General features: G+C 37.4%; 1 protein-coding gene and 1 non-coding gene across 4 annotated transcripts; both read right to left on the minus strand.

Annotated features, from left to right (window-relative positions):
• Positions 1-2388: 2388 nt before the first annotated feature.
• Positions 2389-49794, minus strand: IL6ST (interleukin 6 cytokine family signal transducer). Of its 3 annotated transcripts, none has more exons than XM_069492790.1 (17): positions 49600-49794; positions 39611-39698; positions 34566-34644; positions 29073-29168; positions 27709-27829; positions 24078-24244; positions 23368-23522; positions 21426-21585; positions 19105-19187; positions 18238-18448; positions 17304-17486; positions 15530-15631; positions 15217-15363; positions 14756-14896; positions 11348-11444; positions 7229-7310; positions 2389-5385 (listed from the first exon to the last, which is right to left on the minus strand). In XM_069492790.1, exons 3-17 carry the CDS (start codon positions 34627-34629, stop codon positions 4648-4650), a joined length of 2547 nt encoding a protein of 848 aa, XP_069348891.1. In that variant the 5' UTR covers positions 34630-34644; positions 39611-39698; positions 49600-49794; the 3' UTR covers positions 2389-4647. The 3 variants fall into 3 exon arrangements, with proteins under 3 accessions (XP_069348891.1, XP_069348890.1, XP_069348892.1); XM_069492789.1 differs by having other exon boundaries at positions 28863-29168; XM_069492791.1 differs by lacking the exons at positions 19105-19187; positions 23368-23522; positions 24078-24244; ... (3 more) ...; positions 39611-39698; positions 49600-49794 and having other exon boundaries at positions 21426-21560.
• On the minus strand, positions 28416-28524 carry LOC138398479 (U6 spliceosomal RNA). Its single transcript, XR_011235970.1, has one exon. It is a non-coding gene; the product is annotated as a U6 spliceosomal RNA (small nuclear RNA).
• Positions 49795-72089: the final 22295 nt, after the last annotated feature.

The following is a 72089-nucleotide window of genomic DNA, read 5'->3' on the forward strand; positions in this document are numbered from 1 at the left end:
AAACAAAAGTCCACTGGGAGGTAGGTAGGATGCTGGGATTCTAGAACTCATCTAATAAATATGGAAAACTGGTACACGAATCCGCCATCTCCAGTCTAGGTTATTAAGGCCATGATAGTGTATAGATTTTCCTCTAAATCCTATTCCATTATGCCAAATGAATGTTTAAAAGCCACAAAACCCACATAAAGCACCTGTGTTACACTAAGGTGCTTATCTGCCCAACATCAGTAGGGATAAATACTGTCACCCCAAACATGCGTAGATTAGTCAGATGGTAGTGACCACACACAGAAAAAATTTGAATAAGAATTTATTTCTTAAAATTTACTTAAAGGATTAGGGCTAATATATAATAGAACACTTACCATAACATTTAGAGTTATGTCAACAAAAATGAAAGCTGTGGTTATAATTAGCACATGCAATTCACTGCAAAGGTAAAAATACATATAATAGACAAGCTTTCCATGAAGTTACATTAGGTGGGGTAAAACAGCAAGTGGATGTGAAAGGATTGCACTTAGAAGGAATTGGGACATAGCTAGGATACAAAAAGGAGATACACCTAATGCTAATCACTGTATTGTCCTACTAGCAGATTGCACATTTATTTTTAGAGTATATTATTCAATATACATATATTATACATTAAGACTAAAGAATTTTCAAATACCTACCTTTAAAATATCCCTTTGTTTCTGACACATCACATTTTGGTATTCATCTGACAGCATTTGAAACCTGTAGTTATTCAGACAAGGCTTGAGTTCAAGGGAATAAAGGATTTGGAACATGTGTTGCCATCAGCCTTAAATGCATTTTATCATGATCCATCAACTTTAGTGAACAACTGGGTAATGAAGTTAAACCTAACGCATTTGCAGGAACTATGGACTGCAAAGAGCCCTTAAAAATTTAGGAACAGAATGAGTAACAGAAGAGCTCACCCTGAGCTCCACCTTTTTATTGCAACGTATACAAAAAGATCATGCTAATGCGCATACTAGTAACCTATATGATGGAAAAAAAATTAATCCAAAAGATGTTACATTTGGCTTTAGAAAGTTTTGACTTACATCAGAATTGTTTATAAACTATCTGAAAAGGAACTGCTGCCAAAGAACAGTCCAAAGAAGAAATAGGCTATAAATTTGCTAGTTCATACCTTCTTTGAAATGGATGACAATGACCAATTTTAGGCTAACCCTAAATACCTTGCCATTTTATGGCTCCATATTCTTTTAACTTATAGAAAAGTACAAAACATTTTTAAAGTAATCTGAGCAATAAAATCTAATATGTACAATAGAAAGCTATCCCAATCAATTCTTTTGAATAATTAAACTTTAAATTTTATGTAGATCACTTTGATATTTTACTTATCTCTCAACAAAATAAAACCTTACTGATACAGAAAGGTATGCTTTAGAAATTTGCTCTTAATACCAACTGAGCAAAATCAAACAGAAGAGAATGATGTGGCATATGACAGGAGGAAGATCTCTTCTGCTCGATTTACTTGGTGGTCAATATATGCCAGTAAACAAATAGTTTTGGGAATTGTATGTGATTATTCTACTTCTACATTTATAGGTCATGGTGTTAACTAGTTAACTGTGTGCGTAAAAAAGACATCTTTATGTTTGGTATCTATTTCTAAAACTACTTTAGATTCTCTAAAGATGGGCTTTAATGTTTTGAAAGTATACTTCATTAACCTTTAACTTCACAATAAGAGTTATGGTCATTGGATGACTACATGTGGTAAAATCCTTTACCCAGGGATAAGGGTGAAATTAAATGAACTAGGTAGAAGAGAACATATTAATGATTTTGCTTTTTTCTCCAAGCTTCTACTCAAATATTGAGTACGTTCCTGAGTGCTGATTGATCCACCCTAAAAAAGGATTAACTTTTTAGGTTTTAATGGGTAGAAAGTCTGAAGTTTTATAGTTTTCTAATAATTATTCAGCACTATCCTTTCATGAGATATGAGGGTAGGATACCATAGACACCAGTAACTGACAGTCAAATTACAAGAGCAACACACGTAACATGTTAGATCTTTTTTTTTTAAATCCTAAAGTGGGCAACTGCAGTTGTCGAAGCAGTGAATTAGTTTTGTCCACAAAGGCTGTTTTCTTATGTGCTGGCATTACTTTAAATGGCATTTTTAGACACTAAAGATTTAAAGAGTAATAAATCCACTGACTTTATTAGACTAGTTTGTACGTAAACCTAAAATATTCTGTTTATCTAAAATACAATATACGTGCATAAAAACATAGATTATTCTAAGACATGCTCTAGGAAAGTAATTTTGTATTTAAAACAAGTTTTATGATTGCTTTTTAGGGCAAAGATGTACATTACATATTAGTGCTCAAATAGATATTCATTTCCTGAATGACTTTTTGCACAGTAACCATATATCCACTTAATGTCTAAAGTGCTCTTGTGGCCGTGGGCATTCACTTACTGTACCATGCTCTATACAGATTTTAACATGCAAATCTGCTTACATGAAGTCCTGTCTTCAACGACCCTTCATTCTCATCCCCTTAGATCACGAGTTCACATTTTAAAACTGCCCCCAAACTGTATAAACTTCACACTACAACATGGCTACTGTTATGAGGAAGATTACAGCTAAGCACGATTACAATAACATGACTACTTATTTTTGAGGAAATGGAAAATGTAACAGGTATAAACTTCCTAACAGACATACATAGCAAGACGAATCCAGTCCTGATCTGGCCCAGCTTTTGATGACCAAGATAATGGTGGTGTTGCCACTATCTTGTGTGAATTTGCATCTCTATGTCCCTATCTTCCTCATTCTACCAATCTACTTTTGCCTAAAGTAGGAAATTGAATATATCAGAATAAAGCATCTACTCACAGACCATATATGTGAATGAACTGAAAAGTATTAGGCATTTATATAAATGCAAGAATACAAAGAATAAAGTAAACAGGAAGTCTAACATGAACAATATTCTGACTAAAAACTAGAATTACGTTTCAATTGTAAATGTATACCAAGTTTTCGTAGTTTTTTATTCAATAATCTCCACAAACTATTTTAAGTCTGCCTGGCTTCCATAACTTAATTATGACAAAAAAAAAACCTATTTCCTCTGAACCCACTTGAAGTAGTAGTCAACCACTAATGATGCATGACAGTTTCCTCTTACTTCCTCAGCCTCTATCTTTAGCCCTTGCCTCCATGTCACATGTGGTGGTTAGGGGACAGCATAAATGCATTAGTGGCTTTAGCACTAAACTCTGGAGGTCTGGCTCACTTCTTAAGAAGAGGTTTAAAATATTTCTAAACAAGCTGGGTGCAGTGGCTCATGCCTATAGTCCCAGAGAGGCTGAGGCAGGAGGATTGCCTGAGCCCAGGAATTCACAACCAGCCTGGACAACATGGCAAGACCCCATCTCAAAAAAAAGAAAAAGAAAAGGAAAAAAATCCTAAATCACAATGTGGAACTAAGTTCCACTAGAACTCACAGATATCAAAATACTCTCTCTTTATTAAGTGTCCCTACAATGAGGATATTTGCTAAGAATGATACGTACATTTTTGGGGTTCTGTTTTGTTTTGGTAAATGCTGCTTGAGTCCTCTAACTTAGTTTGTTTCATGCCCTACTTAAAAATAAAAACAAAGTATACTCAAAACACACTTTTGCTTTCTGATCAGTGGTGAAAAACAAACCAAAAACCCCCCAAACACACTTTAAACTGAAAACATACTGTATAAAGTGCTTCATCACCAAATTCTTTGAAGTCTTAATGATGCTTATATATTTTATATATATGCACAGAAAATGTCAACAGTTTAAGCCTTTAAAAATGGCAAACAATTTTTAAATGTGACATTCCTAGTTCTTGAGTTTGTGAGATGGATCTTTAAAGAGGCTGTCAATAATAGAAAGCAAATTTTTGAAAATTAATGAAATTGATTATATATTTTAAAAAAACATTTTTAACATGTCAAGTTAAAGCTCCAGAATTCCTCCAGCAACAACTGGCAGCATCGTTCCCCAAAGGAAGGGAACTAAGGAATATTTTATATGTTGATATGAACATGAGGCCCTCCCTCCCTTTTTTGTCAAACTACAAAAAAGCTGGGCTCATATAGTTATGTCCTGTGGACCTCTTTTTTTAATTATGTTGTCAGGTAAAGTAGACAATCTAGACCTTGTTCCTCTAAATTTTTATATTAATTGTTTCTAAGCCACTTTATTTGATGACTACTCACATCAAAATTAGTATAGCTGTGCTAAGTTTATCACTGCTTATTATTTAAATACCTTCTGTTTTCTCTGTAGCAAAACAAGAAGTTTTACTTTATAAATTTCAGACAAGCTTTCTGTTTTTCTTCAGTGCAAACATCCTGAAACAGCACAAAGTCATTCAGCTTTTCAAAGGATAAAGTCAGTTTATGTAGTGCTTAAAGAAGAATCCCAGATAGTCTGGGATGGAAACAGCCCATGGAGAGTTCAGTACATTTTTGTCCTTAAGGGCAAATGATCACCTTCAGAGAGTGAAGATTACTTTTTATCTGAATTCACAGATAATATTTTTAGCTTTACTTTATAGGTACTTCTGAAGTTGTAACAGAAACTAGTCTTTCACTGAGGCATGTAGCCACCTTGTCTTACAGTCTGTGGTAAGTAACTTTTAGGCATTCCTTCATCAAGCACAGCCTCCATCCCAGCTGTTTTGAATCTCTCTCCTTGTCCCTCAGTACCTGGACCAAAAGCATCTGCTGCAGAAACTTCCTGAAACATTTTCATTTGCCCAGATCCACAGGACTGTGAAACACCTGAAATCTGCTGCTGTTTAAGTCTAACGAAATCTTCCTCATTGACTGATGAGACTTGATTTGACCTTTCAAAATGTGAAATATCCGGACTGGTTTCATGTTGACTGCAGTTTTGTTTGAAATACTGTTGCCTGGGCAAAATGCCATCACCGCCATCTACATTATCTACTAACTGTAGATCTTCTGGCCGCTCCTCTGAATCTAACAAGGGCTGGGTGGACTCGGATCTTGAGAAGACTTGGACTGATGGAACCTGGTGTCTGTAGCCACTGTGTACTACAGTGGAGTACTGGACAGTGCTTAAAGTATTTTGTGCAGACTCATTTTCATCACTGCTAGAAATGCTTGGCCTTGAAGAAGACATGCATGAAGACCCCCCAATACCACTGCTATGTCCTTCAGTACTAACTTTTTCCTTTTTGAATAGTTCCAGTGATTTCAGATCTTCTGGAAAAGGCTTTTTATCATTTGCTTCTATTTCCACAACGCTTACGTCAGTGAAATTGCCATCAGAATACATTTGATCTTTTGAATTAAAATTGTGCTAAGAAAGAGAAAAAATGGATAATTACTTATAAGTTCATTTAGAAATTCGGATATATATGGCAAATATTAATTAAAGCCATAGAGATAATACATCTCTGAAACTTCCCAGTAACTTTCAGTGGTGAAGAAATAACTCATATTACATCACTAAATCACTGTCAATTACTCAAATTTTGGATATTATAAAATAAGTCTGGCCAGCTGTGGTGGCTCACGCCTGTAATCCTAGCACTCTGGGAGGCCAAGGCAGGAAGATCACTTGAGGTCAGGAGATCAAGACCAGCCTGAGCGAGACCCTGTCTCTACTAAAAATAGAAAGAAATTAGCTGGACAACTAAAAAAAAAAAAAGAAGAAGAAGAAAAAATGAGTTGGGTGTGGTGGTACCTGCCTGTAGTCCCAGCTACCTGGGAGGCTGAGGCAGGAGGATCGCTTGAGCCCAGGAGTTTGAGGTTGCTGTGAGCTAGGCAGACACCATGGCATGGCACTCTAGCCCAGACAACAGAGTGAGACTGTTTTTTAGACAGAGTCTAAGAAATCTGAATCAGGCTGTATTTCCTCAGAAGTTCCAAATTAGTATTGTTGGTGTTACTATTTGTAGACCATTAGCTTATCAAAATGTATTTAATTATTTCATGCCTAGACTATGCAGCCTAGGAGTAACTAGATAGCAAACTAGAGAACATTAAGAAAAATGGAACCTGAACTGTTATCCTCCAATAACCCTTGAATTTTATATGATAAATACAAATGATTTCCCCTTTGGGGTATATTTAAAGAGTTTAGTGTAGATTCCCAGAAGTCATTTCATCAGTGCTAAATGGTAGACTATTAAACTTGGTTGTGTTTTTTTTTTTTTTTTTTTTCCTCAGACAGTCTTGCTCTGTTGCCCGGGCTAGAGTGAGTGCCGTGGCATCAGCCTAGCTCACAGCAACCTCAAACTCCTGGGCTTAAGCCATCCTTCTGCCTCAGCCTCCTGAGTAGCTGGGACTACAGGCATGTGCCACCATGCCTGGCTAATTTTTTTCTATATATTTTTAGTTGTCCAGCTAATTTCTTTCTATTTTTAGTAGAGACAGGGTCTCGCTCTTGCTCAGGCTGGTCTCGAACTCCTGATCTTGAGTGATCCTCCCGCTTCAGCCTCCCAGAATGCTAGCATTACAGGCGTGAGCCACCGCGCCTGGCCAAAACTTGGTTCTTTTATTCAATCCAAAATACTTGCCTTATAACAGAGTTATCATCATAGGAGTTTTAGCACTTTAAGTTTTCAGTTTGCTAGTTCAACCAAATATTTGTTATGTTTACTAAATAGAGAATTAGGAATATCAGAACAAATGCTAAGATGATGTACTGTATTTTAAAATTTGATTAAAATTTTCAGCCGGGCATGGTGGCTCACACCTGTAATCCTAGCACTCTGGGAGGCCGAGGTGGGTGGATCCCTCAAGGTCCGGAGTTTGAGACCAACTTGAGCAAGAGCGAGACCCCGTCTCTACTAAAAAAAATAGAAAGAAATTATCTGGCCAACTAAAATACATACAGAAAAAATTAGCCGGGCATGGTGGCGCATGCCTGTAGTCCCAGCTACTCGGGAGGCTGAGGTGGTAGGATCGCTTAAGCCCAGGAGTTTGAGGTTGCTGTGAGCTAGGCTGACGCCACGGCACTCACTCTAGCCCGGGCAACAAAGCGAGACTCTGTCTCAAAAAAAAAAAAAAAAAGAAGAAAAGAAAAATTTTCATTATGTAACTTTTATTTTCATGTACTCTTTGATTCAGCCTGAATATCTCTTGGTTGAACTCTACAAATGTACCCTAATAAACTACTCAAAAGCATTTTATCTTACCCTTGGAGGTGTGTGAGGTGACCACTGGGCAATATGACTCTTTGACGGGTCTGGAACATTAGGCCAGATGTGTTTTTTAATTCTGAAAAGAACCACATGTAATAAACAATGAATAGTCCCTATTTCTAAACATGTTGATGTAAGAATTTTAAGAACCAAACCAATGAGCTAAATCTAAAAAAAAAAAAAAACAAACCTACTTTACCCCAAAGCCAAACAAAAATACTATTTTTCTTATAACCAATAGAAAAATATTGTTAAAAATGCATAAGGATCTTAATGTATTCATAATAAAGACCTGTTAACAAGGCTAAAGCTAATAATAAGTATTCAATATTTTAAAAGAAAATCTCTTAAAATTCTGCAGTAAAAACTACTTAAAAACTTTATCCAGGCCACAACATGTGGTACACCCCCTCCCAACAAAAGCAAAAATGAACGTTCAATTTCCACTTAACCCAGATAACAAATTAGATTAAAAAAATGTTCAAATTGATACCAAATAAAATATGATAAATTATCTTTTTTTACAGGGAAGAAAGGTTAACATTTAAGATACCCAATTCAATCGGGATAGTCATATTATCAAAAACCTACTTAAGTAACTTGTTTACCTTAATATAGTTCCTAGCTCAAAGTTAGAGGTCCATTAAGTATATAGGAAGTGAACCATCTTGAAAATAAGTTCACATATAAAAATTAAAATGACTAATAAAAATGGTGCTTCTGGTAAGGCAGAGTGAGATCCTATCAGACTGACTCTCCTGCAAGAAACACCTATACAATCTGGATGTAGTATGAAAAAGCAGTAAAGCTGACAACGTAGACGAATACACCAACCAACCAATGGATGCATTCCTTGAAAGACAGAAATTACCAAAACAGATTCAAGAAAAAGAAAGCTTTGCTATAAAGAAATTGGATTTTTAACGGAAAATCTTCCCACAAAGAAAACTCTAGGTCCAAATGGCTTCACTTGTGAATTCTAATTTAAAAAGGCAACAGTACCAATATTACACGAACTGTTCCAGAAAATAAAGGAGGTAACATGTTCCCATTAATTTTATGAGCTATTACCCCGATTCCAAAACTAAAGACATCACACACAAAAAAGGACACACTAACATCACACATGAATACAGATGTAAAAATTAACAAATTGAATGTAGCAAAACCCAAGGAATGCAAGGATGGTATATGAAAATCAATAAAATTTACCATATTCATGGAAGGAAGGAGAAAAAACCATATGATCTCAACAGATTCAGAAAAAGCACTTGACAAAATTCACCCATTCATGATAAAAACTGCCAGCAAAACAGAAATATAAGAACTTCCTCCTGGAGGAAGTAGTAAGGCGAAAAAAAAAAAAACAAAAAAAACCCACTTAATCTAGTAAGCTAAGATCACATGTAATGATGAAAGACTAAATGCTTTCTCCTCTAAAGTCAGGAATGTGAAGATGTTAGCTCTTATCACTTGTAGTCAACATTGTACTGGTGGTTCTAGCCAGTGCATTAAGACAAGAAAAAGAACTAAAAGCGTAACAACAACTATAATTACTTCCAAGCAGCATGACTGTTTATGCAGAAAATCCTAAGGAATCCAAAAGGCTACTAATAAATGAATTTATCAAGGTTTCAGTATACAAAATCAATACATTTTTAAAAAATTGTATTTCTATATACTAACAATTAGAAAATTTTAAAATTCTATTTACAGTAAGAAAAAAAACATACTTAGGAATAAATTTATCAAAAGATGTGCAAGGCCTGTCCACTTCAAACTACAAAACACACTGCAAAAGGAAATTAAACAAAACCCAGGTAAGTAAAGAGACAATCCAGGAATCCAGGTTGATGGACTGAAAGACTAATAGTGCTAAGACTTCAGTTCTCCCCAAATTGATCTATAGAGTCAATAAAATCCCAATCAAAATTATAGCAGTGTTTGTTTTGAAGGAAATTGATAAGCTGCTATTAAAATTTATATGAAAGGCAAAGGACCTAGCCAAAATTCTGAAAAAAAAAAAAAAAAGAAATACTGGAGGAATTCTACCTATTTTCAAAACTTACTATAGAGCTATACTAATCAAGACAGCACTGTATTGGCATATGAACAGGCATATAGATTAACAGAATTAAGAGTCAAGAAATAAATATGGACTTATATGGATAATTGCTTTTGGCGAAGGTACCAAAGCAATTGAATGGGAAAAAGATAGTTCTAATGTCATATATTTTGAAAAGACTATGTATCTGTGGGAACAAAATGAACCTTGACCCTGACCTGATACCATGCACAAAAATAACTCAAAATGGGCCATGCGTGGTGGCTCACATCTGTGATCCTGGCACTTTGGGAGGACAAAGTGGGAGGATTGCTTGAGGCCAGGAGTTTAAGACCAGTCTGGGCAAAAATAAAAAAAAAAAAAAAATTAGCTGGGCATGGTGGCACATGCCTACAGTCCCTGCTACCTGGGAGGCTGAGGCAGGCAGATGATTTGAACCTAGGAGTCTGAAGCTACAGTGAGCTGTGATCACACCACTGCACTTCAGCTTTGGCGACAGTGAGACCCCATCTCAAAAAAACCAAAAAAATACCCCCAAACTCAAAATGGATCACAGACATAAGAGCTAAAACTATTGAACTTCTAGAAGAAAACATCAGAAAATATTTGTGACACTTGGTTAAGCAGAGATTTCTTAAACAGGACACAAAATGTAGGCACCAGAGGAATAAAAAACTGATAAAATGAACTTCAAAATTAAAAACTTTTGCTTTTCTAAAGTTATAGTTAAGGCCGGGCACGGTGGCTCACGCCTGTAATCCTAGCATTCTGGGAGACCGAGGCGGGAGGATTGCTTGAGTTCGAGACCAGCCTGAGCAAGAGCAAGACCCCGTCTCTACTAAAAATAGAAATGATCTGGACAGCTAACAATATATATAGAAAAAAATGAGCCGGGCATGGTGGCACATGCCTGTAGTGCCAGCTACTCGGGAGGCTGAGGCAGAAGGATTGCTTGAGCCCAGGAGTTTGAGGTTGCTGTGAGCTAGGCTGACACCATGGCACTCTAGCCTGGGCAACAGAGTGAGACTCTGTCTCAAAAAAAATAAATAAATAAAGTTATAGTTAAGAAAACAAAAAGGCAAAGCACAGAAGGAACAAAAATTTGCAAAACAAATTTTGATAAAAATTTTGTAACCAGAACATACAAAGAACTTTTATAGCTTAATATAAACAAAATAAACAACCCGATTTGAAAATGGGCAAAAGATTTCAACAGACACGTAACAAAAGAAGATATGTAAATGACACATGAAAGAATCCATTTCTAGTCATCAGAGAAATGGAAATTAAACCACAATGAGACAGTATTCCACACCCTAGGAAGAATCACTAAAATTAAAAAACTGATAGTATTAGTACCAAATATTGGTGATGATATGGAACACTGCTAGTGGGAATGCAAGATGGCATAGCCAACTTTGAAAAAGTTTGGCAGTTTTTTATAAAGTTAAAACATACACTTACCACAGGACCTTGCATTCCTACTCCTAGTTATTTATTCAAGATAAATGAAACCATATGCCCACACAAAGCATTGTATGTGAATGTTCATAGCAACATTATTCATAATAGCCAAAAATTGGAAACAAGTTAAACATCCCTCATGGATGAATATTTTGATATATCCATTCTATAGAATAACTACTCAGCAATAAAAAACAGAAAAATAACAGTATATGGAACACCATGGATGAATCTCAAAAATATCATACTAAGTGAAAGATGTCATACACAAAACATTATATGCTATTTGATTCCATCTGTATAACAGAATTCTAGAAAAGGCAAAACTACAGTTATGGAGAACAGATCAATGACTGCCAGGAGTCAGGGACTGAGGTAGAGAATAGACTATAAAACAGAATTAGAAAACTTTTTACGGTGATGGAAATGTTCTACATCTTGATTATAGTGCTTAGTTATATATTAGTATGTAATTAGAAAAATCCATCAAACTGCACCCTTAAAATGGATGAATTTTATTACACATAAATTATGCCTCAATAAAGCTATAAGGAAAATGCAAATATATGAATAAGGGTACTTACAGGTCTCGCTTATTAAAACAGAACAACACTCCCAGAAGAGTTGTCAATAGGAATGCTAAGCAGACAGGCACGACTATAGCTTCGATTTCTCCTTGAGCTGAAAAACAAAGAAAGGGGTGTGATGGGAAATAACTGTTGACACATACCAAGGAGAAATAATACAACTTCCCAACTAGACTACTGTTGAAAAGATGAAATACCATCCTAATTTTTTTTACAGCCTTTTCAGACTTAAAGCTAGTTTTCCCACCGCCCTCCTTAGGAAATCATATTCTAGCCATTTATGCCTTACAAAGTTACCTGGCCACATAGTAAGCATAAAATATATGCTGGTTGGGGGATTCAAATGATATAGTTCAGTTAACTGGATAATCTACCTGGTAAATTAGAGCTTTCAAACTGCCCCTTTATTACATTTATGATCTGCATTCAGCAGAATCTTAGCAAAAGCTTATCTTTGTCTATATAGTAACGAGTGTTAGAACTCAAATTATGTCAGAACAAGTAGGAATACTGGGTAAAACTGGAAAAGCTATAGAATAACCAAATTGAACTAAAAATTCAACCTATGAGGAATAAAAACACAACTCTCAAACAATTTTTAATAGCTATTTACCCATTTTTAAAAAGGTGATATATCTGATATAGGACTTAGGACTGATTTTTCTTCCTCTTTGTAGTTTACTGTATAGTCTAAATTCCCTATAATGGGATATTATTTAATGCAATATTATATACAATATTGCCCTACATAATGCAGTATTACTTTCATACAAAGTAATGAAAGTAATACTGCAGCCATATACATACAAAGTAATGTATGAAAGTAACACTGCAGCCATATACTACTCACTTTTCTCTTCCCACTACACATAGCCATATCCCTTTGTAAGTAACCCTACCATCCTATGAAGCCCAGTAGAAATCAAGAAATCAGATCAATGCTTGGGCATAAATTATGGGTTGGCATATATTAACTCTTAAATGCTGAGGACCTGGCCGGGCACGGTGGCTCACGCCTGTAATCCTAGCACTCTGGGAGGCCGAGGTGGGTGGATCGCTCGAAGTCAGGAGTTCGAGACCAGCCTGAGCAAGAGTGAGACCCCCGTCTCTACTAAAAAAAAATAGAAAGAAATTATATGGACAACTAAAATATATATATATATACACAAAAAATTAGCCGGGCATGGTGGCGCATGCCTGTAGTCCCAGCTACTCGGGAGGCTGAGGCAGTAGGATCGCTTAAGCCCAGGAGTTTGAGGTTGCTGTGAGCTAGACTGATGCCACAGCACTCACTTTAGCCCGGGCAACAGAGTGAGACTCTGTCTCAAAAAAAAAAAAAAAAGAAAAAAAAAAATGCTAAGGATCTTATATATATAATGCCAAATCTAATTTAGGCAGAGCTTTTCCTTTACTAAACTTAAAGCTTTTATGTTTTCATGCCTGGGCCTTTGCTCATGCCACTTTCTAAGATGCCACTCTCTTCCTATTTGTCCACATCCTAACTGTAAGGCTCAGGTATTGTCTCCTCCATAAAACCTTCTTTGACGATGACTCACTTCGCCCCTCAACTGATATCTTTAAATTCCTACTTTATTTACTGTCTACATAGCCCGTCGGTTCTCCATTTGCTTTGTTTACTTATGCCATACTTCTTCAAGTAAGCTGTTAGGTCCTTGGTGGAAAGACCCATGCCATGTGAAGAAGCCACAATGGATCCATGAAACAACAGATAGGTAATTGAAAAAAAGCAAATTATGAAGTAATACTAATGATCATGATCTAAATTTTGGAATAAAATGCATATATAGAAAAAAGTAAACGATACAAAAATATGTTAGATTATTTTTGGGTAAGGGATTAGGACTGATTTTTCTTCCTCTTTGTATTTTACTGTATAGTCTAAATTCCCTCCCTATAACGAATATTACTTTTGTAATCAAGAAAAATATTTTAAGAGTTTGTTTTTATTTTTCCAGAGATTATGGTATAAAGTTTTATTTAAAGTATTATTTGTTATGTATCTATTCTATTAACACACCACAACATGGAACAAACCTCATTCCAGAAACTATTAATACATTCATTATTGGCCCTGAAAGCAAAGCTCAGAATCTTCTATTATCTGTTTTGTATAGTCACTCATGCATTTATTCTCTTAATTAGCAAACATTCAACCAACAAGGAACATGGAGTTTACTATTTATCATTCACTGTGTTAGCACTTGGAGGTGGGGTTTATAAATACAACATAATAAGGTAATTTCTATAATGATTCAAAATGTAGTGGGAACAAGAAAGAATTTAGCTTAAGTATGCCTTAGGGAGGCTATAAAAACAGACAAAACAAGAGAAGGTGAGAACCTAAATGAGGACAATGCACTGGGGAAAGACATGAAAAGGTGCAGAGCATGAGGAAGAGCTTATAGTTGAAGAAAGAAATGATGATGAAAGTGTAGGCAGAAGTAATAGTTAAGCACAATCATAGGACCTGACACTTGGCTTATGTGAGGGAAAAAGATACAAAGAAATGTATTGAAATTACATCTAAATTTCTGACTTTGGCAAAGTTTTGGGTGGTTGTGGCATGGAACAGAGGAAGAGAATCACGTTTGGGAAGGAGAGGATGGGTGAAGTCATGGACAGGGAGTTTGAATGGGCAGATAAGAAACAGGGCTAAGAACAGAGCTCTAGGGAATACAAAACATTTAAAAGTAGAGCAGAAAAGGAGAATACGAAGGAGGCACTTGTTTTTTACAAGAGGAAGGAGACTCAGAAAAGTGCTACTAGAAAAACAAAGAAAAGTATGATTAGAAAAACCAAGGGACGAGATAATTTCAAGGATGAAAAAGCCAACACAGTCAAATGCTAAAAAAAGGACAAAAAAGAAAACCAAAAAGCTTGAAGTGGATATGATAACCAAGAGGTCTTCTGTGAGTGACACCAGAAAGGATTCAGTGGAATGCTGGGGTTGGAAGCCTGATTTCAGCAGGTTAGACTAAGCTGGAGGTAGGGAAGCAAAGACTAGGGTGGACTAGTCTTTCAAGTAATCTGTTTGTAAAAGAAACAAACAAGAGTAGAGAAAGAAAGATGCCACACCCAAACCAGTGAAGAAAATGAAGCTACTTGGAAAGATATACAAATTCTTTTGGGATTTAGAGTTTAGGTGAATTTGGTCAGAAGCAGTTCATACAACACCAAAAAGGTAAGGAATAATACTTCCTATCGTTTAAAGAAACAACCAAAACTAGATAAACAATATAAAAATCATAATTTATGAACACTTTGTTTCCATGAATCCAAAGATGCACTTTTCCACAAAATATTAGTATATAAACTATGTCCATTTCTAACCTGATTAAGCTTAAAAAGGGAAAAGAAAAAGATCAAACTTCATTTATTTCTTACCAAACTTTGGTGTAGTAAAAGTGAATTCTGGACCATCCTTCCCACCTTCATCTGTGTACGCTGCCATTCGTACCATGTACAATGTGTCACTAGTCAAAGAGGACAGTGTATATTCTGTGTGGGATGAATCCACATTCACAGCTGGAAGAAATAAAAAACTGCTTTATTCAACTACCCCATTGTTTTTGCTTCACCTGGCCTATATTTGGCATTATATTAGAAGGGAATAAAAATATTTTTGCCAGGAAGCAACTTTCATAACTCTGATTATTCTACACATAATATTCTTCTATAAGCACAACACAATATTTTTTCAATAGAACCATGAAAACAACCATAAGGTATACTCTCAGGTTGTCTCTTGAAGATAATATAGTATGATAAGATGTACAACATAAGTCAGTATTTAAAAGCTTAGGGAAAAAACATTTGAGTCTTAGTAACTGATATGGTTGTATTACCAGTTTCATTTCCAATGTTGGTTCTATAAAATATAGTATAATTTCTGATAAATCCATTCTGAACATCAACAGGAAGTTGGTCCCACTCTAAGACAGCTTCATTTTTCCCTACTTTTTTTGTCCGAACAGTAGGTCCTTTGGAAGGTGCTGAAACAGAATAAATGTATTTGCTAATTGAAAATCATTAGAATTTAGTAAAATTTCCTTATCATAAAATTATTTGAACATAATGACACACATTCTTACTTAAAAGTGATATGACTTTGTTAATATGAAACTCAACATTTTTCAAAGAAAGTGAGTTTGGACTTACGAGCTTGTTTAAGATATGCCTTTATAGATTCAGGGCTTCCTGGTCCATCAGCATAAACTGGAGTAACTGTTATCAAATAGCATGTGCTCTCTGCCAGGTATCCTAAAGTAAAAATAGCGGATTAGCATTTTTTTCTCATAATGAAAAAGTGAAATTAATTCCTTTCTTTTTTACATTATGATTTCATAACCACTTAACTTTCTTTCAAAACTGCAGTTTTCTAAGTAAGCATTACCTTTTGTGTACTGGATTCAACCTTAATAGAGTAAAACTGTTTGTAAAAAGTATTGCCAATACAGTGGATAAAAAATATATTATTAATAAAAGTAATGACTGTATTTAAAACAATGATCTCAAGTTACTCTGGGTCTTACTTAAGAGTTAGCAATTTTTGTATATCTTACCTAATTCTCTGAGAACTGCCTAATGAGCAAGATACCACTAATAAGACCAAGGGAAAAGCACTAATGGACCTGGTTTGTTGGGTGAGTTGGAAAAAAAGAATTAGTGCTATTTCCTCCAAAACTAAAAAACATTATCTTAAAAACTTCCTTTATTTATAATCCCTCCACATTACCACAGTAATTTATTTTTTGAGCATGCACCAGTAAAATTTTTCTTTTTATACAGTGTATTATCTGTCCACATCAAAAAATAAGGTGCTTATTTTACTTAAGTTTATACCTTCAACAAGAACTTATTTTTCCTTAACTACTATATTCATGAAATTATATGTTCCTTTGCCTTCTTAAATAGAGTGATGTTACCTTTTCTTGATGACTCAATATTATGAAGAAATGAGAATTTTTTATAGTCTGCTGTAACAGTGATGTTTTCAGGGCTACTGAGCTACATGGGGTTACATGCCCACTCTTAATGTATCCAGAGCCTTTGCTATGCTTGTAAAAAAAAGTTTCCACTGTCTAGTTTTTTCCAATCTGTCTCCTCCCTAGTTACACCATGTTTTTAATTTGATAAGGTTGATAAATTAGACAACCAAGTTTATTAAAACTATATGTTAAATAATAGGTTAATGAGGGCCAAAGAGCCTATTTCATGAAAAAGCTTAAAAACTTTACGAGAAGTATTTCTTCTCTGCTTAGGGGTCTTCTCTGATTAATCATATTATTCACAGCTAAATTCTTCTTCTTTATTAAAAAAGCTCATTCAAGCTGAGTGTTTTTGGTTTTTCTTTAGAGTTGTTATATCACTTTATAACCACTTAATAAACAGTAACTTAACAGAGAACAATCCATTTTGGAGCTCTCTATATCATTACTTCCTGTTCTTTCTTAGTGCTTCCAATTGAAAGACATAAAGAAATCCGAGTTCTAGTCTGCTTCCCCTATTTGATGGCTGTAAGAAGTTAAATAAGTCATCCAGATGCTCAAGGAAACTATTTTCTCACCTGAAGGATGAGGGAGTTAAATCAGGTACAAAGAACATACAACAGCAGTCAGCAGCAAAAGTTGGATTCTCTTATATTTCTCTATTACTTTACAGCTTTATGAGTCTTCTTTGATGATAAAACAATATTGGGGTATAAAAAAAGACAATATTAACCCCACTCTGTCCATAAAGAGACCCTATAGTTCAGAGTGGTTAAGTGTGACTTGCTAAGAGTCACACATCTAATGATTAGTGGAGCTATGATAAATCAGAAGTCTTTTCAATGGACTATAACACCTATAACAGAAAAGAATAATGCAAAAGAAAAATCCGCCTAAAGAGTTAGAAAAACGATATCAACTTAAGTGTTTCTAGCCAGGTATACCTCTTATATAGGTGCGATACACGGTACCATCTTCTTGTTGCCAGTCTGGGATACAGGGAGATTTATCCGATAACACACACCACTCAAGTATATATTTATTTGGAGATTTGCTTGGAGTAGTCCATTCTACCCAAAGCATGTTATCTTTGGGGAATGCTTTAAGATCCATTACGGGGTGAGAAGCTTTAAAACAAAATTTGAATACTGATATAATAAATGAATATTTAAAAATTTGAAATTTCCACATTTTATAGTCATTTTCAAAATGTGATTTATCAATTTGTATAGCATATGTTAATATGTATTTCCTTGCATAAAAGCACTTTATTATAACTTGCATGTGACGTAGATAGTCAACTTATTTTTTATTTTTAAAATTATTTTTTTAGAGATGGAGTTTTCGTTGCTCAGGCTGAGCCTTGAACACCTGGCTCAAGTGATCTTCCCATCTCAGCCTCCCAAGTAGCTGGGACTGAATATAGGCACATGCCACCGTACCCAGCAAATTTATTTTTAAACTTAAATTTTTGCTTTCACCAAATTCTTTAAATATTTTGTGTTACATAAGTTTGCCATTGCAATTTTTTCTTTTTTGAAAGCAACAGATAAAGCTACAGATAAACAACATATTTAAGACATATGTATTTGAAGTTCTTAAAATCTTGAAAGAAACTTTTAAAACCAAGTAATTAATCAGAAAATGCTTAAATGAATAAAATAGCTTACTGCAAGGTTTAAGTGAGCCATGCAGTGATGTAAGTATTTCATGTATCCTGATGAAATCTACCTGCTGAATAATTTCTAAAAATATGATCATCCCTAATACCGAGGAAACAGTCAGTCTTAGACTACTTGTGTTTTTTATGGGAGCCCTGTCCATACCTAACCATCTTTATTCCATGCATGAGTCAGGCTCCATCTCACAGATACAAACCTTGAAAGTCACAGGCAGGAATAGTTAAAACAGATGCATCTGATCTGCCAACTGCATTTCTTGCTGTCAGGGTTGCTATATAACGATCATTTGTGAGATTTACTGTCAGTTTTGAGTCATTAACTGTGTAATTTTGTAAATGTGATTTCCATCTTGTAAGAGTCACTTCATAACCCAAGATTTTTCCATTAGCTTCAAAAGGAGGCAATGTCTGTAATAGGTAAGTTAAAAAAAATTATTTCTTAACTCTTGACTAAAGTTAATTTTTCTTCATGTTCACAAATTCTGCCATTATGCTAAATCTCTAAATATTTAATTGGAAAGGACAGGCAATCTCATTTTAAACTTGTACTAAAGTAAAATTGCTATATACTGAATGAAGAGTAAAAGCACGACCTCAACTAAAAGAGGGGAAGTAGCATTCTGTTAGCTTTTACTTCTGTATACAATCCTGCACTGTGGCTATGTGGGCCTAAATAATTTATTTTATGCTTGAGTATTTTTCTATCTTTTTTTAATATGATATACTCATGCACATTTATCTATTTATCAGCATACATTTTGATTATCTCAAACCTTTATTAATTGTTTTCTGAGGCACTCTGGAAAATTCCATAAAGTATAAGACAGGGTCCCTCTTCTTAAAAAACTTATACTTTCATAGAACTGTGCTTACTACCTATTATCTATAGTTTATGAACCTGACTTCTATATAAAGCTTCAGCTCTGTGTTTCTATTTATTGAAAATAGTTATCAAATACTTTGCTAATATTAAGATGAATAAACACTTGTTAAAAAACCTCCACTCATATACCATATAAAATGTATTTGTATAAGAAATAAAAGAACATAAATGTGATTTTTACCTTCCACATGAGTTGTACTGATCTATAGCCGTGAGTATGGGATGGATCTATTTTATACCAGAAGCTTGGTGCTTTAGATGGTCCTAAAGAAAAGACATAAACTTTTAAAATAAAAAGTTTTAACAGTAAAATGTAATCCTACAAATTATTCTTTGTTCTTAATATTCTTGTCCTTCAATTGCATGGTGTTTCTAACTCTTTATACCAGCATTTTCCCATCCCATCATGATAACCTGGGGTCTTCCTTAGAGTGATAGCCTCATGATTTAGATCATATTGGAACTCTTTCCTAACCTCAAAATTGTAAATGTACAAATGTATCCTAAGCAATAACTAAAGATGCATCACTATTTCTTATAATTTCATGTTGTTTACTGTTTGGGTGCTGCACTGTACTCATGTATTTATCTATTTGAACTTCCTGTACTGGCAGGCCTTTTCCCCAGCCTTCCTGCTTTGCCTGTCCTCTCTTCTTTTTTTGTCTTCTATAATTACCTCTTCTTGATTAACATACATTGCTTGGATTTGATTCAAATCCCTTTTTATTCTATTGAATATTATATATTATGATTATATTTATAAAAATTTTGAAAAATCATTTGATACTATTGATTTTTTAAAGACAAACTAGAATCAGTTGATACTTATTGCTAAAAACCAAATTGAAAAATATTTAAATACATGCCTAAAATCCCTAAATATACATAAGAATACAAAACAAATTTAATGTAGTAAAAGTAGTATAAGTTTATTACTTTATGTAGGGGTGATTCAGAGTGATACGATATAATAAAAACAAATTCACAGTATTGTTATGATAATCACCAATCATGTCAAACAGCACTTTATAAAACAAAGTGTTAAATACAAGTAATTAGGTTTTAAAATTTTCTATAGTATCAATTTTCAAAATTTTTATAAATTGTAAACATGGTATTCAATAGAATAAGAAAGGATCTGAAGAAAATCAAAGCAGTAATATGTTGATCATGAAGTAGGAATTACAGATAGCAAAGAGAAGGGGACAGGAAGATCAGGAAGGCTGGGAAAAAGGCTGTCGGTACAGGAGGTTCGAATGGATAAATACACAAGTATGGTGCAGTATTCAAACAGAATAAATAACATGAAATTATAAAGAAAATTGTATGGGTCAGAAATATTTCCTAACCTAAAGAGAACCTAGTGGTTTCATTCACTAAGTTGAAAAAACACTTAGTCCAATGGTTCATAACTTTTTGGGCTCTAGAGATCTCATTGATTTGACAAAGATTATGTTCCCTCTCCCCAGAAAAATGCACACAGGCACTAATCACAGTATTTTACCTACATTTTCAGGTATCTCATGAACTCCCCAAAATGGATCCATGTACCTTTATAGGCCCCAAGAATCCCAGTTTAAGAATTCCTGGTCAAGACAAAGGAATCTGGTGAAGGAGCTGCAAACCAGCAATAGCAGAATCTTTCCTGGCATTTATGAGATGTGAGAGAAAATTCTTAGGAAAGAAGGGTACTTTTTTGCCTTTCACATTCTCAATGAACATAATGACCTAAGTGTCTAGTAGAGCTGGGAGTAAAGGGATATAAGTGCTAGAAGATGTTTTTAAGCCACAACTGTTGCCCTTGAGACCTAAAGGGTGACACTGTGACAGGAAAATGTTAAAAAAGAAAAATCTATATGCCACAGGATTATTTCTTGATGGCTACACAAGAAATGAGTAACAATTGGCTGCTTTGGAGAGGGAATCTTTAGATTGTACACTCTTTTGTGCCTTTTGTATTCTATACTATACATATTATATTGTCTATGGGGGAAATGGAAAACAAAAATCAACCAACCAACCAACCAAAATTCCAGAATCAATCTTTTTCTAGGTGTTTATCAAGTGCTGGTAGAAAAAAAAAAATGAATAAAAGGTATAGTACAAATATTTTCTTTGATAGTGATAGTCTAAGGTATATTTTGCCAGATAGTGTGATTTTGATGGTTCAGGCTATGATTCTCTAGTTAGAGGTATCTTTGGACCACACTCCTTAAATAAAATGTTCTGGATTTATCAATAGTTAAGTCAATGGTTTTCTGATGGTATCTAAGACATCATTCCATGATAATTTTCTTTAATTAGGTATCAAACAGATTTATACTATCAATAATGCATATTAAATTTTACTCTTGATGTCCTTAAAGATGGAAGTGTAAAATACTATAGTTTGAATAAAATGATCACAAAGTAAACAGCAGTGAGGTCTATGTTATTAATATAAGACACAATTTACAGCCAGAATTCTAATAGCTTTATTTTTTCACATACTTATTTACTTACTATCTTCATATGTGATTCCACTTGCTTCTTCACTCCAGTCACTCCAGAATCCCTTACCATCTTCCTTCATGCAGCGAATCCTAAACACATACTCTGTAAAAGGTTTAAGATCCTGGACAGTGAATGAAGATCGGGTAGATGCTGTATCTTCAGGAGGAATCTGAAAACAAAGCAAATTGGCCAAAAAAAACTCAGTAAATAAGGTATTCCTAAATTGTGTTAGAATTTAGAAACTAATTTAATGAAACAAGACTACTATATTAAACTTAACCTCTGGAGAGAGATAAATGAAGTAAAGAAGCAGTCAAAATCAGTAAAGTTACTAGGTTTAAAAAGTATGGAAACATCTATCTATTACCATTCCTTCTTTTCTTTCTTTCTTCCATGGGGCCTATAACACTCAGAACCTCAGAAGGAAACGGACAGCACACTCCACTTAGATTAATTTAAAGAGAGCTTAGTAAAAGGACTATGGGCAGAGTACAGGGAATCCTTAGATACTGCAGTTAGTACTCTGGGGCTTGTAGCTGTTACCACTCCTAGGCCTGAAGGGATAAGAGGTGGTACCAGAAACTGAAAATAGAGGGTCAGATAGAGAGCATTGCCTTGAAAGGAACAGGCACGTTAGGTTGAGAGACGCAGCCCCCTCAGGTAGGAAGCAGGGGAAATAAACATGTTATTCTCACTCCTCTTCTATCCCTCCTTCCATTAACCAAACTTACTATGAAACTAGACGGAATGAGAACCCACAGGTGAAATCCATACAGGTAAGCATGCCATGACAAAGCAGGAATGAAAACGGTAGAGTGTAGATCTGGATAGGCAAAAGGAAGATTTCCAGCCCAATCGAGAAAAACAAAACCTATCACAGTAGATAAACTTGGCTTTCCATAAAAAGAGAGGAAACTAAATATAAATAAATAACTGTGGTTCTTTCTACTACTCTGAAAACTTCAATAGTGGATACAAAATAGATGTCAGTTTTTTGTACCACTGAATTAAGATTCTATGATATTAAAACATATTTTGAACAACTTCAGGTATGTACGTACCCTCTCTGTAAAACATGCAACATTCATCCAATTTTGTTTTATTGCTCTTTCTGACTATATTCTGAACCCTTTATGTAAGTGCAATGAGGACATTAGTAATAAGGTCACGGGCTCAATTCCCTTATAAGCTCATTACTGTGACAAGAGCAACAAAGCAAAAGCAAACTATTAGTGATAGATGGAATCACAACAGAATAGTATGAGTACTTCAATGCTATGGTGATAGCCTTTTAAAAAGCTCCAAGTATTTCTTTTGCTGACAGCATCATCTTTGAGTACACCATCCTTTTCCTTCTCAGTCTTACAAGTTCCCTACCAGTCCCTTCCCCTACCCTCAGGGGTTGACAAATCTTCTGTAAGGAGCTAGATTAAATATTTACTAATATTTGAGGGCTGTAGGCCAGATAGTCTCCATTGCAACTACTCAACTCTTCCATTGTAGAATAAAAATAGAGATAATATGTATGCAAATAAGCGTGGCTATGCTCCAATAAAGCTTTATTTATTAATACAAAAACAGGTGGTATGCTGATTTTGGCTTGTGGACTGTAGTGTGCCAACTCATGCTCTACTTTATCCTTACAGTCTCTTTACTTTTACTCCTCTAATTTGCTTATTACTTGTATTTATTTCACCTCCCATCAAAAATGCCATTCCCTATCACCCTGTATCACTTCCATGTTTCACTTGAAGGCTACTGTATACAGTAAAGCTGTATTTTCTATCTCGGTGTCTTCCTGCTTGCCCTTGCTTGAAATAAACACCCAGAAGAGGTGTCAAGCAAAATATTTCACATAACCAGAAACTTAAGACATTCAAAAATGATTGAGACTTTTAGGTTAGAGGGCAGCAAGAAAGACTATTTGAATAAACAATAACTTGAAGTTTACCTGGCTCCAAGCTGAGGCACCTTTGGTCCTGTATTGAATGTCATATTTCAGTCTTATAACATTCTTTATATTTGAGTTGATCCATGTCAATTTTAAGATACTAGACAGTTCCTCTGAGTTGCTCACTGATAAGTTACGTGGTGCATTGGGCTTCACTGAAGAAGAAAATAAATCATAGTGTTTATTAGGTTTTACTTTTATAACTTCATATGCAAATTCAAATATACTCTTTATATTTTTCTTTAATTTACAATATTGATTTATTCTTACCTAATGAACAAATTTCTTTGAAAACGATGCTATGCTATACTGTATAATGGAAAGGAAAGGTTTCTAAAGAAACTTTAGTTTTTCTTATCAGTTTATTACATTTATTAATCTTTTCAGGTCATGTATCAAAAGACAACATTTATGATACATCAAATTTTTAAAAAGAATAAAAACAACATGTATATTGTGATTACAATGGTATAAAATGTTTGAGAACTGGAAAAATACGAGAATATTCAAAGTGAAAACAGCTCTGAGTGTGGTTAGATTGCAGGTATTTTTCTTTTTCCAAATTATACTTAATATTATTGATAAAATGACTTTATAAAAATCACTAAAATAAATGCTTGTGTTCCTACATTAATTAAAATCTAAAAACCACTTTAATTTATAAACTGCTATTCAGTCTAATAAACTCTCAAATTCAGGTTTATAATTACCTTTATCTACAGGATCAAAATTGATATGATCTGACGTAACCTTCCCAAGGGCATTCTCTGCTTCTACCCAGACTTCCATGTTGACAAAATACACAGGAGAATAATCAACAGTGCATGAGGTGGGGGTGTCACGTTTTGTTTTACAATCAGCAAATTTCTCTGTTGCCCTAATAAAAAAAAAATGGAAGAATCAGTCATTAAAAATAGATCTGAAAAAATAAGAGTGAAAAACTCTTTAAAAAGAGTTTGATGAGACCCAAATTATTGTAGCAAATAAATTGTGGATCACTAAAAACAAATAAAATTTCTTAAAAACTAACCTGCCTTTCTTTAAAACAGAGTTTGATCTTTATCTTGTAACACAAAATTATTTCCAAATTTTTAGTCTAAGGATACTGTACTTTAGAATTTTATGCTCCATTCCCACTGATCCCTCTCCAGAAATGATCTTTTCCTTGTGATCCTAGTACTGCTTTTCTCCTTTCCTGAAACAGAATCTTTACTGTCCCAGAAACATCTTTACGCACAATATGCTTTCTAAAAGTACAATATGCAAGGTGACAGGAGGTTAGTGATAAAAACTTCTATCACCCCAGAAAATTCCCTCAGCCTCTTTTTTTTTTTTTTTTTTGTTGAGACAGAGTCTCACTTTGTTGCCCAGGCTAGAGTGAGTGCCGTGGCGTCAGCTTAGCTCACAGCAACCTCAGACTCCTCGGCTTAAGCGATCCTACTGCCTCAGCCTCCCGAGTAGCTGGGACTACAGGCATGCGCCACTATGCCCGGCTAATTTTTTCTATATAGATTTTTAGTTGTCCATATAATGTCTTTCTATTTTTAGTAGAGACGGGGTCTTGCTCAGGCTGGTCTCGAACTCCTGACCTTGAGCAATCCACCCGCCTCGGCCTCCCAGAGTGCTAGGATTACAGGCGTGAGCCACCGCGCCCGGCCCCCTCAGCCTCTTTCTAGTCAAACCCAGGCAACCACTTTCTGATTTCTATCACCATATTACCATATTTACTCACATGTATAAATTATGCCTCAATTAAAAATATTTATATATAATCACTATTTTTAAAAATAAGACAAATCATTGAGAAAACAAAAATGGATAACCCCTAGGGGAAAGAAGGAAACAAGGTTGAGGAGACAGGGATAGAATTTAAACTTCTCTGAATATACCTTGTTTAACAGATTTGACTTTTTGGATTTATTATTTTACATAATTCAGAAAAATTCCTAAAAATCAAAAGCAAAATGAGACATATGAACTTGTATATTGAGTTTTTGGTATAACCACACAGAAAGGAACTATTTCAAATAACTTTAAAACATAGTAATTAGACTATGCATCCTTTGAGGAGAAAAATAATCTTAAAATTGGTTTTAGTAATCATATTGGTGCTAATACTAGCATTGTTATTCTGCAAATGTTGTTTACTGTTGGATAAAGCAAATTAATAATTATGTTGGTGTCGTTAGGAACTAGGATTTTCAGTGCAGAAAAGACGAGATACAGACGCTAGATGGATGAAATTATGTAAAAACCTGTATCCTGATTTTAAATTGGAAATATTAGTATGAGTTCGTATTTTTTATGATATATTTTATCTCAAACTACAAACATTTCCTAGCTCTTTCTACTGAAAAAGCCTAGAAACTATGACAACACAGCAGCAATGAATTCCTCCAGCACCCAGACTAATCTCTAAATATTATTTCACACTGAATGGAACCCAGAATCCTTGGGAAATGGTTGATTCTGGGTCTGAGTGAGGAAATACATAAGATGAACCTGGAAAATCATGTTATATCAGAAATCAAGGAAGCTATCAAAGGCTAATAAAGTTGAGTCAAAAGGATGCATGAGACAATCCAAATAAACTCCCACCAAACATGAAACAATTTTAAGTATCAGTAAAAATAACAACCATAATGGATTACAATATATCAAATGTGTTTAAATATAATTTCTTAATGAGGGAGAAAATCCCTCATTATATACCTTCCCTAGGATGCTAGGGAATCAACTCATTATAAAACTGGTAATAAAGGAAAAATATTTTTCTTCTCATATCTGAATTGTGAGGTCACCCATAGTTGATAAAGAAAGTTTTTAAGTATTTCAGCTTAAAAAAAAAAAACTCACACAGAATACCACAGTTTTGTAACTTATATACAAATAATGATTACTGATGATTGCTCAAACCTGTAGGGGAAAAACTAACAGGAAGCAATATGGTTAAATTTCAGAAACCTTCTGCCAAGTCATAGAAACCTTTCACCAAAGAATATATACTATATAATTCCATTTATATGACATTCTGTAACAGCAAAAATGATCTATGGTGAAGGAAATCAGATAAGTAGTTGCTCATGGGGTGTGGTGGTGCCCAGGACCAACTGGGAAGGAAGCATGAGGGAACTTTCTGGGGGTGTCAGTAATGTCCTGTAACTTGATAGTTGGTTTTAGTTACAAAAGTGTATGCACTTGTCAAAACTCACTGAATGATACACTTAAGATCTATGTTTTCACTATATGTAAATTTTACCTAAAAACAAACCTGTGAGCAAACATTGAACTCTAGTTAATGATGTAAATACTGAAATATTTAAGGGTAAGGTATGTTAATGACTGCAACTCACTTTGAAATGCACAAAAAAAGAGATATGGATGGATAGATGGAGAGAAGGATTGCATAGATAAATAGGTATGTGATGAAGCAAATATAGTAAAATGTTAACTGTAGGATCTAGGTGAAGGGTGTGTATGGCTTTTCATTGTAAAATTCTTTCAACCTTTTTATGTTTGAAAAACTGAATGGGAAATTTTATTAATATTAAGAATGAATAAGGGTGATAACACTTGAAACTATTGCTCAATCTTAACATCACAAAAGAGAAAATCAATCAAACATTATATGGTTGTTCCTGATGGAAGTACACAACACTCCTATAAAATATTTTTGAAAAAAAAATATTAAACCTGAATCTGATCAAGTCTATAGATCTAGCAGCAATTTTTGGACATAAAGGGACAAGGGAATAGGTTATACAGTGTTTATGTAACAGGTATCTTAACAATTGAATTGCAACAAAAAAGAAAAAATAGAGAAGCAGGTAGAACCTATAGTTTAAGAGACTTACAAGACATCAGTTTGCAATGCATGAAGCTTATTTGGATCTGGATTCAAACAAGTGTAAAAAATATATATTTATAAGACAACAGGGGCAATTAACACTAGCAGAAAACTGATGACATTAAAGTATTTTAAATTATGTTTGGGTATAACAATGGCATTGTAGATATGTTTTTAAAAAGTGTTCTTATCTTTTAGAGATATATACTGAAATATTTATGAATGAAATATGTCTGAGATTTTCTTCAAGACAATATTGGGTGGAATATACATAAAATAAGACTGATCATGAGCTGACCATTGTTGAAGCTGGATGATGGGTACATGGGGATCTATACTATTCTTTCTACTTTTATGTATAACTGATATGCTCCAAAATATAAAGATAAATGTTTAAAAATTTAAATTTAATCTTATTACTTGTTAAAATAAAAATTCCAGCAAAAACGACTAACTTAATAAATCCAACCAACAACAAACTTAAAATAATGTACCATTCAGATTTTAAAGTGAAGTTTGTTTCCAGGTATGTTTCCCTTCCAGGATCCCAGTAACACATCATTTTCCTTCCCTCATTCACAATGCAATTCAAATTTTTAGGTTTCTCTGGAGGCACTAAAAGGGAAAAATTAGCATTTCTCAAAAAGCTTTATATCCACAAATATTATGCAATTTATATACTACTCAAGACATTAACAACCTAAATTCAGATAGAAAAAACAAACCCAAGCAAAAAGAATGGACATAATGAAAAACTGGTGACTGTAAGTTAATTTCGTTTCTATTCAAACTCAAACTTCCCTTTAGATAGTAGCATATATTTTCTATCTTAGTTGTCATTAACTAGTTTGTTTCACGTTAATTTTCTACATAAAATCAACATTCATTTATAACTGGATAAAAATATCAACTGATCTCTCCATTAAGTATATTTTTAAAAGTAATATTTACATATGTTAAAAAGAGGCAATTAAATAGAAGTAAAAAGGATTCATTTATATTTCTCTTCTTACTGCTTTTCCAAACTCTGCTGGAAGAAAAGCAAATGCTGAAATTATGAAGTTTGGGAGATAGACAAATTTGATAACCTACTTTTGGATCACAGAAAGTTTACTTTATTTACTTTGACCTTTAAGAAGGACTTTTTCCAGGATTTATTCACCTTCTTCAGGCAGCTGCTTTAAATGAGCATGTTCTCAGCAATTAAGGGATATATTTTTTTTCTTTTTTTGTGCCATCCTTGTGCAAGGACCATGCTAATCTTCTCTGTATTGTTCCAATTTTAGTATATGTGCTGCCGAAGCGAGCACCAATTAAGGGATATTTTCATGAAAGTTACTTTGAATACATTCACAGATTTCAATTCAACAATACTTTTTTGGGGTATTAAGTCAAATACTTTCTAGAAAACTGAAAAATCCTTGACTTTCAGGAAAGAGATGAGACTTGCATTATTCTTTAGGCTTTTTGTATATTAATAATGCAAATGTAGTTTTTTACTTCTATAAGCGTTTATAAGCTTATAAAAAAATGTCCACAAGTCACCGAGTCCACAGGTTACTGCACTTCATAAAGACCAACAGACAACATTAAAAATGTGGTTCAACAGTCATGACAAAGTCTGAAATAAGACAAAAACAAAACTTACAGCCTGAAATTAGTGTAATTCCATAAATATTCTGCTCAATCTGTCCAAATGTAAGAATGTTGCAAGTGAGTTGAATATTTAAGGAAACTACATCTCTTAAGGTGACACTGGCAGCTGTTCTGTTTATGATCGTATATTGCTCCTTAGGAATGGTAAAATGGCTCATTTTCCAGACAATGAAATTAGCATTTACATGAAAATAATCCATACAGTCTTCCTTTAGCACACAAACTGCAGTGAAATTGGAACCAAGGTGGACAACTGGAGATTCAGGATTGATATGACCACATGGATCTAGAAGTTCACCTAAAAAGGAACAATAAAAAAATACATCAAATGGATTGAATTTTTCTGGTACAAAATGGTATCTGGCTGGTAGCACTCAATATAGAGTCCCTTAGCCTTCACTAAATATCCCTAAAAACACAGAAAAAGAAGAAAACACAGCTGAAAAATAGTATGGTCAGAATTTAATGCCTAAATTTGTAAAGACATACACAACTTACAGGGCAGATAGGGATGAATTAAGGAAAACCCATTCAAGCTTTAGTTCACGGTATGTATACTATTCTAACTTTTCTTCAGGAAACACAGACTGTCTGTAGCATGATTCATACGTGCCCCACCGCCTATCCTGTTCCTTGATTCAGACCCAGGGCCTAAACTAAACTCTCTAGAATAAACAGGCAGCGTTAGTCTCCTCTCCTCTCTAGTCCTGAATGCTGTTGTAGGGTGCACATGGGGGCACAGGGAGACAGTATACATTGTCCATATGTCAAAATTCTGACAACAAAGGAAACAGGAAGCAATAAAAAAATATAAAGAATACAACAAGATGGCCAAATATATTAGTTTTAACAATAAATGTATGGGATAAGATCCCATTTAAAAACAAAGAATCAGATTGGGTAAAAAATGAAAAACAACTATGTTTTTACCTATCACCTACTCCATGCTGGTTAGTAAATCCCTATCTTTAGCTCTAGCTTCTCATGCTTTCAATAGCCTATTAGACCTGAGCTATCCTACAGTTAATTTTAAACAACACATCTAAAACTATAGTCCCTTTCAAACTTATTATTTCTTATTCTTATTTCTCTAACTCTGCTAACAGCATCACTTCTATCCAGTCATCTAGGGTAGATACTCTGTAGTCACCCTCAACATCTCTAGCCTCCTCTAACCTCCAACTTAACAACACTGCACTAAGTCTTGTTGGTTCTATTTTCTTAACAGGTGTATCAACCTCTTCTTTCTAATGCTACTTCGACTGCTGAAGCTCAGGCCATAAAAATTATACTAGTCTGAACTTCTTCCAGTTTATCCTACATACTGCTGCCACAGTTACTGTTCTAAAACGATTATGACATTTACTTCCTTTAAATTATTTAGTGGCTACCTATTACTACCAAGATAAAAGTCCCAACTATTTGGCAAGACTCTATTCTCTTTCTCTAGCTCTGCAAGTCCCCAAACCCCAGGCCATGGACCAGTAGCCATCCATGGAAAAATTGTCTTCCATAAAACTTAGGAATGGGGCAGGGGGAATAGCAGGAGGTGAGCGGGGCAGCCGAGCAAGCAAAGCTTCTTCTGTATCTACAGCTGTTCCCCATCACTCGCATCACTGCCTGAGCCAATTTTTCATAGAAAAATTATCTTCCATGAAACTGGTCCCTGATGCCAAAAAGGTTGGGGACCACTGCCTAGCTTCAGTGTCCACAATTTTGAAGCAGCTTTCCTCAATGAATCCTATTTGCTGATGGTTTTTTTGGATGGTTAGCCATGAAGTTATTTTTATTTTATTTTTTTTTTTTGAGACAGAGTCTCACTCTGTTGCCCAGGCTACAGTGAGTGCCGTGGTGTCAGCCTAGCTCACAGCAACCTCAAACTCCTGGGCTTAAGTGATCCTACTGCCTCAGCCTCCCGAGTAGCTGGGACTACAGGCATGCACCACCATGCCCGGCTAATTTTTTGTATATATATATTTTAGTTGTCCATATAATTTCTTTCTATTTTTAGTAGAGACGGGGTCTTGCTCTTGCTCAGGCTGGTCTCGAACTCCTGACCTCCAGCGATCCACCCGCCTCGGCCTCCCAGAGTGCTAGGATTACAGGCGTGAGCCACCGCGCCCGGCCATGAAATTATTTTTGAAATTAAAAATTACTTATGTAAAGCACGAAGTACAATGCCTGGTACTCAATAGGTAGTCTAGCAACATTATTACTACTCTCCAGATGTGGGTAATCGAGTCACACTGGTAGGTTTGGAAGGTTCCATCACAGGTAACTAACTGGTTCTAGCACTTAAGGTAAAGGGCACAGAATAACAGAATTATGAAACTGAAAAGAACCTTGGAGATCATTTACTTCAATCCTTTATTTTATAAAGAAAGCTGAGATACTTTTACAGAGTCAACCTTAATTATCAGCTAGACTCTTCCGATTTCCAACTTTGTTCCAAGCTAGATGACACAGAGGATAAACTACCCTAAAAAGTTAACAATTGTAATATTTTCTTATTCCATATCACTCAAAATCAACAAGAAAAATTAAAAAGTCTTTGCAGTCAAAACTATACTCCCAGCCGGGCGCAGTGGCTCACGCCTGTAATCTGAGCACTCTGGGAGGCTGAGTTGGGCGGATCGTTTGAGCTCAGGAGTTCGAGACCAGCCTGAGCAAGAGCAAGACCCCATCTCTTCTAAAAATAGAAAGAAATTATATGGACAGCTAAAAATATATATAGAAAAAATTAGCCAGGCATGGTGGTGCATGCCTGTAGTCCCAGCTACACAGGAGGCTGAGGCAGGAGGATCGCTTGAGCCCAGGAATTTGAGGTTGCTGTGAGCTAGGCTGATGCCACGGCACTCTAGCCAGGGCAACTGAGTGAGACTCTGTCCCAAAAAAACTATACTCCCAAATGAAAACCTGAGATCTCTCATAAGGCCTGTAAGGCCCAGACTAGGAATGTATATTTCTTTGTTTCAAAATGTGTAATGTGGCCTGTTCACATCACCCTGCCATTACTTATACATGTCTAGTGTAAGTCCTAGCACATTTATTACTCACAATTTTCAACAGTATGGAACTTCACCTTGTGGAGGATCTCTACAAATGAGATACCCTGTGTAACTGGGCCAGACCTTACAATTTCCTAGACCTCACTTTATTCCTTGGTAAAATCACTCCCGATTTACTTTCTCTAAAGTAATTACAGGGAACAGTAAATATGAAATATATTCTAGAGTACTAAACACATAGGATATAGTAAGAGTCAACATCATTAATTTTTAATCATACAGAATAAAAGAATACTAAAAATGGGCAAATGTTTCAGTTTTCAAAGTGAAACACAGATCCATTAAAACCATCCCATGCCAAATTAATCTCATTTTTATAGGGCTACCAGACTGAGATTAAATTGTAGAAAGAAGATTTTTTTAAGAAAGCTGTTAATATTTGATAAAGTTATTTTGAATATTCATGTGGGCAAGATGAAGAAATGTGGATTAGAATGTACTATAATAGATATTAGAATAAACATCATGAAATTGCTGATATTTGGCTATTTTTCATAGGCTCAAACTAATAAATTTTTAATTGATTACTCATATATAAAAAATACCGGGCTGGGCATGGTGGCTCATGCCTGTAATCCCAGCACTTTGGGAGGCAAAGGCAGGAAGATCACTTGATGCCAGGAGTTTGATACCGGCCTGGACAACATAGTGAGACCCTGTCACTACAAAAAGACAAAAAAAATTGACTAAGAAAAAAGTCAATGAGAGGGTGATGTTGAGCAGAATATGCTGAAGTGCCTCTCTTCAGTCCTTGGGGCAGATTGTATTTTTCAAGGATGGCCACACCTATAATACTCATTCCCTCCACGTATTCTTTTTTTACAATGTCACTGATGCTCCTTTCACAAAGAAGTGGGTTCTATATTCCCCCAAACATCTCAGATCTGCGTGGGTGCTGCCAAAAAACTATGTTGCTTTATAAAAATGATGTTTAGATCAATGTAGGTAACAGAGCCACTACATTCAGACTAATTCTGGTACATTTATTTTTTTTCATAAAGTACCTTTTATTCAAAGACAACAATAACCATAGTAATGTACACACAAAAACTATCCTTTTTATAATGCTTACTGTGGGCCAGGCACTGTCTGAATGCTTTCTGTATAGTAACTCATTTAATCCTCACAAAAAGTCTAGAGGGTAGGAACCATTATTATCCCCATGTTATAGATCAGGAAACTGAGGCACAAATTAAATGACTGGCCAAAGTCCTACAGCTGGGTAGGTGGCAGAGCTAGGATGGTATTGTATTTTTAATGCTATACAGTCAACTGAGTGAAGAATCAGGAGGGCAATCAACACGCACAGGGTTGGAAGCCATGTCCTGTGATGAATGATTAGGATAACTGGGTAAGTTCAGCTTGGGGAAGAGGGCTTAGAGACATAGGAAAGCAGTCTTTCAATATTCGAAGAGCAGAACAGTAGGAAGAGAAATTTGACCTACTCTAGAAGCACAATTAATAGGCAAAAGTTACAACAAAGAAAATGTGGGTTCAAGAATAAGGAAAGTCGGCCAGGTGCGGTGGCTCACGCCTGTAATCCTAGCACTCTGGGAGGCCGAGGCAGGAGGATCGCTTGAGCTCAGGAGTTCGAGACCAGCCTGAGAAAGAGTGAGACCCCGTCTCTACCAAAACCAGAAAGAAATTATATGGACAACTAAAAATATATACAGAAAAAAATTAGCTGGGCATGGTGGAGCATGCCTGTAGTCCCAGCTACTCGGGAGGCTGAGGCAGTAGGATCACTTAAACCCAGGAGCTTGAGGTTGCTGTGAGCTAGGCTGACGCCACGGCACTCTAGCCCAAGCAACAAAGCAAGACTCTGTCTCAAAAAAAAAAAAAAAAAAAAAAAGAATAAGGAAAGTCTTTCTAAATAAGATAGATTTTCAATATAACTTTTCTGCTACTTTAAGTGTCCAACAAGCAGTTTCATTCCTGGATTTGAGAAGGAGTGATTTAGAGCAGTGCCTCTCAAACTACCTGTGATAAAAGATCAGTTTTTTTTTCTCTTCCAATCTGTCACAAACTTATACTTTTGTTCTATACTGTGTTTGACAATACAGGTCCACTAATCACATGCTTGCATGTCATGGCTATATCAAATTGTTAAGAATGACTAAAAGTTTATTCTTAAATTCTGTGTTTATTTCATTGTGGACCAGTAACAACCAGATCTCAGGAGAGCTTCAGGCTATAAACCACCGTTTGACTAGTACTGCTTCAGGTACCTCTTAATTCTGGTTAATCATAACCACACTGCTCAGTGATAGTTCTGGCAATTAAGAAGTGAAATGCTAAGAGTTAACAGATTTTCTCCTATGCCTTTATTTAAAAAACAAAACAAAACACGATTTTTTTCCTTCCCCACCTTAAAGTTACTGTTAGTATAACTAAACAGCAATTAGGATTACTGAATGACTGAGTGTTACAACTCAAATTATACAAAACAGATTATCAATAGTATTTTTATTTACTAAAATCATTTTAAGATAATATTATTCTCTCAATAATTATCCTATAAAAACTATAAAAGTATAAATAACAATTAAAGTTCAATTATATAATTATATAAAAATATATAAACCTAATTTGTAGAGTTAGAAGATAGGGTATTTCATGAACCTTACCTACAGATCCAGTGGTGAGGAAAATAAACAAGGCTTGCACTAGCCAAATCTGCAACACTGACATCTTGCATAGATACTTCTGTAACAAACACATGTAATATTCTTTTTAATATTTTTTCTTATATACACATAACTTAAGATACAATCTTTTGTTTCCATTCTGTAGCTGTTTTCTAAAAGGTGGTAAAATCCTTATGAGAATGCAGAAAACAAGTTTTCAGATTATTTTTCTTTATTCCCACTGAAGTCATGACTACGTAAACACTGCTAGAAAACATAATTTATACTTTAAGATCAATTAAAAGAGAAATCCTACTTCTTTATTATGTGAAGTCTTACACTATTAGTAAATAACTCTTGAGATTGAGAACTTGAGAGAGACAAATTTCTGCATGGCAAAACCCACTATAAGTAACCTCAAAAGTTACTTGACCGGCCGGGCAAGGTGGCTCATGCCTGTAATGCTAGCACTCTGGGAGGCTGAGGTGGGAGGACTGTTTGAGTTCAGGAGCTCCGAACCAGCCTGAGCTAGAACAAGACCCTGTCTGTACTAAAAATAGAAAAAATTAGCCAGGCGTGGTGGCATGGTCCTGTAAGTCCCAGCTACTCAGAAGGCTGAGGCAGGAGAATCCCTTGAGCCCAGGAGTTTGAGGTTGCTGTGAGCTAGGCTGACGCCGTGGCACTCTAGCCCGGACAACAGAGCAAGACTCTACCTCAAAAAAAAAAAAAAAGATAATTGACAAATGGAAAACAATGTTTGTAATACATAGCATGACCAAATGACTAAAAATATTCCCCAATATATGAAGAATGCCTACAAATCACTAAAAAATTCTAACATCTCACAGAAAAACAGGCAAAAGATTTGAATAGGGAGTTTATAGAAAAGGAAATATAATTAACTCAAACATATGAAAAAAACTTTTTTTTTTAAAGAAACTTTCAACATTACTCAAAATGAGATACCAAGAAAGGAATGCAAAATCATACACTCTGGAAAACAATTTGGCTGTTCTTTTCCAAGTTAAAAGGACACCATAAAACTTGGCATTTCCACTCCTAAGAATGTACGTCCCAGAATAAAAGTGTACGTCTACATGAAGACTTACTCTCACTCAAGCATTCACAGCAGCTTTATTCATAATAGTTCCAAAGTGGAACCAATCCAAATGTCCAATGACTGGTAAATGCATATACATACGTTCAAACAATCAGATAGCCATACAACAAAATACTACTCAGCAATTTATGGAAATGAACTAGTGATATGTGCAATAGCATGAATGAATTTCAAAGGCATTATGCTGAATGAAAGAAGCCAGACACAACAGGCTATATATACTGTATAATTCTAGTTATACGAAATTCTACAAATGGTAAAACTAGGGTGACAGAAAGCAGATCGGGGTTGTCTGGGGCTGCGGCAGAAGAGGGGAACACATGTAAAGGGGCACACAGAACTTTTTGGAGTGATGGATATATTCTATGACCTTGTGGTGGTGACTACAAGACTATATACATTTGTCAAAATTCACCGAATTGTATCAAGAATTGTCAAGGCTCTAGGATTTTACCCTACTTTCAAGCTAACAAGTTAGCCTGCCACAACTTATTAGATACTGGCAAAACACAGGAGACTATTGAGTCAGAGACAAAAGACTTTTTTACCCATAAAAATAACAGTAGTCAGAATTATCAGCATTTTCTTGTGCTAGCTGCCCAAGCCTCAATTCCCACAGGGCATTGTGAAGAGTCAGGTGATACCTGCACAGGCTGCCTTATAGGAGAGGAAAATGGAGCTATCTTTAAAAATGAGCAGGAGGCATGCCTGGTCCTTTAACTCTAGAGGGAGACATTATCTTCCAAGACTGTAAGCAAACCTGCTCTTTGCTCTATGGGGAGATACCATTTCTATCTTCCAACATCCTTGAAGAGACAGTTCAGAAGAAAGGCAGTCAGGCCTTTTACACATAAGACATGCAGAAATGCAAGAGACCCATGGGTTTCCTATCAAATTATACACTAAAAATTGGTAAGTTTTATTGTTTATAAATTAGATCTCACTTAAAAATAAACAAAAGCTACCCAAAGTGTATTGTCAAAAGAAATGAGTACTTAACTCCTCCAAAAGACATGTACAACAATGGTCATAGAAGTTTTATTCAAAAAAGCTGAAAAGTAGAAGAAGCTAAATAAATATCCATAAACACCAGAATATATAAATTGTGGTATAATTAAGTAACTGAGTCACAGCAATGGAACAGAATAACTTACAAGTGCATGCGACATGGATGAATCTCACATAATACAGAAGAAAGAAATCTGACACCAAAAAGGTACACTCTGCATCAGACTTCCTTTATAGGAAGTTCAAAAACAGGCAAAATCTATCACCCTGGGTGACAGAGGTCAGAATAGTGGTTATCTTTTTGTAGAGAAGAGGACAAAAGTGGGCATTCTGGGGTGCTGGGCATGCTCTATTATCTTGAACTGGACCGTAGTAAAAACTCATTGAGCTGTACACTTATGGGTTCTGGACTTTATAGTATGTAAGTTACGTTTATTAAAAGAAGTAAACAAACCAAAAACTATCCCAATACCATTCTCACCTATAGTGTTGGCAAAAACATAAAAACCAAAAAGGTATCAACATGGTGTGGTAAGACTAACCAATAAAGGCATTGTTATATACTACAGGTTACCGTGTAAACTGGCATAAGCTTCCCAATAAACTGTCCACTTAAAAAATTGTGAATTTTGTTATTTGTAAACTAGACCTCAATTAAAAATAAACAAACCTATCCAGACAAGGCATATAGCCAGTTTTGCAATTTAAATCAAAATTAAAACACATACATTTGAATCTAATGATTCTACTTCTAGTCATTTTACCCTATAGATATGAGCAAAACAACACACATCCAGTGTATTCACTACAACATTGTTTATAACAGAAGGTTGAAGCTACCTAAATGTTCATGATAGGGCACTAGTTAAATTAAGGTATACTGAAACACAATATGTATGTAGCCATTAAAAAAAATGAGGAGCTCTATATGTATAGATATGTAATGTTATCTAAAATATATTGTTATGGTACAGCACAGTGAATTTGCTTATTTATGGGCAAAAAAATAAAAAATAAAACAAAACACACATTCATTTCTTTATATATGCATAAAATCTCTCTCGAAGGATAGTTCTACGAGGAAGTATTAATACATCTCCCACTGGGGTGGAAAGAGATTCTCCACTATATACTCTTTGCAGCTTTCCAGTGTTGTACCATGTAACTTTAATACTTAAACAAAAAATAAATATAATTTAAATAAAAAAATCACAATGTGCAAATTTTTTCTCCTAAACAAAACTATTAACTTCTCGATGAGGGAGGGTGTTATAGTACTGTACTTGTTACACAATATTCTTTTATTAAACATATAAACTTACGTACTCCCTAATATGTAACAGTCATCTCTGTAACAAAACTATTTGATAATGAACTGTTTAGATTGTATTAAGAAAAGGTACAAAAGAACTAAGTTGCAGGAGTCATTTTCCTCTACCTGTTCCATTCTCTCCTCCCCAACTTTAAATAGCCCCATAATGGAAAAATCTACCACACTGTTCCATCTTTCTATTGATGTATTACATTCTTATAATAAACTCCAAAACAAGAGATTCATGCAAAGTATTTATGATTACTTCAAAGCAATTAGATTTACCTGAGCAGTGCTATGGAACACAAGGAAAATAGGCAAAGGCAGGTTTCACATTTTAATAGTTAGAAAATAATGTCTCCTAATTTTTAAAGGATTGTCATTGAGATGTGATGAAGGAACATCTATTATGGCACTTGATTCTATAGTCCAAATCTAAGAGATGAAGACACAGTAGCACTATATAAAATATTATATGCCATATAGTTAACTTCATTTGGGGGTATGTCTTATTTTAAAATTGACAGAAATGACAGAACTCTGCTTATTTTTCCCCTCCTTTCATTCTGTTGACAGTAAATATTCAATACAAAATTCTATTAATGGCACTATCCTATCTCTTTACCTCTTGCAGAATCTTCTATGCATATATTACAACTATATATTGCATATATTGATTTTCCTTGAAATCTGCATGTTATCTGGGAAGCTTCTATGAAGCCAAAACATGACTAGTAACCATAAATACAGGAAAGGTTTATTCTAAGAACTGAGTGGTTCTTCTATGGTAGTAATTCCTCAGCTATGGTGGTTCAACACAGCAGTGGTATTGAAAGGAGCTATAAGATACATCACAAGTAATTTGCTACTATTAATGTTAAAGTAACAAAGTTTATGAATGAATGACTTAAAAAAATTAGAAATGCAAGATTATCCCTACAATTGTTCATTCTCATTTACTTCAATTCCCATGGATTTTCTCAAGTGGGAGAAAAACACTGGAGTTACAATTGATAAATATTTAATAGCTGTGCCCTTTATAAATTATTTTTATTGCCTACAGATTGTAATTTTTATATTTTCTTTTTAATATAACCCATGGACAGAATGAAGAAGCATCACTAATATATTTGGATTTATTTTGTACTGTACATAAGGAAAAATATCAATATAAACTTTGTTACTATGGTAACGTTACTACTATAATTGTGGAATAGTGTATGAACTACAATTGCCAAACAGAAGGCAAAGTACTGTTTATTGAATGAATAAGCTGAGTAAGGATCAGGATGGGAAAAATTTCTGTATGGTATCTTGTATAGTACAGTGTTACTGTGAATAAAGTTGCAAAAAGTTGGTCATACCTACATAAAATTAATTAATAATTAAATTATTTTAAAAATTATCCACACTCTGCTCTCTTCCATTAGTACCCAATTATTTCACAACACTTTGATACTATTTTACATTATATAAAATGCTTTCATGTAAATTATTTTACTTGATTCGCCTAATATCCTAGAGAAGCAGGTAGGTAGGACAAGGATTATTTATTGAAATTTAACAAAATAAAATACAAAAATTCAGACAAGGTAAATTACTTACCCAAAACACAAAATTAGTAAGTGAAGGAGCAGGGATTTGAAACTAAATCTTCTGCCTGCAAATGTCGTGCTCTTTCCATTGGGTCTCACTGTAAATGGAGGAGAGCCTTGTTCAGAAAGTTGGCTTTGATAACGTTTATTATATATGTACTTTTTAGATCCCTGTCTGTTGTTAGGCTTTCAGGTTTGCAGAAAATGTCCCATTTTAGACATCTCCTGAGCTTCATAATAAAATAATCCCATAAATACTTGTGTATCCAAATATCCTAGTATTATGTTTTGATGTACACTTGCAAACATTATTGGTTCACCTATGTCTAATCCATACTTTTTTGATGTCTATGTAATGTCACAGGAATGTGAAACGGACATTTTGTAGAATTTGATAAAAGCAGTTGAGGCAGTTCTTTAACACCGCAGTCCCCAAACCGTCCCCAACCCCCCCACCACAGAGGGATCCTCCTTGGCCTGCTAGGAACCAGCCTGTAGAGCCACCCCCAACAACCTCTCAGAAAAATTGTCTTCCATGAAATCAGTCCCCAGTGCCAAAAACGTTGGGGACTGCTGCGAATCATACTTTTCGTCTTTCATCAGCATTAAGTTAAGCCTGCTAACTCAACTACCAAACTATTCTATGCACAGACACAAAAATTCATCTTAAGATTTGCTCAGTACTATCTTAAATTCTAGCATAAGAACTAGTGGCTCATTTTTGAAACATAAGAAGATAACTTCAAATTTAGGCAAGGAGTTGAATCCTTCATTATTATTTCACACGCATTAAACCTTGGATATAATTTAATAACACTTTAATAAAATAACACAAAAGGAATTAAATTAATAACAATATTTTTTAAATGTCAAATACAAAGAAATTGAAAAAAATGTCACGTGAAAGTCCATTATAATCCCACTAAGAGATACTACTATGAACATTTTGGTGGACTTTCCTGCAAAATTTTCTATGCATCTATTATAACTTTATATTGTAGAAATATACACTTTCCTATTGTACAAAAATGAAATCACACAAGTGATAAATCTTCTATAATCTGCTTTTTTCATTTAATACTACATATTGGACATCTTTCTAAGTTAATACATAAAGATTAATTCCTTGTAGCCTTCACTCAAATTCACTTTCCCATAGAGATCTCCCCTAACCAGCCTGTGTTGCTTACCCCCCATTTCCTGTCTTTTCTCCATAGCATTTAACACCTTCTAAAATAGCCTAGCAAACATTTCTATAAAGGACCAAATAGTAAATATTTTAGGCTCTGTGGGCCTTAAGTTCTCTATTACAACTAGTCAACCCCGCTATTAAAGTGCAAAAGCAGCCATAGACAATATATAAACAAATGCACATCAATAAAACTTTATTTACAAAAATAGGATGCATGCTAGATTTGGTCTGTGGGCCACAGTGAACCAACCTCACATGTACTTTACATATGTTATAAACTGCATTGCCATTATTTTTGTTCAAAAAAGTTAATTATTTTAAAAGAGACTTAAACAATAAGAAAAAGATCTTGTGCTGAATGCAGCGGCTGGGCCTCGTCCAGCACTTTGGGAGGCTGAGGCAGGAGGATTGCTTGAGGCTAGGAGTTTGAGACCAGCCTGGGCAACATAGCAAAACACTATCTGTGAGTGGTTGTGTGTGCCTGCAGTCCTAGCAACTAGACAGGCTGAAGCAGGAGTACTGTTTTGAGCCCAGGAGTTCATAGTTACAGCTGCAACTGGCTGTGATGGGGCCACTATACTCCAGCCTAGGCAAAAGACCAATATCTTGCCTCAAAAAAAAAAAGAAAGAAAGAAAGAAAGAAAAAGAAGAAAGTCTTATGTATTTACCTGTGTAGTTACCAATTCCAGAGCTTTCAATTTCTTTCTATAGATCCATATTTCCATCTGAGGCACCTGATATCATTTTCTTTCTAAAGTACTACTAAAGTACTCTAAAGTACTACTGTCTAAAGTACTACTTTTAACAACTTTTTTATTATGTAGGGCTACTGGTGATGAATTCCTCAAGTTTTTATATGTATCCAAAAAATCTTTATTCACTATCATTTTTCATAAATATTTTCACTGGGTATAGATTCTCAATTGACAGTTTTTTCTTTCAGTACTTTATGTAAGCTCTAATTTCTTCTTGCTTGTATCATTTCAAAATCTGCTATCATCCTTTTCTTTGCTACTTTGTATGAAAGGTCTTTTCCCCTCTGGATGTGTTTAAGATTTCTTTTTACCACTAGTTTTGAGCAATTTGTGATGCACCTTAGTGTACTATTTATCATGTTTCTTTTGATTGGAGTTCGTTGAGCTTCTTGTATCTGTTGGTTTATAGTTTTTATCAAAAACTATAAAATATCTAGGACTAATTATATTATCTACTACTAAGGCAAGATCCTTCTGTATACTCTACCTAATGTCCCATGAATCAAAATGTTTTCCAATCTGGCTGGTGAGAACAGGCACTATTCCTGACCCATGGGAACACCACCATTACCTCTAATCCTTTCAGGAGGTTCTTTTCCTGGCCTTTAGTAGTTCCTTTATTTTACATCTACATACTGCTCAGTACTCAGCTGAACAGACGAGGGGGACCTCCAGAGCTTCCCCTGCAGAGTCCTATATCTTCTCCAGTATTCTGTTCTGTGAAGTCTAGTTACTTTTGTCTTCCCAGCCATTTCTTTAGGTGTCTACTGGGCTCAGCCTGGGTTTCCTCTACCTGTACCATGCATGGAAACTCTCTGAAGAGGCAGTAGGCAGTGGAATCATAGGGCTCACTGCATTCACATCTCCTAAGATCATTTTTTATCACCTCACGTCCAGTGACTTGATTATCCCTGTTTTATATATATTTTTGGTTTGGGGTTGTTTCAGGCAGGAGGGTAAATCTGGTCCCTGTTATTCCATCTTGGCCGGAAATCCAAGTTGCATACATGTTTGGATATGAAATCGAACAAGAATTACATAATAAAACTATTGTCAAACTGTCATGAATATTGGTGTAAAAAAGTCTAGATTTAAAAACAAAATCAAAATGTGAACACTGGTAAGTATTTAGCCTAAAATACCAAGCATACTTTAACATGAGAAAACATATTGTCACTCACTATATTAAGAAATTAAAGAAGAAAAACAACATGATCATTCCAATAGATGTTTGAAATATATCTCATAATATTCAAGAACTGTTCATTTAAAATTTAAAAATAACAACAAAGTGTCAGAAAACCAAGACTAAAAGAGACTATCCTTATATCAATGAAGTATAATAAAGAAGATAAGAGCAGTGACTCTGGAACCAAATCGTCTGTGTTCAAATCTCAGCTTCTCTATTTTTTGTACAACATCTTAGGCAAGTTTTTTAATATCCCTCACTTTCATTTCCCTTATCTGTAAAAATGAGACTACCAGAATAACACCCGTCACCTGCCCATCTACCACCTAGGAATGTTGTGTCAAATAAATGACTACATGTAAAGTGCTTAGAATCATCTGGCTCATAATAACCACTCAGTAAAAGGTAACAGCTATTACTCTTAGTGCAGCTTTTGCTGTTACTGCCACAGGTAGTACTATCAGAAACCTATAATAAGCATTTACATGTTTAAAGGTAAAAATTAGAAGCATTTCTATTAAAGTTAGGATTCAGACAAGATGCTTAGTGTCATCGCTTAGCACTGTTCTAGAGGTCTTAACCAAAAATATAATAAATAAGACATAAAAATGGAAAAAATATAGATGATATGATCATCTATCAAGAAAAAGAATGAGAATCAAATGATAAACTATTAGGACTATTGAGAGTTTAACATAGTAGTTGAACAAAAGATCATCAAAAAGTAATAGCTCTGGGAGGCCGAGGCAGGAGGATCGCTCGAGCTCAGGAGTTTGAGAGCAGCCTGAGCAAGAGCGAGACCCCATCTCTACTAAAAAATATAAAGAAATTAACCAGACAACTAAAAATATATAGAAAAATTAGCCGGGCATGGTGGCGCATACCTTGTAGTCCCAGCTACTTTGGAAGGCTGAGGCAGTAGGATTGCTTAAGCCCAAGAGTTTGAGGTTGCTGTGAGCTAGGCTGACACCATGGCACTCTAGCCCGGGTAACAGAGTGAGTCTCTGTCTCAAAAAAAGAAAAAAAATAATAATAGCTCTCCTACATACCAGTAGTAACCAGTTAGAAAATGTGATAGGAAAAAAGGCCTACTCAACAATAGCACCAAAAACTGTAATATTTCTAGGAAATATCTAATCAGAACTGGGTGAGAACTTATGGAGAAAACTATAAAACCTTACTAAAAGGTGCATTAACATGATCTAAACATAATAAAATGGAAAAAATACAGTACAGATGTCAATTCTTCATAAATTAATACATAAATGCAACACAACTTTAATCCAAATAGCAAAGTAGTTTATTATGGAACTTTACAAACCAATTTAAAGTGTCCTAAGAGTATTAAAGAATAGCCGAAAGCCAATTTTCAAAAAGAACACTAAAGAGAAGAATACTTGTTCTACCATCTATTAAGACATACTATAAAGGCAGTAATTAGACTATGGCACTGGCAAAGGAAGAGACAGTTAAATCACTGGTACAGAACAAACAGACTCAAGTATATATAAGAATTGTGGCCGGGTGCTGTGGCTCACGCCTGTAATCCTAGCACTCTGGAGGGCCAAGGCGGGAGGATCACTCAAGGTCAGGAGTTACAGACCGGCCTGAGCAAGAGTGAGACCCCCGTCTCTACTAAAAAATAGAAAGAAATTATCTGGACAACTAAAAATATATAGAAAAAATTAGCCGGGCATGGTGGCACATGCCTGTAGTCCCAGTGACTCGGGAGGCTGAGGCAGAAGGATTGTTTGAGCCCAGGAGTTCGAGGTTGCTGTGAGCTAGGCTGATGCCATGGCACTCTAGTCAGGGCAAAAGAGTGAGACTGTCTCCAAAAAAAAAAAAATATATATATACACATACACACACACACACACACACATATATATATATATATATATAAAAGAATTTAATAGCTGATTTTTAAAAAGGCGTCTCATATCACTGGGGAAATAAAGGACAATTCAATAAATGGTATTGGGACAATGAGCATAAAATCAATTAAGAACCCTACTTCATCACAGACACGCACAGATCCATGTGTGTGCACACACATGGTCTCCAGACTGATTAAGGACCTAAATGAGAAGCAAAATTATAACCATACTGAAGGAAAATACAGAATATGCTTATGACCTTAGAGAAGGCCTTTTATAAATTATCAGTTTTAGCCAAATGAAAAGGTTTAAATGGTATTTTGATGAACATCCATGATGTTCTATCACTTAAGAAATAAAACATTACAAATATAATTGAAGACAAACAGTTCTTGCCCTTAAGAAGTTTAAAATTTAGAGAGGTAGAATACGCACAAAGTGCTACAGGAGTACAGAGAATACCCAATCCAGACAGACGGGGCTCAGGAGCACCTAGTCATGAAATAAGGGTAAGGGTTTTCTAGACAGAGAAAATAACATACATGTAAGCTATCCATCATCTTTGACTCTAATTGTCAAGTGAAGATTACTAATGGCAAAATCTCAGAGCGTGCCAGTCTAATAACCAGAGCTGTGCTATCTGCAACAGCTCTGACGAGTTTACTGCAGAATATCCAAACAAAAAGAGATTGTGCAGAACAACGCATCAATATGAAAAGCATTATTTAGAAGTAATGATTAAGCCAGTCTACCTTACAGCAAAGGATGAAACTGAATACTTAAAAGAAAATGAAAATTTGGAGGCAGAACATTCTAATTTTAACAGGGCAACAGATTTATAGTGCTGAAAGGAATGAAACTCCTGCTCTGCATATGTATACATGCATCTGTAAAACAATGATCTATATACCATAGCCATATTTCAACAGATATAGCTCTTTTATTCATCAATTAGCTAACTTATTTCTCATTAAATCTAAAATATACTAGATAGACACAGAATAAAAAAGAGACTGCAGCCATTATGACAACATCACAAGTGTTTCTGAAGCCTTCCACATTGTTGACCATCCCTGCTTCTTGAAATTCTCATGGTTCCTGGTTTCTGTGTAACTATATAATGTAATTGAAGTCTTTCCTTTACCCACTTTCCTGTCGCCTTTACAGAATTCTCTGCTAGCTTTTCCTCCTGGCTATGAATGTACCCAAAGGTGAAGTATTTGGCACCAACTTTTCTTTTCAAAATACCAAATTCCTTGAAGACAGACGACTTCAACTACTACCTTAACAAAATAACTTTTAAGAATTCTGGCTTGGATCTTTTTTTAAATTCTAGTTACATATCATCTTCTTGGATATTCTGTCTCAGAATCAAATCAATTTAAGAGGTCTAAAAACAGCATATACATATATATGTGCTCATATACAAAATATAAATAAAATGCACACACTTTTAAAAAAAATCAAAAGGACTTATCTTTTTCCCTATCTACAAATAACTCATCTCTTCAATTGTCATCAGTGGAGTCCATCATTGTGTCTCTTACCTATCCATTACATTGTAGCTTTTCTCAGTCACAAATCATATTTAGTCTTCTTTCAAAATGTCTTTCCCACTTGTCTCTTTTTTTTACCCTCTACCATGACTAACCTAGTTTGGGCACTGATCACCTCAATACTTTTAACAGCTTTCCTGATTCCAGTTTCTTCCCTTGTTCCCAAGCATTCTGAACGTAATTGTTGAGTGAATCTCTCTAAAACACTACTTTAAACCCATCACTCTTTTCCCCAAAAGCTTTTTAAAGGGTGCATAATAATACCAAATATTTTAACTATTTAAGAACCTAAAATTTTGGCGTCAGTGTGCCTGTCAAATACATCTTCTCCAATATTCAAGTATCTCTATTTAAAAAAAAAATCCTTTCCTCAGACTTCTTCCTCAAGCTGCCCTATCACTGTACTTTTAGAGAAAACTGCTTACAATTGCAAGCAATCTTTTACTCCAATCACACTGAATATTATTTTTGTAGTTTAACAACTGCAAAGCAAATATTTAAGTTTCTCATTTTGCTTGACCTCACCATGCCATTCATAATTTGGTTTTTACCTACTGTTACTCCCTACTAGCCAGCCCTATAGACTCTAAGCTCAACCCACTGCAAACCACTGGACTTCCCCTAACATATCTTGTTCTTTCAGTTTGTGTTTTTACATATGCTATTCCCACCTCTACAATGCCTTTCCTGACTGCTTAGTTCTACTAACTGTTTACAACCCAGATGAAACATCATCTCTTCTGTGGAATTACCCCTCACTGTCACAAACACCTTTGCTCTCATTGCACTCTTACATATTCACTAATAAGATTCATAACACTGCACTGTAATTGTTTCAAATCTTGATATCCTCCAAATCTAACTTATGTCGAGGCACCTACTGGACAATTAAGAGTGGGTTTTAAAAGACCTTCTGCTAAGACCATATTAATCTACTCACCGTCACTCAAGTATACTATATGAAGAGGCAGTATGTATCATGTTTAAGAGCTCAGAATCTGAAGCCAGGCTATGTATGAATTTTGTTAATTAACCTTTCTATGCCTGGGTTTCCCTATGTGTAAAATCAGAACTAATAAGACCTACCTTATAAGGTTGGGAGGATTAAATGCATTAACATGGGAAGAGTGCTCAAAACAGTAACTAACAAAAAATAAGTATTAAATATGTATTGCCTATTATAATTAATATACCTTGGTTATTCCTGATCCTTTCCACATGCTAGTCCTCTGTTATGTTTTACATTCTACATTCTATATTATGTCCTACCTTCCCCATGTATGATGAATGGGCTTCCTTCATTTTTCCCTTTATCCAAATCTTACCCAATTTTCAAGGCTGACTTTTGGTAGAGCCTCTGCTCATTCCAATCCTTAAATGATCACTACCTAAATTAAGTATCTATAGCATTTTCTGTATCACTCTGCATTTAATTAAAACTGCTTTGCATCCTTGTAATTTTTCATATGTAAGTTTGTCAACCTAATTTTTGTAAAGTCTTTGAAGGTCCTGATGACATCTCATACATCTCTGAGAGTTCCTATAGCAGGTAGTAAGTGCTTAGAATTTGTATAAAATAATAAAGCACAATAGAAACCTCAACTTCAATCAAACTGCCTTTGCAATCAAAGAAATAGAGAAACCTGTAAGAACATTCCATGCTTCTCTAGGAGCCAACCTACAAATATATTAGGGCCAGGGAATTCTGATTCTCATTAAAGTGAGAAGCTCTGATAAAGCTTCTAGGGAGGTAAACCTCCCTGTCACTGTAGAGGACTTATGGGTAGCCCTTAAATTCCCAAACCAAACTGTAGCACTGGATTTTCTATGAGAAATATGACAAATGATTGAGGGCACAAGATTTGGAGTCACACAGATCTAGGTTTCAGAGGGACCTGGAGCCTGTTTCTTTCTCTATAAAGTGGACATTTTAACACCTCCTTCACAGGTATATAACAATCAGGACCCACCCTAAGATTTAACTGAAATGCAAACTCCTGGGGAAAAATTTAAGTAAACTGAAAATACTGTAATTCATAAATAAATATGAGAACAACATTTTTAGTTACATAACAATATGCTGTATTAAATTAGCTGGCAGCAGTATTTATAATGCTCTAAATTACCTATAAGAAAATTAAACAAGTATATTATTGTCAACAGAATTCAGGTGAGAGAAAATTTCCACTACAAAGTTTATTCTCCTTTTTTGACACTCCTTCCTGTAATTTTTTCCTTCACATGTTATTAAAAACAAATGTAGAGAATTATCCCCAAAGAGAAATATTCAGAAAGCACAATTTAACTTAATATCAACTTGGTTCTATAATGTAGCATTCCAGTTCACTGTTCAGAGTTACTTCCAAATAAGAATTAACAGAATTTAAGAAATTAAGATAATGGCGAACAGCCTAATATGATGATCTGAGTCAGTAATTTCAAATTAAGAGTTGTTCCAACTTGAAGCTGGCAGTCACACACAGTCTAAAGGGTTTGTTTACAGCACTGATTAAACCAAATACCCTAATCTTTTAGACGATTCATCCTGGCATTCTAATAAATTATTTTAAGGCAGTATAACTGCTGAAATGTCCAATACTTCACGAATTAAACCCAAATGGGTTTCTTTCTGAAGGAAAAAATAACAAAAGTGGCAAGTCTTATTTTTAACCTGTGATTTTTTTTTTCCAGTTTCAGGTTATGAATAAAATGCTGTTCACCCACTGAAGAACAGAACCTTGCTACCTGGAACACCTTCAAGCGTAGGGGAGGAGGTGAAATTTTAAAAACAGATGGATCTTTTCTCCTTAGGATACAGTGAGTGGTATGGAGGAGTCGTTAGGAATGGTACATATAAGAGATCAAAAGAAAAGAAACGTTAGCTAATAATGTTTATAAGCATTGTGAACTTTCAACTGTGCTGAAACGTTGCAGTTTAAAGATGAAACAAGGCTCTGGGGAAGGAAAATCAACCTTCCGGTAGAAAACCCAGAGTCAAGTGCGAGGCCAATGGAATTTAAAGGGAGATGGAAAGGGGAATGGGAAAAACGTGGGATCTCGTAACCAAAAAGGGGTATAATGTTGACGGGAGTTTTGGGGGGAAAGGGGTGTGTAGGGGTGTGTTTGGGGGTGTGTGTGTGTGTGTGTGTGTGTGTGGTCGGGGTAAAGTTTGTACTTAGGACTGAAAAATCGAGGTGACAAAGTTGTGGAAGTAGAACTCGGCGGTGCGGGAGCAGGGACAGGAAGGAATCTGGGGATTTCCAGGCGGAGCTGACAAGTCCGGGGCGCGAGCTGCCCGCCACTCCTCTTTTGGGGAAGGGAGGCCTTCTCGAGTGCCTGGCCGCCCGTCCGCACCGACCGAACACTCACCCTCCCGCTACTCGCTCCTTCACCGGCCCTGGTCCCGGCCCCGGCCCCGGCCCCTCCTCACCTCAGGCCGCCGCGCCTCAAGCCTCCGCACCTCCACAGCGCACGTCCCCCTCGGCGCCCGCGGGCCGGACCAGTAGGCCTGACGGGCGCGGCTCCCCGCTCAGCTGCGCCCGGGCGGCCACCGCGCGGCTTCGCTGGCCTCTGGGCTGCTAGCCCCGGCTCCGGCACGCTCGCGGCCTCTTCCAGCAGAGGTGGCGCGCGGCCCTCCTCCCCAACCCCGCCCCACAGCGCCCCCGCCTCGCCCCGCCTCGCCCCCGGACGCGGGGCCTGTGCGCTGATTGGTCTCTGAGGGACCCGGCGCGCCCAGGCATAGGCCCAACAGCCGTCCGTCGACGAGGGGGCGGGATTCCAGGGGGCTGCAATTCCCGTAACGCGGCTCCTGGCGTCCCGGATTCCGGTGGCTGCGCTCGCGTCGCCTCTCCCAGACGAGATCGAAGGGTTCCCCCCACCTCCCCTCTGCGGGCGGAAGGAGGCGGAATGTTCCATTTTTCCGTGGAGTAATGGGGTCATGAACCGAAGGCCGGGTGCTGCCTGCTCCTCCCGCCCTCCCTTCTCGCCAGGGCGCCTTTGGCGGCCTTCCCCGAGCGACCTAAGACCGCGAGGGACTGCGAGGGACCGCTGGGCTCCCTTGGGGACAGAGGCGGCGTGGGAGCCTCCTGGGAAGAGTGAGGGCCTTGGTGGTGACTCCACACGAGGTTGCCGCAGATTGTGGCGGCGGCTTCGGTCCAATTCTTATGTAAACGAACTTTGCCACGGTGTAATTTTTTATATTAGTAAATGAGTTTGGGTGCGATCGATCCGTGAACCCCAGAGCTGGGGACGCGCCAAAAGACTAGTATTTCTTTGCGGTTTGTACGTCCCAATCTGCGATAAAAATATCGAGTAAAAACCAATCTCATTACAATTCACCTCCTCTCCCCTCCCTGCCTGGAAAATGGACCTAAAGGCTCATGTTGGCATATATTTTTTCCAAAGCAAGATGAGAAGCTCTGTCGTGTGTGTGTGTGTGTGTGTGTGTGTATGTAAAGAAACATACCCAAAGCCAGGTGTGCGCGTGTGTGTGTGTGTGTGTGTGTCTATGTCTGTGTCTGTCTGTCTCTGTCTCTGTAAAGAAACACACCCAAAGCCAGGGGCTTTTGTGGAATGGCATGCAGGCTTTAGGAGGATAATAATGGTTAATGAACTTGAATAAATTATATTAATACCTATGAATTAATAGACAATTACAAGAGTCTTCATTACATTGAGGATTCAGACACAGATCAAATTATGATCTCTTAGTTGTTGATCAGATAATTTTTAAAAGACACAACAAAGTGGATCTACTACGGAGTCCTTAGCAAACGGGAATTGTGCTGGGCTGATGCGTTCAGCTCTTGATGCTGCTCCCTGTCATCCTGTAGCTAACGTACAGATTGTATTCTAGCTTTGCCATTTATAGGAGTGTTTATTTTAAACAAACTTTTATAAAAATTTGTTAAATTTAAATATTGTATAAATCCAGCAGTCATTTATTTGGGGAAATGTATAGTGGTTAAGTGTACCCTCTGATTCCAGATTGCCTAGGTTTGAATACTGGTGCTGGTATTTCCCATCTCTGTGTCCTTGGGCAAGTCTTTTCAGTTTGTTCATCTGCAAAATGAGAATAATGATACCAACCTAATGGGATTGTTGTAAGGATTAATGGGTTAAAATACATAAAGTGCTTGGCACATTAGCAGGTGTTCAGTAAATATCAGCTCTTGTTACTTTTGAATATCTACTATGTCAGTGCTTCCAAAACCTTTTTATGTCACAACATATGCTGAAAATGATGCAGCTGGGTGCCATGGCTCATGCAGGCCTGTAGTCCTAGCTACTCAGGAGGCTGAGGCAGGAGGATTACTTGAGCCCAGGAGTTCGAGGTTACAGTAAGCTATGATCATGCTTCTGTACTCCAGCCTGGGTAACACTGAGACCTTGCTTCTGAAAAAAAAAAAAAAAAAAATGTTATTTCTCTAGAAAGGGGAAGGCAGGTAAACAGAAGGGAATCAGTATCTCATAACACACAGGTCAGGAGTTAGTCCTTTTATGGATATGTTCATATTAACTCAGCTCAAGCCCTGCCCCTAAGAAACTCACATTTTGTGGGGATGAAGCCCTAGGCTAAAAGGATGAATGAATATTGGAAAAAGATTTTTTCAGAACAGCAGGATAGTAGGAGATTTCTACTCTGCTGGAATTATATAACTTTGCAGACACATCTATAGAGTATTGGCCCTGAAATGACCACTTTCAAGGTAAGGATTTGTCAATAGAAAACCCCATCAAAATGTAAAGGTAAGTAGGGTAAAGTGTTTTGTTCTGTTTTGTTTTGAGACAGAATCTCACTGTGTCGCCCCAGCTAGAGTGCTGTGGTGTCATCATAGTTCACTACAACCTCAAACTCCTGGGCTCCAGCGATCCTCCTGCCTCAGCCTCCCGAGTAGCTGGGACTACAAGTGCATACAACCATGCCTGGCTAATTTTTCTATATTTTGTAGAGACAGAGGTCTCACTCTTGCTCAGGCTGGTCTTGAACTCCTGAGCTTAAGCAATCCTCCCACCTTGGCCTCCCAGAGTGCTAGGATTACAGGGGTGAGGCACAGCACTGGGCTGAAAGTGGTATATTAATGGAGAACTTTCTATTTTTGTCCTGGGACCATTTGGGATTTTAGAAAAGTCAAGAGCAGAGAGTGGGGAACCTGTATAGTGAGAGGGCAACATGAGAGCACTGAGGTTACTTGGGAGTGAGTAGTTGAACAAAGCTAGGAAAAAATGCTATGGAACAAAGGTGATAAATATTGAAGACAAACTTTGTCTACCTTTCTATTTGCCTAAATCTGATCCTGACCAGGATATCCATTTAGTTCCTTGTCTGCCCAGTTGCATTTCTGAAACTCTGTGTCAGCCCTGGAACTATCCTCATGTCCTTCATCAACCTAATGATTTCAGCATCCATGTCAATGACTCAGCACTCTGAGCTCATGATTTCTATTCCTTTTCTTCTTTCTTTTCCAATGATCTTCAACTTCACTCTGTATCAGCAACCCACAATGGAGCCACACCTTCAACCCAGTCATCAATGAAATTACTCCCTCTCCAAAGTTTTGGGTTGTGAATTTCCCTCTCTGTACCTACAGCCACCTACTCCTCTACCTCTCTTTTGTGCTGACTGCCATTGAATCTGCAGTTTGTCCTTAGTGTTACCTCCAGTCTTTGTTCTCACAGTTTATCAGCTATTTCCTACCTTCTCTTATCTTCATAAGCAGTGAGAACCCTTTGTCAACCATTTTAACTGCACTCTCACTAGTATCTTCACTTCCCTTGACCTTCACCCATGTTTACCTTATCTATTTCCTATTTCCCTTTTCCTTGAACTACCAGCCCCACCATAACATGGATTCTTAGTACAGAACCTACTTTCATTATTTCCTGGAAAAATCAAGACCATGATTTGTGGGCATCCTTAACTTTTCTCCAACTTAGGAGGCAACTATATATTTATCTTTTTTCTCTTTTTCCCCCTGCCTCAGAAGAAAGGCCCCTATTCTTTTAAAACATCAACTCCTCCTCTGTTCTTGGTACTATTCCTACTAAGTTCAGTCCCCTAGTCTTATATTTTTCATTATTAGCACTATGTGCCTTAGAAATGTTTAAAAATTAAATAGTAACTCAGTGGTAAGTTGGGGACAGCTTTTCTGTATGTGTTAAAATCTTTTTAACATAACAGCACCTAATTCACCAAATAAAATTAAAATTAAAAATAATTAAATAAACGTCTCAAAATGAAGCCAGTTAGGCTACCTTGAAATTCATTTAATAAAGTGAGTTTGGGATGAAATATGAACTTTTTTTTTTGAGACAGAGTCTTTTTCACCCTGGGTAGAGTACAGTGGCATCAGCCTAGCTCACTGCAACCTCAAACTTCTGGGTTCAACAGATACTCTTGCTTCAGCCTCCCAAGTAGCTGGGACTACAGGCAGATGCCATGACACCCAGCTGATTTTTCTTTTTTTTTTTCTTTTTTTTTTGAGACAGAGTCTCACTCTGCTGCCCAGGCTAGAGTGCTGTGGTGTCAGCCTAGCTCACAGCAACCTCAAACTCCTGGGCTCAAGCAATCCTCCTGCCTCAGCCTCCAGAGTAGCTGAGACTACAGGCAAGCGCCACCATGCCCGGCTAATTTTTTTCTATATATATTGTTATCTGTCCAGATCATTTCTTTTTTTATTTTATTTTTTTTTTTATTTATTTATTTTTTTTTTTATTTTACAGAATCAAAGAGTCTAACAGTATATCTTGTTAGATACAGTATGTCCTCATAATGTATACATTATTTCTTGTACAATGATATAAAATAATATGGGAAATATTCATGATAAATTATTAAGTGAACAGTGCAAGTTAAAAACAATAGTTTCATATTTTTTTCCCCACCCCCCCTTTCCCGAGTCAGCACAATTTCTTTCTATTTTTAGTAGAGACAGGGGCTCGCTCTTGCTCAGGTTGATCTCGAACTCCTGACCTCGAGTGATCCTCCCGCCTCGGCCTCCCAGAGTGCTAGGATTACAGGTGTGAGCCACCACGCCTGGCCTGATTTTTCTATCTTTAGTAGAAACAGTGTCCCATTCTTGCTCAGGCTAGTCTCAAACACCTGAGCTCAAGCAATCTTCCTGCCTTGGCCTTCCAGAGTGCTAGGGTTACAGGCATGAGCCACCATGCCCAGCCCTTTGAAATACGAACTTAAATCAAGTTGTAACTAAATTTCCATGCTAGAAAACAGGACACGTTCATTTCATAGCAATAAAACTAAGAAGCATTATGACTGCCATTTAAAAAAATTTTACTGAAGAATAATGTATATTCGAAAAAATAAACATAAGAGTACAGCTTGGGCCTGGCATGGTGGTTCATGCCTGTAATCCTAGCACTTTGGGAGGCCGAGGCAGGAGGATTGCCTGAGGCTAGGAGTTTGAGATCAACGTGAGCAACTCAGTGAGACCCTGTCTCTACAAAAAATAGAAAAATTAGCTGGGTGTGGTGGCACACATGTGTAGTCCCAGCTACTTGGGAGGCTGAGGCAGGAGGATTGCTGGAGCCCAGGAGTTTGAGGCTGCAGTAAGTTATGATGACCTCACTATACTCTAGCCCAGGCAACAGAGAAAGACCCTATCTCAAAAACAAAAAACAAACCTAAATAAATAAAAATTAAAATAAAAAAATAATATTTTCAAAGTGAACACACTCATGCAACTAGCATCTAGATCAAGAAACAGTATATGACCAGTACCCCAAAAGGTTCCTCCTATTCCCTTCCGGTTATTGGGAGGCCACAGATGATCACTATTTTGACTTCTAGCACCATAGTTTTACAGCTACTATTTTAAAATTGAAAAGTTAGCAGAATCTTCTTAATATGATTATATTTGCTTATTTTATTTAAATAAATTCAGTAGACCAAAGGAGTTTGAAATAAGTATTGCTCTGTATGAAGGTTAAGCATACATGCAGATTGAAGAGGAAGGGATCTAACGTCTAGATACTCTAGACCTCTAGGAAACACCATCAAATAGCCATGGGATGATCAATAATCTTAGGTTACCCTGTTTTACAGGGAAGCTTGGCTTCAGAGGGGGAAAGGCTGGCTGGTGCAGAAGTGTGAGCAACAGTGAGGTTCATCGTATTCCTGGACATGATTCTAGGATAAGAAAACCAGGTATTGGAACTGTAGCTTTGGCATATCCCAGACTTGCTTCAGAATACCATCCTGGGTAGTTTGAGAAGCAAGGGCTCTCATTTCACCAATCTTCCTAGAAAAAAAATTCTGCAATTACAAAATAAGTTCCTTGGCTCCAAGTCTGACACTTATGGTAAAACCAAATGGGTTTAAAAGTACCAACATGAATTTTTTAAAAAATTATTTTGTGGGCTTATGTAGTAGCTAAGAATTCCCAGCACCCTACCTAGGATCTGGATAAAGGTATAGTACTAATTATATTAAATAATGGTTTTAGCAAATGTGTGTCTGTCTCCTTAAGGGAAGATGGCAGTGCCTACTGAAAAGGAAAATTTAAATGAATATACTTCCTGAGAGGGATGGAATTTTCTGAAAATTGTCCCCTCTGATTTTTCTTAGGATTTAGGGAATGACCATTTTCCATGATTAACAAATAATAAATGAAATTTAATGTCAAGAGTCAAATGAAACTGGAAACAAAGCTAATCTAGCTGATGTTTCAAATGATGAGAATAGTTATTTTGGTGTAAGGATGCAAGACAGACTCTTAGGATAAATTCCATGGCCTCCTGCTTCCTAATGTTCTTTGTGTGATTTCCTCCCCGTGAGTATGAAGGAATATATGTGATCAGGTCATGTAAGATAGCACCCATCTCTCACTCTCTTGTGGGTTTGGAAAATCAAGCTGCCAAGTTGTGGGTTCTGTGTTACAAAGATTATAATGCTTGTCTTATAAGGAGAATCTCTTGCTGGTTTTCATGAAGCGAGCTGCCATGTTTGAGCTTCCATATGGAGAAAGCCATATGTTAAGGAGCTAAGGCTGGCCTCTGCCAATAGCTAGCAAAAAACTGAAGCTCTTAGTCCCACAACCTCAAGGAACCAAATTTTGCCAACAAAAGCAGATCCTTCCCCAGTCAAGCCAAGGATGAGACAGCATCACCAGCCAACAGCTTATTTGCAGCCTTGTGAGAAATAAAGCAGAGAACCCAGCTAAGTTGTGTCCAGACCCCTGACCCCACTGAAACTGAGAACTGTTTTAAACTGCTAAGTTTATAGTAATTTGTTATGTAGCAATAGAAAACTAATACAGTAGGCAAAAGTTGAAAGCTATTCACATAAATGTTCATAATGGATATCACTTTTTGACATTTAAATCAAGCATTTCTTAAGTCAATAAGAAGATAAGGATCTGGAGAGGAAATTCTACCAAGCAGGAGGCTGCTCTGGTGTCTTGGTGTCCTGAAGACCCAGAAATTAAGGGCATCCAACCATTCTAATTTATTCAATAAACACTTATTGAGCATCAAGCATATGCGAGGCACCGAGATATGGATGTAAGGAAGACACACGTGTTATCCTGAGGATCTCAGAGTCTAATGAGAGACATAGGTACATAAACCAACAATTACACAGTATCATGGCACTATGAGGAAGGTGTTAAGAAAGTATTCTGGGAGTACTCATGCATGAATACTTCAGAAACTGGGCATTGTAAGAACTCAGTTGCCTCTCTACCTCCAATCCTGCACCTCACACTTTGTACTGGATTAAAGATGGCCATAAGGCCGGGCACGGTGGTTCACGCCTGTAATCCTAGCACTCTGGGAGGCTGAGGCGGGTGGATCGTTTGAGCTCAGGAGTTCGAGACCAGCCTGAGCAAGAGTGAGACCCTCATCTCTACTAAAAATAGAAAGAAATTATATGGACATCTAAAAATATAGAAAAAATTAGCCGGGTATGGTGAAGCATGCCTGTAGTCCCAGCTACTCTGGAGGCTGAGGCAGGAGGATCGCTTGAACCCAGGAGTTTGAGGTTGCTGTGAGCTAGGCTGACGCCATGGCACTCTAACCCAGGCAACAGAGTGAGATTGTCTCAAAAAAAAAAAAAAAAAAGGCCATAAATTCTTTAACACTCCTCTATGAAGAGAATTGAGGTTTAGTTCCCTTCATCTTGAATTTAGGGAGGTTTGTTCTTGGTCTAGCCTTCAAGAAGACCTTTCATCTTGGTCTCTGGGAGTCCTGAGCCACCATGTAAGAAGTCCAACCACCTTGTTATTTTTCCCCCCTCCCCGTTAACAATCTTGTTAGACCACCTGGAGAGGGCTGAGACTATATGGAGAGGGAGAGTGGCCCAGCTGATCCCAGCCTTCCGGTTATCCCTGCCCAGGCTCCAGGCATATGAGTGAAGAAGCTATCTTCGACCTGCCAGACCAGATCAGCCACCAGGTGAATAATGCTAACTGACCCCAGTCAATGCCCCATAGAGCAGAAGAATTGTCTGGCTGAATCCTGTCCAAATTCCTTACTCAAAAATTTGTAAGATATAATAAAATGTCTATTGTTTTAAGTCACTGTTTTAAGTCACTGTTTTGTTAGGAGCAATTAATAACTAGAATAAAACCTTCAGATTCTTCATGCACAAAGCTGAAAATCTGATCATCTCACTCTCCCTGAAGCTCTGTCAATGCCTTTCCATCACCTAGGACCCTTGTGAATGTCACAAGAGTCCTCCATTACCTGACCTCTATTTCTCCAGCCTTATCTCCTAACATGACCTCCAATTCCAGGCTCTCATGTTACCTATTTGCTAATGGTTTCTGGGCCAGCATCCAATACACTGTTTTCTGCTTCCATGCCAAGAAGAGACAGCTTATGCAGTTCCCTTGGCCTATCATTGCCTTCTTCATTTTCTTCACCTAACTTGCTCGCCATTTTCCAATATTTATCTGAGTAGTTATTTCCCCCCAGAAGCCGACTGTAGGCCATGAGAAACTCACAGCAAAAAATGCAAATGATTCCAGATGATCTTTCACCTTAGAAAAGGAATTGAGGAGGTTAGACAATTCTAGACCATACAGCACAGATGGAATGGAGAAACCAGGTAAAATGACAGACTGGAAAAATTCCTGGCTCCTTAATTTAGCCTCTCTCAACATACACAATGTTGAGAGCTGTGTATTCTTAGGTAATTTACAGTATCTTTGAGACTCAGATTACTCATCTATAAAAACGGTTAGACTTAATACATACATCTCACGTTTCTGGAAGGCTTAAATGAGTAACATGTGAAGGTGACCGGCATGAGACCTAGTACAGAGTGGATACTCGATGTTTATGTGTCATTTTAATTACCTTTGGTCATCATTGGACATAGGGAGTGAGATGAGGAAGACTTTAGGGATGAGTGCAAGTTTATATCTTGGACAAGTTGGTGGGTGGTGAGCAAGAGTGGAGCACATTTGTCAAGGAAGAAGACACGGAATTCACTTTGACACTTGCTTGCATAGAGCCCTTGGCCATAATGCAAAATTTACAGATTGTCATTGTTACCTTCCTCTATTTGTGTGAGGCTATAACTCTTAGGAATGCCATGCCCATGATCTATCAGATTCACCTTTGGTTTAAAATCATAATCAAACAAGTACACATAAAACTATCAAAAGTAATTAAAATTAAAAAGAAATTCCAATATTTCTCTTGAATCTCCTGAGAAATCACTGAAGGAGACTAGTCAGTTGGTTGTGGTAGAACATCCAGGATGTGTTGGTGCTCCACACTGGAACGTCCAGAGAAAATTTAGGGGACAAGGAGAGGACAGGAAGGAGGGAGGGAAGATACGAGAGAAAGGGAGAGAGAGAGCGCACAGGAGCAGAAGAGGGAAGACAGAAGGCAGAGGCAAGCTGATAGCCAGGGAGAGGCCAGATAAGAAATCACACGGCTTTAAGAAACAGACGGAATGGCTCTCTTGGACCCTGGAAGCTCTCCAGGTTTCAGTCCAGTCCCTCTTGAATCCTGGCCACTGGGTTCCATGGCTGCCTCAGCCTCTCCCAATAAAACTTTCTTTTTTCTTCCACTTATATCAGTGGGAGCTGTAGTGTAAAGCCAGATGCTCAGAGATGGGGAAAAAAGTTGTCCTAAAAGAAAAGAAAACTCAAGCATAATTTCTATTTGAAGACCCTAGTCTACCTGATAGAAAATGAAGTAAATTTATCTGAGTTTCCTCAATGATTTCCGATTTAAGCCCATAAATTGCAGATTTCCTTTTCTCTCTCCTTTTCAGAGAGTCCCGGTGAGCAGGAGAGGCCTTCTGTCCGCACACTTGCTGTGCCCTGGCGTCTGTTCAGGTGAACAATAGCCCCATCACCCCCACATCTCCTGCAGAGATGCCATTGGCCCCACCTGGGCTCTGGCTGTGCATTCCATGCCACTTGCCACTGTCCTGCCTCACAGTCATGACTATAAGACCCCTTGGACCTGTTGTCAGCTAAATTCTGTTCCTTTCTTGGGGATCCATGGGCAATTTAGCTCTTCTGTGCCTTTCTAGGGGCTGCTAGAGACTCAGAGGAGCTGCCTCAGGCCCTCCCTGCCTGGGGCACTTGTTATGTTTCTCTATTTGTATGAGGCTATAACTTCATCTGTGGCCATCTTTGCCCTACTGCTCTTACAATATTGTGTCTAGAAGACAACTGCTGGGCTGCTGCCACCCAGGATTTCAGATGTTAACAGGTTCCCCCAGCATTATTGTGAGCCTCCATCCTATCTCCCCACCTTGGAGCTAACCCCAAGGAAACAGCATGGTGGAGGACTCTTTCTTAGATCTTCACTACCTATAGTTCTCTTGCTTATATTCATTTCTCTACTTTTGCCCTCCCTGACTTGGAAAGTCTTTATCTAGCCTGAGGCTGGGCTTTGGGGTGGGGGCGGGGAGGGGGGTGATATTAGTGGGAGGGGCCATTAAAACAGGTCAGCAAACATCTTCCCAAATCTTTCAGTCTCATACCTGTACCGAGGCTTTTGAATTTGAAAGTCAAGAGTCTGGCACCTTCCTTCTCTACGAGTGGGTGGTTTTGTTTCTTTATTTTTTATTTTTTTCTAATGCAATAGGGGAGAGTTGGTAAGTGAGAGTGTACAGAGAAAAAACATATTCTGGAACAAATACTTTACTAAAATATTTTGACATACCGGAATAAAGTTTTTATCTCTCCCAAATCTATACAATTGCTTCTCACATCCGCCAAGACAGTCATAGGTAAGAAACCTCAAATTAGAATAAAGAGTGTCTGCTTCTTTAATCTGATTCCTGCTGGGTAGGTAATGAGAAGAGGTAAAGTATCAACCAGATTCCGAAAACTTGCCTTCAAATACTTGGGGCCAGAATGTAAAACTAGATATTTTCCCAGGGTTGACTGACTTGGGAACTGAGCCTCAGAGGTCATGTAGAAAATTTCCCAGTGACATTCAAGGCAGCCCCTACTCTCTATTATGTAAGTAAAGGGAAAAACTTAAAAAGCTGCCAGGCACTGGACTTGCCTCTGTGTTCAGCTCCCGCTCTGCCTTGAGAGAGCTGCATGACAGGGTCACCAATGCCCAGATGTGCCACTACACCCCTCCCTCTCTGTGGCCATTTCTTCACGCATTCCTTTCTCCTTCACCTTCTTACCTCTTAGCATCATTATGATGAATGTTTTTTCATTCGCTCCGTACCTTTTGCTGCACGTATAAAGGCAGAAAAAGAAATGAAAGAATGAACCATAGTTCTTGTGTGTTTACATGTAATGGTAGGAGGCAGGAGAAGGGAAACGGAGTATGTCTATAAACCCCTGTAGCATCTAGCTACACATGGACTAAATGGTCCAACCCCAATGCAGAAAGCTGTTCTAAACCATTTAGACTATGATTTTGACTTCAAATAAAAGAAAAAGTGATTTATTTCCAAGTAGGAATAAGTTATATAGTTTTCTCTAATTGATCAGAGACAAATTTTCAATGCCTGAATAAGAAGTATAATCATAACTGCTACCCTTTCTTTGTGTGCCAGCTGTGTGACAGGAACTCACTCTAGACTAGGCACTTTATATCCTAATTAGTCTTTGCAACAAATCAGTACGGAAGGTGTTGTCATTCCTATGTTACATGTGGGGAAGCTGCATGTAAGCTCTGAGAGTTCAAACAACTTGCCCAAGGCTACGCAGTGAGAAATTGTTCATGGGGACTAGAAACTAAATCTTCATGGCTCTCATGCTCTTCCGTGGTGACACATCACCACCTCACTCATGTCTCATAAATGCCTTCTAATGAGTTTCATTATTTTAAGCTTGTCAGAAATGTGTTAGGATGGAGAGGTTTGGGAGACAATATTCAACTAACAGGAGCCACTCTATTTTCCACCCACAGTGCTTTGTCACCCTGCTCCCTCCGGCTCAGGCTCCTCATGGCAGTGCTTTCTATGAGTAATGATTACTGTGTGTGGAAATCAGAATGATAGCAAAAACACTCAGTGTTTACTATGGGCCAGGCATTTTTCTGTGCTTTATGTCTTAATTATCAATTCTTACAATAATCCTATGAAGTGGGTATTATTATTATCTTCCTTTTAGAGATAAGAAAACCGATCTCAAAGTGGTACGGCAATTTTCCCAAGGTCTCACTGCTACTAAACAGAGACACTGGGATTTGAACGCTGAGACTGTGCTCTTAAACACTATGGGAGTGGCTATGCATAAGTTAGAGAGAAAAAAGTTACTTTTATAATTTAAAATGTAATCTTGGTATCAATTTCTGTATCAGTTAGGGCTCTTTATGCTGCAAGGGACAAAATAGCCCAATGCCACTTCTGAGAAGTCCAGAGGCTTCAGGCAAGCTTTGATCCAATGGCTCATGTGATACCACCAAAGACCTGGCTTCTTTCCATCCTCCCACTCTGCTTCGACAGTATGGCCGGAGCCTTGGGCCTTACGCCTACTCTGTGGTTGCCTGGGTCATTACCATGCTTCACTCTATGATGAGGAAGTGACTGCAGCAGCTCCAAGCCTAGCATCACCACAGCATTCCCCCAGGAGAAGAATGAAAGCTGGCCTTCCTTCAAAGCACTAGCAAACATGTCCTCATGTCTCATTGCCTCCAGTTAGGTTAAGTGTCCATGTACAAACCATGGATGGGGGATGAGATAAGATGATTACCTTTAGAGCACTGGGACCCACCTCTGGAACTCACCCAATCCACACGTCTGGCAATGAGAGGAGGATGGTTCCCCCAAACAAATACAGGCATTATTTTCTAGAGGGAGAATGCACACTAGGCAGGGCAAAGCAGTTGTCCACTGAACCCAAATTCTTACAAGCTAGAAGAGTTAATATTTTGTTGTTTTTCTAAGAATATTTTTTACATGTATATACGTTTTATTCTGTTTCTTCAGTTAGCACTACAGCCTAAGCAATTTCCCATGTTGTTAAAAGCTCATTTACTGACTACACTCATGATGCTTTTATTAGCTCAATAAAATCTTCCAATACATTCCACAGATACAGATATCAGCAGTGGACATAGCCAGATGGTATGGCAGCCTCATATTAGCCCGGGTGTAATCCTGGAAGCAGGGAGCTGCCACTGCTCTCCACTACTCTCCCCTCTCCTCCAGCCAGGCCTCAAGCCCCATCTCTGCATGGTTTCTGGGGTTTGGTGCGTGAAGGCAGAGGATGAGGAGAAAGTCAACTCAATCTTCATGACAGCACTGCACCTTCTCTGCCCATTCACCACCATTCCTAGTAGAAAAATTCTGGACACGGACGCATACTCCCTCATGGCCTGAGAAACTTCCTAGCTTGGGCAAAAAGTGGGGAAAAATTAATTCAAATAATGGAGATCATGGCTGGACAGAGCTACCACTGCATGACCCTGAAAAGCCTCAGTGTGCCTTGGCCGCCGTCTCTGAGGAAATACAGTGTCGCCTCTGTGCGAGCTGTTTCTCACTTTGGTTGGCATTTTCACAGGTAGGAAGGCCAATTTCTTTAAGGAGGCCAGAATGTTTCAGATCCTGAATTTGCGGGTCCAAACTCATCTGTGCGTATTCTAAGTAGAATAGTCAGGCTGCACCTGCGGATTAACAGTCGACCTTGTGCCAACCAACATATTTCTCTTCCTTGAGGTAACTAATATGTTCCAATAATTCTTCTCAAGCCTTTCTCACATAAGGAAATAGGGCGCATCATTCAAACTCCCCAGGAGGAAATTATATGATGGCCTGTGTGAAACCAACATTCTAGAAGGGAGGAGACTATACCAATACAGAGAATTATTAATTACTATTTTGTGCCTTCAGACGGCTTGGTGCTTGTGTGTTAGTGAAGTTTATAGTGATCACACTATGTGCGAGGGGGCCAGGCTCGGGTCAAAGGGCCTCTTTTTCCAATTTTCATAAGCACTCCAGGTTCCTTCCTGGAATGTGGAGAGGAAAAGAATCACTGTATCTAGTCAAATATGGAAGCTTTGGTTTGAATAAACGTAAGAGATAGAAATTAGGGCAAACGCTCAGGTTAAATGGGATTTGGTTACTGCTTGGCATTAAAGCATGACAATAAATACTTTTTAGACAACTAACCGAAAGACAGTCTTGCCCCTCTTTTTCTTGGGAACCATATCTATGCTTGAACGTTAACCAAAGGGTCCTGGAGAGGGAGGGGAGAAGTTTTTCCACAGTTCTACAATTTGACTGAAACAATCTTCTGTGTAAACGATGCACGTTATGCTTTTCTTTGAAAAATCTCATTCCATGTGCAGAGCACATAGGTCATGAAGGGGTGGGCAGATGACTAAGTCGGAGTCACAGCATCTCTGTTTGAGGCCTGGCTCTAACTTCCTGACCATGCAGTCTTTGCCAAATCACATAATCACTCTGAATTTCACTTTCCTAATTGGTAAATGCAACTAGCAAAGGCTGTCCTTGGCCTGACTGCATGAGGATGGTATGTGGGCCAAATGAGAGAAGAGACAGGAAAGAGCTTTCTAAACTGGAAAGTGCTGGGCAGATGGAAGGAGTTAATATCAACCGCAGAACTTCTAGCTGTGTGTGTGACTATCCATGAGAAGGGGGCAGGTTAGGGAGATGGGGGGCGGAATGTTGTGCAAAGGAAGATAAGGGCAATTTTTACATTCAGATGCTAAACCACAGCTGCTGGGCAGGCAGAAAGCCAGGGCAAAGCCACTCTCTCTAGCTGCACTTGAGATCCCAGTTTCCTCCCTTCGCTATTTATTAACTGCCTTGCCTATGAGCAGGGAAGTATAAGGCCCTTCGTCTCCCACAATCAGCAGGAGGGAAGCCAGCACTGAGTCACAGAGAAGTTGGGTCACTAACAATAACTACTATTTATTAAGCTCTTACTATGTGCTAGGCACGATGCCAAGTGTTTTACATACAAGATCTTATTTCTCATGTTAGAAAATAAGTTAGGTATGATTATTATCCCCAATTCACAGATGAGGAAACTGAGGTTCAGAGAAGTCAGATAACTTGCTGGAGATTATAATGAAACAGCAGTCTCCACCAAGAGTCAAATCTAGGTGGTCTGGTTCTGAAACCCATATCCTCAAATACTGGGCTCATGTACATCCTCACACTCTCAACTTCCTGCCACCAAACACAGCCCCATCGGTGGTATCCAGTTTCCAAAGAGAGCAAATACAGAGAAGGCGATTGGGTGCGCATGCCGGCCTGGCCTGGCAACTCCATTTCCTGCTCACAACACAGACCTCAGTTGGCACAATAATGTTCTGTTCTGTGGGAGTGACTAAGCATTTGTCTGGTATCCTGCGTCTTTTTGCTGGGGAAAGAAAAGGAGAGCAGAAAACTTTTGCTCCTAGAGATTCTGGCCAATAGATGTCATAAAATCGTTTAATTCTAGTTAGGCCACAGTGGAATTAGAGTCATAATTAAGGTGGGATTTAGTGAGGTGGTCATAGCCAAAGAGTACCTGTGACCTGGGGATGGGGGTAGTTGCTAACAGTGGCAGCAATTGGTACCCGACTAGATCCCTCATCTCCATAGACCTATGGAGTCACTATCTATAGCAAACATTTACTTAGCCTCCGTGGAGTGGCAGGTACACACACACAATAAGGCACTTAAGATAGGAGAGAAAGCAGAATATAATGAAAACAGATTGATGCTTCAGAAAGTAAGTGAAACTGAATTCTGGAGAGAAGACAATTTGGGATGGAGTTGTCGGGGAGATCTTTATGAAGGAGGGAGTGAATTGGACTTTGAAGGGTAGGTGGGTTTTCACTAAACGAAAAGTGGTGGGGATTGAAAGGAGAAATGTCAGAGGAGCCAACATTGTGGGAGAAGGTGTCAGTGCAAAGTTCAATTCAAAACAAGTGGGAATGAGTGCTGGTGCATTAGAATGCTTTCAGCTACTAATTAACAGAAATTTCTTAAACAAGGCCAAGTGTGGTGGCTCTTGCCTGTAATCCCACAACTCTGGGAGGCCAGGAGTTGAGATCAGCCTGGTAACAAAGTGAGACCCTGTCTCTACAAAAAGTTTTTAAAAATTAGCCAGGTGTGGTGGTGTGTGCCTATGGTCCCAGCTACTGGGGAGGCTGAAGCTGGACAATTGCTTGAGCCCAGTAACCGGAGGCTGCAGTGAGCTATAATCATATCACCATACTCTGGCCTGGGTGACAGAGTGAGATGCTGTCTCTATTAAAAAAAAAAATGGCTTAAATACTAATAAATTTATTTATGGACTATTTTCACATAGTCCAAAGTTAAAATGGATTGCCAGATTCAGCAGCCAAACAGTGCCATTAAAGACCAGGCCTTTTCATGTCTCTGTTCTGAAGTTCAGAGTCATCTTCAGCCGTCAGGCAATATGCTCCCTTATTCACACCCAACAAGAGAGAGGACTGATTTTTCTTTCCCAGAAATCACAAACTAACCACTCTTTGTATTTTATTGGCTCAAACTGGTTTTAGACCTGCTTGTTCCTAAAACCATCACCGATAAAGGAAATGGAATATTATGATTGGCTTAGACCAGTGGACTCAAACTCGAGCCTGCGTTGGAATCACCTTGAGGGCTTGTAAAAACATATATTGCCGCTGGCTTTACCCCAGTTTCTGATTCAGTAGGTCTGGAGTTGGAATGTGCATTTATAACAAGTTACCATGTGATGCTGGTGCTACTGGTCTGGGGCCACAACTTTGAGGACCAGTATTGTAGAATAATCACTTGGGGTATAATAGAGGTTGGGGCACCAACCACAAAGTCTCCTTTGAATTGAAGTCAGGGACATTTCTCTACATGTGAACACAGGCTAGTGAATTAGGATTCATCAATAAAATATGTGATTCCAACTGGGTGATCTTTGTCCTGTGTCGAAGGGTCTAAGAAAGAGAGAGAGGGAGAGGGGAAAAAAAAAAGCCATCGGTATCAAACATATTTGATATTGTTGGATCTAGACTGATGTGTGTTAAGGGCATTGCTTTTTACTTACATGGAAACTATTATTTGCTCATCATAAATATACTTTTCATTATCCTTTTTGCTTAATATTCTTAACATGATTTATTTTACTAAATAGTAAGGCATTGATTGCCATTAATTCATTTTATGTCTCATGTTCATTGACTTACAGTTTTTACAAAAATATAAAACATATTTTGTATTAAGCTAAAATATCATACTTTTAAAACTTTGGTCATAGTGCAGCTCACAGTAAAACACAGTTCAGAAATAATAAATAGAGTTTGTTGCCAAGTATTTCTGGTTCATCCAGAACTAAAAACTTTTATTGCAAATTAACTACATCTGGCAGTCTTAGTCGAGGGCCACATAATTTTTGGAAGTAAAGTAGTAAAAAGAATATTCCTGTTTTTCTTTCTTAATCTAGTTTATTTTTCTTGGCTTTTTCTACCTAAAGGTTACCAAAGACTAGATTTGAAACTATATCACCTATTAGACACCTTCAACCTTACTCACGGAATCAGATTTAACTTCCTTAAGGTCTTTCTTAAGAAACTGATAACAAGCTGTGTTTCGGATGCCAATTTAGAATTTACTTAAACCACTTCCTTCCAACCGCACACAAAATCACAAACCTAAGCACCAACAGATGAGAATCATAGCCATGTCATTGCTCTTTGCAAAAGCATGAATTGTGAAATTTTAGTTAATCCCAAATTGTTTGAACTTTGTTGTTTTAAACCTTTTACTAGACTTTCTTCTTATGCCAAAATAACCACATATGGTTCCAATCCTTCAGGATAAGGACAGTTTGGGGTGAGTCTAGTAGAACAGCAACATTTAAAAAGTTCAAACATGGTAGAATTTTTGAGTTAGAGAGATCCTAGCAGTGTTTTGTTCTCAATTTCCGTTCGTTGTAGTAATCTCTTCAATATCCCTGAGAGACGGTTTTTAAAACTGAGTTACTAATTCCAGTTATAGGGAGGCCTCAGCTTCAGAGGGTAGGCAATTGGTTTCCTGATTGAACAGCTTTAGCTACAGTGAGTCACGATGTATCTCCTAATATATTTGCTTTAGAGGACTATAGATTATGCTATGGACTGAATTTTGCCCCCCAAATTCATTTGTTGAAGTTCTAACCCCTAATGTGACTGTATTTGGAGGCAGGGCTTTTAGTAGGATAATTAAAGTTAAACTTCAGGACGTAAGGGTGGGACCTCTCCAAGGAAAGCCCATGTGGGGACACAGTGAGAAACTGTGGCCATCTGCAAACCATGAAAAGAGCACCTCACCAGAAACCAAAGTGGCTGGTGCCTGATGTTGGATTTCCCAATCTCCAGAACTGTGAGAAATCAATTTCTGTTGTTTAAGCTACCCAGTCTATGGTGTTTTGTTATGGCAACCTGAGCAGACTGAGATAGATTATAGGTACTGCCTTTTCTGTACCAGCCTTCCCAGTTATCATGCCCATCCTAACACCTACATTTTAAAAATTAAACTTCATAGTGAGTTCCATTCTTTATCTGATATGATGTCCAGATTGCTGTCCAGATTGACTGCCCACTTTGAGATCATTCCAGCTTGGTTCTGCCTCATCAAAATGACGGTGCCTAGAACACAATATTCCAAGTGCATTCTGATCAATGCAGAACACATTAAACATCACTTTCTATGAGCTAGATTCCATATCTTCTTGCTGGCCACATCCAATGTTGGTTTTGCTTTTTCAGAAAATGCATTATATGCAGATTAAACATATGGTCACCTAAATCTGCATATTTGTTTGATGAGCTTATTCCTGGGCCTTGTAAGTCAGTCAGCTCTTGGATTACCAAGTATGAAAACATAGGAAAAAATGTGAAAGTTGAAAGAAAACTGATATTTCACCATATAGATGTGAACTCCAAGAGCAAGTTGGTTTAGTGGTAAAATGAATTCTGAATTCAGGCCATTCAAAAACTGGCCTGGTGCAAAGACCTTCCTATTCAAAAGATGCTGTATAAAGGACACTGGGCTGAGTGCTGGAAGAGCTGAACTTAAATCCCAGTTTTACAAGTGGCTTTTGGCAAGTCACTTATATTTCCAAGCCTGAGTTTCCTCATCTGTAAGGAAACCTTGGACTAAATTAATGGCTTTTTAGGTCTGAGATTTCACAAACTACACAATTAAAAAAAAAAAAAAATGAGCTTATGCCTGCAGTCCCAGCTATTCGGGAAGCTGAGGTGGGAGGATGACTTGTGCCCAAGAGTTTGAGGCTACAGTGAACTATGATTGTGCCACTGTACTCCAACCTGAGCAACAGAGTGTGACCCTGTCTCTAAAAACAACAAACAAAACTAAAATGAAAAATTATAGTTGGGTGCTTTGCAGTTAACTTTGAAATTATTAACTTTTTGTTTTGCCAAGTTAGAACAAACGTTAAACATACATACCAGAGTTCTTAGCCATCATATCCCTCCTAACATAAGGGAAACACACAAACACTTCCCCCTCCCCCCGAATTACCATCTACTATCACTACCATTTTACAAAATAAAAGAACGTTTTAACACCCAAACTAGGCAGAACAACATAATCTCAGAATCATAACTGGCAAATTTACAAGGCAAATTTACATGCACATTTTCCCTAAGGACTACTGAAAACTGTCACTTAACTGAATGACCTTTTGGGAACCACTGAACTAGATCATCTCTAAGGTCTTGTCCAGATCCTCAAGTTAGGTGAGGGGCTTGTGAAAATTGGGCAGTAGTGAGATGATATATTAGGGAGTATAAAGTTATTCATTAATCCATTCATGTATTAATTCAGCTAATATTTATTGAGTACCTACTATGTGCCAGAAATTTAAAAGCTGGGATATGTCAATGAACAAAATAGACAAAAATCCCTGTCCTCGTGGTCCTTATATATTAGAGGGACATGACAGAAAATAAATAATAAATATAATACAGAAGTCAATTATATTCAGTGTACTATTTTGCAAGATGCTAACTGCTATGGAAAACAAGAGAAAGTAGAGCAGGGTAAGGATTTCGGAGACATTCTTCTGGTCACAGTACAGCAAGGAACACTGGACTCATTAATATGATTGTCACTTTTCTGCTTCTACTAATTGCCTCAGACCCAGCCATGAGTAAATTAACTTAGAAATTTATTACTTATATCACATATTTAATATCTCTAATGCAGGGTTGTTGTAGACTATGGTAATTAATTCAGCTTAGGAAATTGTCACTGAGTTATTTATTTAGAATAACAGCTTGTGATTTTATTAGTGGAGTATCTGATTTTGAAAATGCCTTCATTCAATCAATTGATTAATCATCCATCATTTAGTCAACAAATATTTATGGACTGCCTGTTATGCAGAAAGCTGAATTAAAGTTACAGTTATAGAATTACGAACTCTAGAATTCCTGGGTGTTTATAAAAAGCGAATTAGGTGCCTAGAAATATTATGAAGTTTAAAATGGCAAAATTTTCTAACCCAAACAATATTGCTGTATTTGTTTAGTATTTTGCTTTATGATTTGTAAGAACACGTTAGGTGGTCTCACAATACTTCTCTGGAAGACAGGTTAGCATGTTTTCCCCATTGTATATGGAGGGAAACTTGAGATTCCAAGAAGTTAGATGCCTCACCCATAGTCACTCAGGGAGTGTTAATACTGCAATGGAGACCTTAGGTTTTGGGGTCATTTTCTAGTAACGTCTGATCTTGAGCCAATTCATTTAAGAGGTCACACACCTTTGGCTCCAGGTCTTTCTTGGAGATGAGGGGCCTTCAATGTAGCCACCCAGACCTCCCCTCCCAGAGGACCCACCTCTTCCTTGGTGCCAAATCTCAAAAGTTCTTGGGTGTTCCAGGTCTTCTGTCTTGGCCAGTGGGGTTCTGGGCTCCCTCTGGTACACAAGGAGGGTAGAGGGGTAAGAGTGGGGGCAGGGGAAGGGCCAAAAGAGGGAACCTACTGTGTTTATTACAGTTTCTTCATCTTACTGCTGCTTCCAGCTTGCTATTCATCATTTTCCTACACAATTACAGCAAAAATGGGAAATAATCATCAAAAAAGGATTCTAAATATGTGATCCCGACCATTTAGTTTTTGGAGATGTCATGTCCAGGCCTTACCTTTGGACATTCTTAGCTGGTGATTTTCAACTGGTTACAAAATGGGCAGAAGGAGTATTAGCCATGGAGGAGATGTATCAAAAATACCTAAGGGAAGGCTGTCAAAATATGAATCTCCCCCTGCCCCAGGATCTCATGTCAGCAAGGGTTCTCAGCCCTGGCTACACATTAAAATCACCTGCAGAACTTTCACAAAATGCCCAGGTCTGGGGCCCACCTCCAGCCATTCTGAGTTCATTGGTGTGGGGTATAGTCCTGGCTGATGTATTATTAAAGCTCCAGGTACTTTTAAGGTTCAGCCAGGACTACTGCCCCTAATCCCAGTGTCCTGCCCCAGGTATGTCAGAGCATGGAGAAGACAACTTGGGAACCAGTAATCCAGCTGTTCTCAAAGTGTGATCTGCAGAACAACAGCATCAGCATCACCTGGGAACTGAGAAATGCAAATTCTTGAGCCTAACTCCAGACCCACTAAATCAGAAACTCTTAGGGTGTGACCTAGCAATCTGTGGTTGAAAAGGCCCTCAGGTGATTCTGATCAAGCTAAATTTGAGAACCACTGCCTTAATCTATAGTATTCTGAACTGGTAATTTGAATATAATTGAGTTAGATATCTTCTTTTCTGATAAAGAGAACATTCTCATTCTAAATAGAAGCACAGGGCTTTGTTTAGCTAAAGAAATTAAAGTGTGGCGATAGGAATGTCAGACATTAACTAGGGCGGAATCTGGGGGTGGAGGCAGAGATTATGCATGATTTTTTTTTTTTTTTTTTTTTTTTTCCTGAGCGTCTCACTTTGTTGCCCAGGCTAGAGTGCCCTGACGTCAGCCTAGCTCACAGCAACCTCAAACTCCTGGGCTCAAGCAATCCTCCTGCCTCAGCCTCCCGAGTAGCTGGGACTACAGGCGTGCACTACCACATCCGGTTAATTTTTGTGTGTTTTGTAGAGATGGGGAGCGGGAGTGGTCTCACTCTTGCTCAAGCTGGTCTGGAACTCCTGAGCTCAATCCATCCTCCGGCCTTGGCCTTCCAGAGTGCTAGAATTACAGGCATGAGCCACCCTGCCTGGCCCTAAAGCACTTTTTGAGTTGACTCTGAGTTTATATTTTAACCTACTCCAGGCAGTCTCTTTCTCATAATCAAATAAGGTTTTCAAAGACAGTGAAGTTTAGCAAACAAAGCCTTATACTAGACAAAAAGAAGTGGGGAATACCAGAAGCAACCCTGAACCAAGATGTCTCCCTGGGAATCGGGTCCACTACTACAGTAATAACTCTGATGACATCATGGCAGACTGCCTGTGTCACCAGAGTAGGGGGCAGAAGAATGAGGTTTTCTGACCCATTTGGTCCCTCAGTGCCCCCTTTG

This window comes from Eulemur rufifrons, chromosome 17, assembly GCF_041146395.1.
Source record: "Eulemur rufifrons isolate Redbay chromosome 17, OSU_ERuf_1, whole genome shotgun sequence".
NCBI classification, from domain to species: domain Eukaryota; kingdom Metazoa; phylum Chordata; class Mammalia; order Primates; family Lemuridae; genus Eulemur; species Eulemur rufifrons.

Coding starts and splice junctions, on each gene's coding strand:
- IL6ST (XM_069492789.1), bottom strand. CDS start 34,629: ATGTCAGTGTTGCAGATTTGGCTAGTGCAAGCCTTGTTTATTTTCCTC. Junction 23,523..24,077: donor TTTTGATCCTGTAGATAAAG/GTAATTATAAAC, acceptor TTTCTTCTTCAG/TGAAGCCCAATGCACCACGT. Junction 18,449..19,104: donor CAGTACAACTCATGTGGAAG/GTAAAAATCACA, acceptor TACCTATTACAG/ACATTGCCTCCTTTTGAAGC.